The sequence below is a fragment of the Vigna angularis genome, chromosome 5 (genome assembly GCF_016808095.1).
Source record: "Vigna angularis cultivar LongXiaoDou No.4 chromosome 5, ASM1680809v1, whole genome shotgun sequence".
In the NCBI taxonomy this organism is placed as follows: Eukaryota; Viridiplantae; Streptophyta; class Magnoliopsida; order Fabales; family Fabaceae; genus Vigna; species Vigna angularis.
In genome coordinates this window covers 24,944,830-25,016,918 of record NC_068974.1, presented here as the reverse complement: position 1 = coordinate 25,016,918, position 72,089 = coordinate 24,944,830, and the positions used below count along the sequence as shown (strand labels likewise).

The following is a 72,089-nucleotide window of genomic DNA, read 5'->3' as shown; positions in this document are numbered from 1 at the left end:
GTTTGGGGTTGTGATAAAAGTTGAAAAATTGTTATTGTTATACTTAAAATTGACTTCAATTACAACCTTTATGACTTAGAAATTAGCTTGAACTCATGATTTTGTTGAATTGTTGGAAATAACAGAGTTAGACAGGTTTTATGCTTGATTTCCTTGTTTTTGCAGGTTTTGAGATGAAATTGATGAAAGAAGTGAAGTGGGATAGAGATGGAATCAGAAAAGAACACAAAAAGTGCAAAAGAAGAGAAATCGCAAGTACCGCTCAGCGGTAATTTGCGCTGAGCGGTACTCTCAAAGACCCGTTGGCACCGCTAAAGAGAGAAATGGCGCTGAGGGGAAGAATTGATCATGCGCTACTACCCCTAAGCGGTATTTACCGATGCGCGGCACTTTTCTGGGCTTGGGCCTAATTTTCTGTACTTTTTAGAATATTATATAAGGTTTTAGTTAACCTAGGTCAGTCATTTTTTGTTGGGACGAAGCAAAAACGCACTCTTTCACCCCTTAGAGGAGGATTTTGGATGCTAAGGCTCCTTTCTCAACTTTCTAGGGTTCTATCCTTCACTTTTCCATTGTATTTCATCTAGTTTTAGCATGAATATGGTGAACTAAACTTATTTTGTTGTTGGGGAATCAATGTAAATCCTTAGAAACTTTCTTGTATGGTGAACTAAACTCACATAACTGTTTAGGCCGTGAGTCCTTTGGGAGAACGATACTTGGTCTTACTAGGTTTATTACTTGATACGATTCGGTTACACTTGCCAAGGGATTAACAGGCGCCTATTGCACGATTTTAATTTTAATTTGGGAGGGAATTTGGGCCAGAAGGATGGCTCATCTTTCCCTATAAATAAGAGAGCCATCTCTTTGTATTTACTCACTTATGAGCTTTAGTGAAATGTTGTAGAATTTATTTCTAGCCCTAAATGCTTATGAGTCACTCTTTGTCTTCACTTTCTCTACCCTTTCCTCTAGCTTCCTTCCATAGTAGGAAGGAATTCTGAGCTGAGAGGTCTCTACACACACTCCTTCCATTAAAATCACACAAAAACACCATTCATCTTCATTCATTCTGCTGCACCATCATTGCATGCTGTTTGGAGTTGCTACCTGCGAGTTCCAATCCTAGGCAAGATTCCATCAAAACGTTAATTGCATTTTTGAAGTTTATTGGTCAAAGAACAAACGTCTTTTAATGTTCAAATTCATAAAAAAATTAAGCGTGAAGATATTTTAAGAGACCTATTAGACGTCTGTTGGTTAGAGGAACAAGTGTTAATTGCCTTTATGAAGTCTGTTGGTGAAAGAACAAACATCTATTAGTGTTCAAATTAAAAAAAAAATGAGCGCCAAGATATTTTAAGAGACCTATTGGACGTCTGTTAGTTAGAGGAACAAACTTTAATTACCTTTTTGAAGTCTGTTGGTGACAAAACAGACATCCATTGGTGTTCAGATTCATAAAAAATTGAGTGCGAAGATATTTTAAGAGAACCATTAGACGTATGTTGGTTAGAGGAACAGACATTAATTGCATTTTTTTAAGTCTGGTCGTCAAAGAACAGACATCTTTTTTAGTGTTAGAATACATAAAAATTAAGCGTTAAGATATTTTAAGAGACCCATTAGACGTCTGTTGGTCAGAGGAACAAACGTTAATTACCTTTTTGAAGTCTGTTGTGTCAGAGCGGTTGCAGCGGAATGGTTAGTGTGGAATAACAAACTAAGAGGGTTTTTAATACGAAGGTGTGGCTTTTAATTTCTACTCAATTAAACTTACCAATCAAATAATATAAATGAATAACAAGAGCAAGGTTGAGAGAAATTTGCACAGATAATTTTATCCTGGTTCGGATCTTACCAATCCTACATCCAGTTGCTTATCTCAAATCAAGATAAACAGTTCACTACTCACAAAACAATTTCAAATTACAATCACAAAGAAACAATTTGTAAAAGTTTAGAAACCACCTCTCTTGTTACCCCAAGAGATGAAAGTCACTTACCCTATAACCCACAAGGGATGAACACCTCCTCTGAAGCTTCACGAAGGATGATAGGCTTTTAACTCAGCAACAACAACAACACTCAATCATACTCCCTGTGAAAGTTCTCGCTCTATGCCAACACACCAAGTTCTGAAAGCCACAACACAAGGGTTCAACAAACCCTAAAACATTTATCACCGCACACTGCAGATAAGATTTTTCGAAATACACTTATATCATATTTTAGAATGACAGTCCCAATTTGATTTATAGAGATCTCACTCAAGGATACCTCCAAAAATCTGTTGTCAACTAATTAATGTGTGATAATCAATTATCCAATTATGGTAATTAATTATAATGAATGCACAACGGTAAAAAAAACTTGCTTAAAAATTCTCATAATTGTTGATTATAATCAATTATGGCAAGTCATAATTGATTACTGATAATCGATTATTATAAATTGATAATCAATTATCTTGAGTATAAAATGAGGTTTTCTGATTCAAAAATAAATTTTAACGCAACCTAAGGGAAACAATACATAGAATCAAATATAAACCACATCCTATACATAAATCTACTAAATTACAAAAGCTTTAATATAAAAACAAGTCTTCATGAAGATCTTTCTGCAATAAGAGCACTTGAGACTTGACTTTGAGACATCATCAAAATTTCTGCTCTTCAGCTTTATGCTAACATGCTGGTGAAAGAAAAAACGTCTATTGGTGTTCAAATTAAAAAAAAAATGAGTGCTAAGATATTTTAAGAGACCCATTAGACGTATGTTGGTTGGAGGAACAAACTTGAATTCTTTTCATTTTAACCGATTAGTTTCGTGCATAGACATCATTTGAAGCACCATTGAGTTCTCTTCTGCGATTAGTTTCGTGCATAGACGTATTGTTTCTTCCACTTAACACAAATGTTTGCTCATTGATGACTTCATTAGTTATTATATAAGTTGGATAATAAACTAAAATTTGTTAAGTATATAAAATAGTCAATTATTAATAAAAAAAAGTTATAAATGGTTTGTGAATTAAACTCTAAAACTCCTTTCACCGAAGTATTCTAGTCACTTCTGATAGTGTATTAGGTAGATACCATAATTGTCTAGGATATCAGGTGTGACTACAATACTCAAGTGTCAGGAGTGACCAAATATTTTCAGGTGCCAAGGGTGGCTAGAATATTTAGGTACAAAGAGTGGCTAGAATACTCAGATGCGAGAAGTGCCTAGAGAACTTGGAAACTAGGAGTGGTTTAGAATGCTCAGACTAGATGCATTGTTTAAGGGAATCAGGAGTTGGTGAAACTCAATTAGGCAGTATATCAATGAGCTACTAGGATTATCTAGGGATACCCATCCAAGAGTGGTTAAACTCAACTAGATAGAAGTCTAGGAATACCAGGTGTGGTAAATAATACTGTACAAATAGTAGTGGGTAAAACTCAACTAGATAGAAGTCTAGGGATACTTGGAGTGATGAACAATATTGCACAATCAGAAGTGAGTTAAACTCACATGAATATTTTAAAAGGATAAAGGGAACCTCTCAAGAGTTCTTGGGAGAGAATGGATGCAGCTTAGTTGGAGCGAACCAGTATAAAATTCTTCTGCTTTAATCTATTAAATGTCTTTTTACTTTCATCATAAAAAGACAACGTCTGAACAAGTTGCCCAAACTATCTATTTTCTTATATTCACTAGACATTAATAATGTGGACTAAAACATGTTTGTTAGTATACTTTTATTCAAATGTGATGTACTTAAAGTATTTATTTGAAGATTAAACTTTCTTCTATCATTACAGTTTACCACTATCACTACACGAAAATAAATGCAATTGGATGGTCATACATAAAGTTTACCACTATCACTACACAAAAATAAATGTAATTGGATGGTCATACATAAACTTGATAGACTCTATTAAATAGTCAAAACATAGAAGAACATTAAGATTAATTTATTAAAATTCATAATATTTTACATAAGACGAATGAAACCAAGATTGATGTACAGGTAACCCAATCTACCAGAATGTGATTTAAATGTTGTTGGAGGCCTCCTATACAGAAGTATGTAAATAAGTACAATTGCAATCTTAAAAACAATTAGCAACAAAAGGAAAAGTGCTAAACAATTGTTTACATTGTTATTAAATTCTTTTGTTTGATTCTAAACCAAAAATATTATTATTATTTCTATATACATATTGAGGCAGTGACCAAGAGACAAATGGTAGGATGAGACAAGTAACTTAGGTTAAAGCCAACACCTTTGTTTAGTGGACACATATAATTTTAAGCTCATTTTAGACTTATATAGAAATTGTATTGGTGTGATTCTCCATAAGCTTGTTCTGCGAGCGGAAAGAAGTAGAAAACATGGAATTAATTTGCATGTCAAGGAAGAGTGGGACATGATAGGAAACGTACGGAAATAGAAAGTTTCAATAATTTCTTAATAGATATTTGAAATAAAATTGACTACATATAAGGAGTAGTTATGCGTAGTTCCTTGTGTGTCATGTGTGTCATGTGCTATATGAAAGTTCTATGTAGTCCCATGTGATATATGCAAGTTAAAAGAATAATCACATTAAAACGTGAATATAGATTTGAAAGTTTAATAGATAACTCATAAAAGTGAATAATAAGCTAGGTATAGAAGGGCTGTGTAAGTTTTTTCTTATATGATATTAGGTTTAATACCCAATTTTGTCCCCAATTTGGTTGACAAATTTCAATTTAGTCCCTCGTTAGAAAAGTGTTTGAAATGGGTCCTTGTAAATTTATGAGTCAAATTAGTCCCTTCCGTCAAATATAACCAAACGAAGTTAATGAGAAGATGATGTGGCAGTAGTTAGTGGTTACGTGTGAAAATATAATTGTGTACGTGCTTACATGTTGGTTAATTAGAGAAGAAAGGATTTTGGTGTATAGGCCCAAAGCTCCTTTAGATTAGAAACTAGTCTTTCTTCTTTTTTCTCTCCTGGGACAAAGTTTAGAGTCTCTTCTTCACTCCCAACCGTGGTAGCCCTGCCTTCCATTAGCCCAACATCGCTGCGCATCCCACTGGCCGGCCAAAACTATCGCTGACGACACCGATCGTCGCTAGAGTCACCACCGACCACCGCGCCAACCTCTCCTCTCCCGCCTCTCTACGCTTGCGAGAGAAGTACTTTCGCCTCTCCGCATTGCACCCTCACCGTCGTTCCTCCCACCATTCTCCGTTGTCAGAGTCCCCTTTTCTTTTCTTCCAAACGTTAGGGTTTCTCTCCTCCTTTTCAACTCCGCAATGCTCACCAGGAGTGATAGAGACGCCATCGTGGTCCGCGGCTTTTGGGTTCATCATCGGTCATGAATGCAAGGCCAAACTCTTGGTTGGGGTTTCTCTCTTTATGGCACCGCTGCTATTGGAGACTAAGCCCCTAGTCGCCGCCCACACCTCCACTGAGCTTGCAACTGTCCTCAATGAGTGATTGATTTTTTTTTTCTCTATTTTTTTCAAGTGCTAGACAGAATGGAGGGGAGAAGATGATGAGTTATGATGGCGGTGAACGGTGAAGGAGAATATAGGTTGGGGGAATGATGATAATGAACGAATGGGGGTTGGGATTGTTAGTTTGTTTTTGGTGTTTTTTGTTGAAAGCAGGGGAAATAGGAGAAAAGTATGATAAGAAGGATGGGAATGGACATTCGATGGAGGTGAAGATGGTGAAAAGGTGTTGGTAGTAGCTGTGAGTGGCAAGATGGTTATGGTGATGGTTGAATATAAGTTGTTATCTAGACTCAGAATGGAGAAATTGATTTTAAAAAAACCCAATTTCTTAATAAAACTCTTTCTTCTATAATTAGCCAACACTTAAGCACATACACAATTATATTTTCACATGTAACCACTAACTACTGTCACATCATTATCCCATTAACTCCGTTTGGTTATATTTAACGGAAGGGACTAATTTAACTCAACAATTTACAACTAAGGACCCATTTCAAACACTTTTGTAACGAGGGACTAAATTAAGATTTGACAACCCACCTAAGACAAAATTGGGTATTAAACCATGATATTATTACAAAAGGTATTATAAAAGGTTAAATATATTTATTGCTTTAAAACTTAAATAAAGAATTAGAATTCATCCATTTCTTAAATTTAATATATATTATTTCTCAAACTTTAAAAATAAATTAATATAATATTTTTAATAAATTATATTGTTGTTTTTTAATTTTTAAATGACATTCTAAATTCACATTTGCGTTCAAACATGTATAAAGATTTAAAAATATAATATTTTCTTCGAAGAACATTTTCATAAAAGTATTACAATAACAAATAAAGGTACAATATCTCCATTAGAATGAGTATATCTAGATATATAAGTTTAAATATAAACCATGTAAAAAATTTCTAATTAAAACATATGTGAACCAGACTCTTAATCTTTAAATCTTATATGTCTTTTACATTGAAATAAAAGTTGTAAAATAATTTTAGATAACGGGAATAGATAGAACCTGTAAAATTTAAATTAAAACTTCATATAGTGAATGTGAATTAGAAATGAACTTAACACAGGGTTTGGATTAAGGGTTTGGATTAAGCATTATAAAAGAAAAAAAGAAGCATGTTAATGTATCAAAAGTTCATAATAATTCTTACCAAGATATTATTTGGAGATTGACATACAGGTTCATAACTAATAAGTGGTTACAATAAAAAACTTAACAAGCATTGATGCAAATAGAGCAACCCAAATATCAGATGATTCATGCACTTGCAATATTAAAAAGCAACAAAAAAAGGCATAAATTAAATTTAAAGTAATCTTCAAAAGCTTTATTCTTGAAATTTTTCACAACTTAAGACAACACCAATTGCTTGTAATACTTGACAGAGCAACTAGATCAGTTAGGGTAGTTCATGTGAAGCAAACATTTGGTGACCTTTATATAATATTGTTAACTATTGTATAGACAAATGCTATACTAGGATTGAACTTACTTTACAAGTGATACAATTTATGAATTTTGATTTGAAGTTGTATTGCAAAAGATATAGCTTATATAATTACCAAAGCTATGACATCCTTAGTTGCCATTGCCAAAATGTCTGAACATGAAACCTTATTCTGGAAGCCAGCTACACTGTCAACTGCAGCCTTGGCTTTGATCACAGTGTCAAATAGTGAAAGATTTATAGGATTATCCTTCTCAGATGTGTGGTTTGTATTAGGTCTATCGAGGAGGAGGTTCCCCTCAATGTTGGGAAGGTTCGATATACACACATATCCCCACACTAGTAAGATATTGTCCGCTTTGGACCAAGCCCTCACGTATTTGCTCTTGGTACCACTCCAAAAGGCCTCTTACCAATGGAGGTATCTTATGTGTATATAAACTCATGTCCATCTCTTATTTGATCCGATGTGGGACTTTGTTTGTACCCAACACCCTCTCTCAAACAAAGGACTATGGTTCTCCTTCCTCCCCTTACTACGGAAGTCTTTTTCTTATCCTCGAGTAAACCATGGTCACAACATTGAGCATCTCTTCACCTGATCATGGAGGGATGTACTCGACTAAGCCTGGTCACTAGACTTGAACCATGGGCTCTAATACCACTGTTGGATCTATCGAGGAGGAGGTTCCCTATAGGTTACACAAACACCAATAACATCTGAGCAAACTATATAAGGGATCGACATCACTCTTTACCCAAAACCTTAAGGCAATGGGTTAATGGGTCTTTCACCTTTATATACTACTCTACTTTCTCATTTCTATCCAATGTCGGACTTAGACTCACTTGGATTCCACACAGTTTGTTGAAGCTAGCATCACAAAAGCATCACACCCTTATCCAACATGAAAAAAAATAGAATGAAATTTTAGCATCAACTGCTATTGCTAGTGGTGCATGCAAAGGAAGAAAGAGGGAGATAATGAGTTCTAACAGTGTTGACCCCAACAAACCTTTTGTAGAGAAACATATGTACAAATGATGCTCTAAAATTAGTAAGTAATCTATGATGGAAATGGAGAGAAGATGAAGTACCAGTGTAATCTGTGAGGACACAACCATCAGAGAACCTTTTTGCAGTTTTCAAGTTTTCCTCACACATACGACAGGTCTGATATACGAAAATTAAGACATTTATAGTCAGTTTTCAAATTTAAATTGCAACTTAATTACCTAAGTGCATTTTCAAAAACATTAATTCATTCTTTCTTAGCTTTTAACTAAAATGGCTGCTAGTTAGTAAAACATTAATTACCTAAGTGAAATGTTCAGAAACAATAATTCAAAACCTTTTCTTTTTCATATCAGAACAATGCACTGTATTAGGCATATAAACATAACGATTGTCCCAAAGAAAACATTAGTAAATATGAATATTATATATATATATATATATATATATATATATATATATATATATATATATATATATATATATAGCTCAAACGAATTCAAACCCCTTGGATGGCTTGAGTTCATAAAGCAGCTGGAAAACTTCATGTCTTATATGCACATAACAGTGTTTCATCTAAGTTCAGCACCACCTACAAGTACATGTAAGATCAAATCTACATTAGCTACAAGAAATGAAGAATAAAATAGTAACAATATTTGGGAAGAAGAGATAGAGTAACAGAAGATCAAAGGACAGGAAGTAACAGAAGAAAACAACATAGAAAATGAAATCATTAGTATTCTTCTAACAGCTCATAAAAAAGAATAGACCATATACCACTTTTCCCTTTCTTTACTGACTAATAAACATGTTACAAACCTGTATGTTATTCCTTTCTATTCAGAAATTTAATTCACTCAAATGTTAAACATAAAAAATATCATGCACTTTATATTTGACATGGCGCTCTCTAATTTCATCCACAAACTGAGAAGTACATAGAAACATGAACTGCACACCAAATTTGACATTTGCAAGTTTTGGCAAAGTGTGCATGAAAAGACAAGGAAATTAAAACTATAAACAACACAATGAGAGTAGTAACACATTAAACATCGATGAAGAAGTTTTAAAAACACAACACCATTTCTTGCAAGAACTCTGAAGCAAGCAAAAAAAATCAGTACACAACCTAACACAAAGCACTAGCTTCTACAATCATGTGCTAAATGTATCCAAACATAAGAAGGGAACCTGAGTTGAAGGGAACCACTATAATGACAGAGTTATACAAGTAAGAATACAAAGAACTCCCTTCTCAATGCACTCTCCTTTCCAGACTCAATATCCCTTATAGCACATGATGTGAATCACTTCACAATCTCAACCTAAAAAGCAATCCCAACTTTTTGTAACCCTAGAGTAATCCTAACTCTAAAATCTAGAACACGAACGTTCTCTTACTGGCTCACAACAAAAGGGAACACAATCCTCTTTATTGTAGGTAGACATTGATCTCCAAAGAATACACCTCAACTGCTGAATATGATCAGCAATGTGTAAGAACAACTTCTCTATAATAATCTTTATGAATTTCCTTCTAAATGATTAATCTTTATTCTCCAAGAAGATTAGAACACTCCTGCAATTAATTATCAACAAACAAAGTAGTTATGAAAATATAAGATCACAAAATCATGTCGAAGCAACAACTAATGTGTCTATTTATAGAATTTTCAAACTCTGACGCAATTTAATCAATTATGCTTTTAATGTAATATGTTAATTTTTTCCTTGTGCTTAGTTTTACATCTGTATCAAATTTAAAAGATTAAATAGCGCATATAATTGATTATGTAAATTATACAAGCCAATAACTAACAAATAATGACCGTTATATACAGTTATGGTATTTCAAGAAAACGATTTTCACAAGATACGCATTTTAACCGTTTAGAAAAATAATGTAATCGGTTAAGTTCCATACTTAAGAAAATTTGAAAACATTTTCCATTTTAAACACATCAATGCACTCAGCAAACACATGTAGGCATAACAACATGTTTTAATTGATTATAAAATTAATGTTATCGGTTAAATCACAATTGTTTTCCCTTGTAAAGCATGTACGAAAATCTAAAGAAATTTAACAGATTATGTAAACAGTGTAATCGATTATATCTATCAGATATGCAATGTGCAATATGTTTCAACTAATGATTCATTTCATACAATGAATGCATATACCAATAAGTTCAAACATACACACAAATATGATTAATCAACTGTTTTGTCATTTGTTGTGCAATAAACTAAAAAAACATTTCTTTTGTTTATCATAAAAAACTCATGTGTGAGATGCGTTTTGCTATACATAGCTTCCCTTTCAACAATCTCTCCCTTTTTTGATGATGCACAACAACAAATTTGTTTTCCATTTACTCTTCCACTTTGGGCATTAGTAAAAAATGGCATAACAAGTAACATGGAAATCAAGTGCTAATAGAAAAATCAAAATGAATTCTTACAAACCATTAAAGAATGTTATGCCTATAATGAAGCAATGTAGCACTTAACCAAAATGAGCAGTTTAAGATTTATCACAGTGTATATATATCAAAGCTCAATTGATCACAATGAAAACAGTATAACAGAATATAACAATATTCAGATTAGGGTACATATACTGATTTCAAATGAATGTATCATAAGATATCATGTTCAATTTGCAAATATTCAATATGATTTATGCAAATAAGATGAAGTACAAAGTATGATTGCAGTGCCAATGCATGATACCAGCCAATACAACAACAGAAATTATGTAAAAGTTTAAGAAAATCTGCAACAGTGGTGCCTTTTTCAAAATGATGCATATATTGATTTTCAAAACATTTTTTATCAATATGCAACATCTGACAAGTAAGATATGCTCAACATGTATATAAGAACAATTAAAACATGTTTAGCAATGAAGATCAACAGTCATAAACATGTATACCAATTTAATACCATTTAATCGATTACATAATGTATGTAACAGATTAAAATCACTACAAAGTGAATTCTTTAACAGATTATTTATATGTTTAATTTGTTAAAATTCATGAAGTTGATCAAATACAAAGTTTTGATCTTTTAACCAATAAAGATAATTGTATATTCTATAAATACAAGTTTCTCAACATTTATGAGTGTTAGTATCGAATAAACATGATACGGTCAATAGTTGTGAAGATGAATGAATATGAATGAGCAATGATCATGTAACAGTGTAATATCATATTGCATTCATAAAAACAATTTTATTCATTCGATCACATCCAATCATTCATCATAAGATTTCAATTAACCAATGAGTACAAAGATATGGAATCAAACCCAAAATATCATTAAACCATGTTAAAATATCCAAACATAACATAATATAGAATTGTTCAAAACAGCAGGGCCTTATGGCCATATTACAAATTTAAAAATAAAAAAAAACTACATAAAGAGAATTCTAAATCATGTCCCTAAGAAAAATTTCATCATCACTTTCATCTCGTACACTCTCCTCATCATCATCCTTTCCATCGTTCTCAATAACCTCTTTCATATCTTCTTTACTTTCATCATCATTATCCAAACTCTGGATTCCCAACTTCTCATAGATAACAACAATATCCTTGTTAAGCTTATCAAACTGAGACGTGCAGAAAGTAGAATAGAGAATGCATTTGTCTAACCATATATTTCTAAAATTCAGACTTTGGTCGAAAAGAGGCAGATGATGACCCTACTAGAGCTTGTTCTTCATCTTGATTCTCATCTTTGACTGCCCTGCCATTTACTCCATGTTGAAGTCCCATATGATGTAAGGCAACTTTATCCATAATATTTCTCTTGCCATATGTTTCACAGGACTCTTCAACACATTCAATGTGAAAAAGATGAAGAACCTTGGAGATAAAAACAGCATAGAGCAAGCTAGCAAATTCATGCCGTGTTACCTTGAGCATATTATCATAAATAACTACTGCCAATCGGTCTGAATGTTTTCTTTGAGGGCATGTATTATGAACACATCTTCAATGCTTAACTGTGCGTGATTGCTTCCCCTTGGGAGAAGAATACAAGCAATGACAAATGCGTGGAGGCGATCATCACTCTTCATTTCGTCTCTTCTATAGAGAGAGTAATCTCTAGGCTAGTTTGGATCCTTGAGGTAATCTTGGTACACTGAAAATTTGTGCATTCCTTTAATCCCAAGATGAGACTTTTCACCCCCTGGGCGAAATCCAGCATGGAAGTCCAAACTTCCTCTGTTATCTTGATATCAATACCCTTTAATATGAACAGAGAGTTCCATCACTGATCTTTAGCTGTGAATAGAAGACCCTCACCAAGTGTGGATACCACGTTTCAACCATTTCTATAAACAATTTCAGTGCTTGTTGTTCTAACCACTCTTGAAATGTGAATCCTTCTCTCCTGAAGAAGCTCAAAATAGCGTATTTGTGAGGACTTACTTTCCTCAGCCTCTAGTGACCAATGAAATTCATTTGAGTCTCTTCTTCACTTATCCTTTAAGCTTTCCTTGAGCCTTTGTGATGGCAACCTCCTTAGCTAGGTTGGGCCAAAGCTAGGAGATGTGCATGGAGGGGTGTTCCTTAGATGAATGGTGGAGAAATGTGGTGGTAAATGTTCCAAGGATGATGAGCTAATGTATGAATGGTGTAGAAGCTCAAAGCCTCTAGGAGAAATGGTGGTGATGGTATAGTGTTTGGTGGCTCCAAGAGAGGTTAGGCCAACTCAAGGAGGAAGGTAACTAGAGGGGCCTCATGGGTTGCTCTAGGCTTGATCTAAGATGAGTAGTATGGCCAAAAATGGGCAGCATAACATTACTCAACATCAAAGATGAAATACAACGGTGGAGACACCTCTATTTATAGGCCTAGGGTGTCTCCTTCTAACCCTAAAAGCATGATCTTCACCCTTGCTCTCATTGGCCAAAAATGAGGCCTTCTAAGGAGTGGACAAGTGTCCACAAATCCTCTCCAATGATGGAAGGACATGTGGTTACTCACAAAACACAATCCTCTCCATTCCTAGAGTGCCATGTGGCCACTACTAAAAGAAAAAACTCTTCAGTCCTAAGGTGTCATGTGGCTACTTTTTAAAAAGTAAATCCTCACCAATGGAAGCATGACACATGGCACACACACTTTCCACCTTGTTTGGATGTCTAACTTTAAGGAAAATCCTATGCTACTTAGGCCTTAATACAAGCCTTAAACAAACCTACAATAATGGCCTAATACAATGGCCTAAATTCCTACACTACTCTTCAATCCATGCTCCATGATGGCTCTAAAGGTGGCCCACAAGGTAGAGTTGATGTCATCTTCATGGATGGATTCCACTCTCTTGAAATTGCTTGACCATGGCTAGGGGATTTTCCATCATTCCCTCCCTCTTGAAAAGGATTTGTCCTCAAATCTTCAACATGGAACAAGGCAAACTTCCTTATCTTCTTTGGAGTTTTGTGTGCTTCTCCACCAAGGTCAAATACCCATTTTATAACATAAGTTAAAACAAATGTTATAATAGTGAGTAAATGAATAATATAGCTCCCAACAACGATACACCTTAAATCAAATGAATGATCAAGATCTTGAAGAGTAAGAGCATCTTTGAAGCTTTTATTTGTCTTGTGTTGGATGTATATGTTTGAAAGACTATCCATTCCAACACAAGACTTAATTTTTTTTTTGGGATATGTCATCATACCCTCCCTTTTGAAAAGGATTTGTCCCCAAATCTTCTTGTTCTTTTATGACAAAAACATTTTTCTTATTATTGGTTAATTGTGTATCTTTCCACTAGGATCAAAGATCCATATGCAAGTGTCATCAAACACAAAACCAATAATCTTATGAGCCATAAACAACATGTATCTAGATGAAAGATTTAAAGAAAACCTTATGCTAATTTCAAAAGAATTTACTTGAAAACTTTGAAGGCCTACTCCACAAAATTATTTATGTTTACTTTGAGTTAATTGTATCCTAGAAGGTAACATCAACTCAAAGTTTGATTTGGAAAAATTTGAGGAGTTAAAAATAGTGTGAGGTGAAAAAGAAGTTGAAAATTTTTCAAAAGTAAAAGTTGGAGTTATGAAAGATGGTTGGATGTATTGAGAAAAGTTCAAGGATTGGAAAACTCCCTTCATCATCTTAGTCTCAATCTTAATTGTGGGAGTGGTAGGGGGCTTTAGTAACTCTTCCTTTTCTTCTCTTATCTCAATCTCTTCTTTTTCTCTCTTTTCTTTCTCATTCCTTTCTTTTATCTTTTTCTCTTCATACTCTCTTCTTCTTTCCTCCTCCTTTTTCTCTCTTCTTACTTGCTCCTCTTTCTCTCTTTGTTCTTTCTTTCTTTTCTCATGCTCCTTTTTCTCTCTTTGTTCTTTCTTCCTTCTTTTGTCTTCATTTCTTCTTCTCTTTATCTTCCTTAAATCCTTTTGGACTTTTTCTTGTTTTGCATTAAGGATTCTAAGCTTTTCTTCTAAGGTAGCAAGATATTGTTTTCTTTCAACTCTTTCTTTCTTTTTTATCTCTCTCATCTCACATATTTGCTCTTGGTTTATTACAAGGGAAGAAGCAACAAATATGCTTCTCATGCATGCTCTCAAGTCACACCAATCTTTAATTGGAGATTTTCTACCTTTCTCAACCTTAGATTGTCTTTGATTCCACCATTCACTTGTATGTCCTACAAGCCTAAAGATGCATAAACTAAGTATATGATATTTACCATGCCTAACTAGGAATGGATGAAGTTCTTCTATTCTTTTCTCCCATGCTATGTATGATAATGCACTAGTATTCTCACGAAAGAATGGAAGGTCACTCTTAACTTTAGAATGTAGCTCAACCTCACCATGACTTAAATGCAAGCTACTATAAAAACTCATTTGTTTTAAAAGAATTTTGAAAAACAGTTTTCACAAATAATCCTAGACATTTTTAAGATTTTCAAAATGGCTTATGAAAACAAACTTAGTATTTCAAATAAAATTCCTTAAAAGACTTAAGCAGACAATAGAAGCTTAAGTCCACTTCCAGGAAAGAGAGGTGAATCACTATGGATTGCTTAGAAACCAAGTCTTTCCTAGCCAAAGCTTACCTCAAGTTCTCTTGTACCAAACTTCTCAAAGGGATTTAAACTTGAAATAAAAGTTGACACACACTAGACTATCACAATTAAAGAAAACAATTAAAGCTAATTTATGCGGCCTAATGGTGAAGTTAGAAGGAACTTTGGTTCCCTCACACTTACCAACTACAAAACGCAATATTAATCAAAGTCCAATGTTCTTGTTTGGACATATCCTAACAAGGCCAAATATTACAAGTCCAAAAAGGAAAGCAACTCACCAAGTGTATACTCTCTTGTTTTGTGTTTAGACCAAGACTTCAAGCTTCCCTTCAAGGCCCCCTTCACCTTTGGATGCACCCCACTGTTTTGGGTTGTTATCCCAATGATCCTCACGTTTTTTTACCATCCAAAGACCTACACTACAAGTTAACACCACTAAAGCCAAAAGGAGTCCAAGAAAAAAGCAAGAAAAGGTCTAAAATGAACAAAGGCTCCTCAAAAGGAGTTTTACTTTGACAAAATCATGAATGTTTAGAAGACAATCAAGCAATTAAAGGGTAAAAAAGAAAAGTTAGCACAACAAAAGGAGTTACGTAAAGAAAGGCACTAGAATGGATCACAAAAAAAACAAAAACTACTAGAAAAACAACATGGATTGATTTGAAACTTAAAATGACTCAAGCAAACATATATTGACCAAACAAAACATTAAGGAATGACTAAAAAAAGAAAATACACAAAAAAGTAGCCAAAACTACCAAAAACGAACTTGAAAAACCCACTAGTGCAGTCAAGGGAAATGACACCGGTTATTTTCGATTATAGGCACCAGTTCTGCAACCGAGGCATATACAAGCGAGGTAAAAAGGGATAAGCTTTTTGCCTCGGTTCTGAACCGAGTCAAAAAAAGATAGGATTTTGCCTCGGTTCACCGGTTACCGAAGTAGTATAATTTTTTTTATATTTTTTTTGGAAGAACGTTTCGCCTCGGTTCCTATTGAACCGAGGCAGTTCCTCCCAATACATATTAAGAACAATTTCTGCTTGTAGATCTTCCAACAATCAAGAAAACATTCCAACAATCAAGAATTAAGCTACTCAAAGCCTAATATCAGGACTTTTTAACCACAACTCATCTTCTTTGTTAGGGGCAAAGGGTCCCTGTTTCAATGTCTATAACTTTAGCGCAAGGATCACTGGTGGCACTGCTGGCACGTTGTTAACCTTATGCTTCTGGATTGCATCAAGCATATCTTGGAAGTCAAACTTCTGCATCAAAATTGTTGTTCTACCAGCACACAACAATCCTAATCCAAAGAATGCAAATCAATAGATATGAAACATTGGAATGAAGGCCAAGAAAATATCATCTTGGATCCACTAACTTCAGCACACCAGAAAATCAATCTCATTATGGAAAGGAGATTTGCATGAGTTAAACCCACACCTTTGCTTATTCCCGTGGTCCCAAAAGAGTAAAATATAGCAACAGTGTCTGACTGTGCCATAGGAACTTGCGGCAACTCGGTTGAATCATAACAACCTTCTATTAACTCTTCAACACGGTACCGGAGGCGTCGGCGGAGGCGACCCACTCGCTATTGGGGGAGAAACGCGTCGTTGGGGGAGAAACGCGCGACGGTGGCCGGATCTGGCATGTTCCCCGTAGACAAAGACGTGAAGGGGATTCTCGACGCTCACGATGACCACCAATCTGGCATTGGTGTAGACGATGGAGTTGGACTTGGCGTCGCCGGAGATCAGAATCCCGCGGCCACACTCCATAGATCAGAATCTCGCGAGGTAGGGGAAGAAGAAGATCGCTCTAGGGGAAGAAGAAAAATGTGTAAAGTTTTTCTCAGGTGTGAGTAATTTGAAAGAGTTACTAACTCGGTTCATCTACTAACCGGTGCCTAAAGAGCTAAAAAAAATCCAAATTAACCTATATGCCTCCGTTAGAAGGCAGACTGAAAACATAAATACCCAATGACATCGATTCGTAAAATAACCGAGGCAGTAGAGTGTATAGACTCCGGTTCCTACTGAACCGAGGCGTATAAGTTTTCCTTAATTACAAAATTGCCACCGCGTTTCAATATGCTTTGGTTTTGTGAAAACCGAAGCGTATTAGGCACGTTAAAAAACTGTTTTTTTACTAGTGATGCTAATGACAACATCTTGGCAGCTTTGACCTTTGCTGAGTATTTTAATTATAACTTTCTACATCGAACTCAAAACGAAGTGATTCTTTTTTTGTTGGAAACTAGACTAAAAGGGCTTTCATTTGAATATTTTTACGTATTTTTTGGACAACTCAGCTAGATGTAGTTTAAGTTTGAAAATCACAGTTTGCTGCCAAAACAAATGATAGATGGAAAAAAACAAAACACAACAAGACAAGTAGGGAAATAACATCAACAACATGGAAAAATAACGGATAGATAAGGACCAAAAGACTTAGCTCTTGAAGAACCAAAGCTCTTGATACCAAATGATGGCAACCTCCTTAGCTAGATTGGGCCAAAGCTAGGAGATGTGCATGGAGGGGTGTTCCGTGGATGAATGGTGCGGAAATGTGGTGGTAAATGTTTTCCAAGGATGATGAGCTAATGTGTGAATGGTGTAGAAGCTCAAATCCTCTAGGAGAAATGGTGGTGGTGGTATAGTGTTTGGTGGCTCCAAGAGAGGTTAGGCCAACTCAAGGAGGAAGGTGACTAGAAGGGCCTCATGGGTTGCTCTAGTCTTGATCTAAGATGAGTAGTATGGCCAAAAATGGGCAGCATAACATTACTCAACATCAAAGATGAAATACAAGGGTGGAGACACCTCTATTTATAGGCCAAGGGTGTCTCTTTCTAACCCTAAAAGCATGACCTTCCAGCTTTGCTCTCATTGGCCAAAAATGAGGCCTTCTAACGAGTGGACAAGTGTCCACAAATCCTCTCCAATGATGGAAGGACATGTGGCTACTCACAAAACACAATCCTCTCCATTCCTAGAGTGTCATGTGGCACTTACTAAAAGAAAAAACTCTCTACCCCTAAGGTGCCATGTGGCTACATTTTAAAAAGTAAATCCTCTCCAATGGAAGCATGACACATGGCACACACACTTTCCACCTGGTTTGGATGTCTAACTTTAAGGAAAATCCTATGCTACTTAGGCCTTAATACAAGCCTTAAACAAACCTACACTACATGGCCTAATACAATGGCCTAAATTCCTACACTACTCTTCAATCCATGCTCCATGATGGCTCCAAAGGTGGCCCACAAGGTAGAATTGTTGTCATCTTCATGGATGGCTTCCACTCTCTTGAAAGTGCTTGACCATGGCTAGGGGATTTGCCATTACTTTGTGCCTCAATTTCCTTTAGATCCATTCAAAAAAGTCATACGGTTTTGATGCAGGTATCCAAATGAATTTGGGGCCTTTGTTGGTAGTGGTAGGAGTTGGTTCCTTAATAATCCATTTGAACTTTCCTTTTGGAATTCCAACTTTCCTGTAATAACAAAATTTTGAAACATGGCCAATAGTATTAAAGTAAAAGCATGATATAAAAGAAGGTTTACTTAAATCAGAAAACTTCATAGAATTAATTTTATTGCTTTTAGCTGTATAACCTTGTCCCTGTTTGCTAATAACTCTTTTTTGTGTTCCTAGAACAACTTCAAGAGTTTAAAACGACCAAGTACTCATACCCTTATTCCTGAGAAATATTACCCTTGGGAGAATTCAACAAGAACCTGAATTGTAAAGAACCTCCCGGCACTCATGCAGTTCATAAATCATGCTACTAAATGAGTTAAATAGAGCAAGCATTGAAAAAGATGAATTCCCTAAAAATTAATGAATAAAGCATATAAATTAAGAATCCATTCAAATACATGAGAATTTTCAAGGTTACATTATTCCTCAACAACAAATAGAGTTTAGCTCCCCATAGACATGGAGAAACTAGATGAACACTGGAAAAACATGAGATAGCAAAACCTAAAAGTAGAGGAGGAAGCTCCCACCTCCAGATCTACCTTTAGAGAGTAGAAGAGTATGTTGTTGTGTTCCTCCAGCCTGTGATACAAAACCTAGAGCTCCGTGATCCTTAAAATAGATTCGGAAAAGAGTAGAAACAGAGCATGGTCCAAAAGAGTCGAAATAAAGCAAAACTGGGCTTAATCCACGACGCTCGGTGGACGATCCTCATGTAGGGCTTGAGCCTCCAATTGGTTGCCCAAGCTTCAGGGTCTGACGCTCAGGCAGCCTAGGAGGGTGCCCGGGTTTGCGAACGTCGACTTTTCTACGCTCAAGCCTCCTACAAGGCGCCCAAGCATCGTGCTGTTCCCCCTTCTAGTGCTTTTCCAAGCCTTTCTGAGCTCTATCTCCTTAGCACTTCATCTCTGCTTCCTGTATTGTCTCATTACCTATCAAAACAAAGGGAATTAGTCATAAAATAATCAAATTCAACCTCAACTCTCTTATTCACACAACTTAATGAAAAAACATGAGTCCAAGCAAGTTTCTAAGTGAAAAAGGTGCTTTTAGTATCAAAATTACATCGCAGATAACGATATTTTAAACCGTTATCACAACCCCAAACTTAGAACATTGCTTGTCCTAAAGAAAAATAGAATGTAACTTAGCTTGTTAAAACAATAATGACTCAACCTTTTTCAAAAACTTTTTCATCCAAATAAGAAATCACTTTGATCAACTCAGCATAAAGATCTCAGTCAAGATGTACAAATGCCTTAATAATTTAAAATCGGTGTGATGCTGATGTACTTCAACAAATGCTATCATTAAGAATGATCAATCAACCAAGCAGAGATGCAATCAGAAATTCAAAGACTACTCCTCACCAAGGAAAGTGTTTCACTCAACCACTCAAAAGTGTATCACTCAACTCACATGTGTATAGTGAAGTGTTGGTGTCTTTCACTTTGCTACCACAATGTCACACAAATTAACTTTGCCTTTTATTTCACCACAATCAAACATACTCACAAGCAGGTTTTCATCACAAGGGTTTTTCTTGGCTTGTAACTTGGCTGGGCTAAGAAGAAACATGGTTTTTCAGAATTGCAAAATCCTTGAGTTAAGAGAGATATTTATGAATTTATCAATTACTCATAGGTTCTCTTTTCAAGAAGATCTTTCCCAACATGTTTCCCTTACAGTGAGCTCTATTTTCTTTTCTTTTTATTTTTCCTTTCATTTTCTTTCCTTTTGAGTTTTATTTTTCTTTTCTATTGCTTTTCAATTGCTCACTACCTAGAAAAATGGGGTTGCTTACCAGCAACCCCAAACTTAAATCTTTTTCAGTATCTCATCAGATGTTCTCAACTTAACTCAAGTTAAAGATTTTCATAAAGGATTTTCAAAACATGCATAAGGCTCAAGGTTCAAAGGGTAAAACAAATTGTTTTCTTTTCAATGGACATAATTTTATTTGAAGGCTAAAAGAATAAGGGATAACAAAAGATAGCCTTGATCATATGAAACCTGCAAGAAAGTAGTCCAATCACAAAAAAATTGGGTAAAATTATTTATGCTTCTAAAGTAATAGCAATTATTCACAACAACTCTAAAGCCCAAAACTCACACAGGTAAACTCTCAAGTTCCAGAATTCAGAAAAAACATCCTGCTCAGTGTCTCAATTAAGTTTTACCCTAAGCAATTGTTTCATACATTGTGAGCCATCACCTGTATATTATCACATAATGCATCATCCCAACGTCAATCCATACACTAAAATATTACCAAGCATTAATCATCACACAAAAAATCACAGTTGAGTCAAAGTAGAGAATTCATTCAAGCAGAGTACAAAAACAAAAACATTAAGCAGAGTACAAAAACAAAACAAATAATTAAAAGGAAAGTTTTAGAAAGCTGGGTTGCCTCTCAATAAGTGCTTCTTTAACGTCACTAGCTTGACCCAATAAGTTCAATCTGGATCAACCAACTCCATGACTATGGAAAAGCGTTCCACCTCACCACCCAAATAATGCTTGAGACATTAACCATTGACAACCCAACTTCTTTGTGGATCTTCAGATGTTGGATCTGTTAACTCAACTGCTCCATGTGGAAGAACATTCTTGATCATAAATGAACCATACCACTTGGACTTCAACTTTCCAGGGAAAAGTTTCAGTCGTCAATTGAACAGTAGCACCTGCTGTCCTGGATGAAAGACTTTCTTTACCAGCTTCTTGTCATGATAAAATTTCACCTTTTCTTTGTAATTCTTTGAAGAATCATAGGCGTGCAGCCGCATCTCCTCAAGCTCAATAATTTGCCTTTTCCTCTTTTCTGTAGTGTCACAAGGATCATAATTCAAGAATTTTAAAGCCCACTGAGCCCGATTTTCCATCTCCACTAGAAGGTGGCATGCCTTTCCATAAACCATTTGAAAAGGAGATAATTCAATAGCTGTCTTCATTGCAGTTTTGTATGCCAAAAGGGCATCATCCAACTTTTGAGACCAATTTTTTCTTGATGAAGCCACTGTCTTTTCTAAAATTCCTTTTATCTCCCTGTTGGAAACCTCAGCTTGCTCGTTTGTTTGTGGATGATACGGTGTAGCTACCTTGTGTCTCACACCATAATGCTTGAGTACCCTTGCCAGTTGAAAATCGCAAAAATGAGATCCTCCATCACTAATGAGTACTCTGGGTGTTCCAAACCGGAAGCAAATTTGTCTTTTCAAAAATTTGATGACAGTTTTGGAATCATTCTTGGGACAGGTTAGGGCCTCCACCCATTTGCTCACATAATCCACAGCCACCAGGATATACTCATTATTAAAAGAGGGTGGAAAAGGTCCAACAAAATCTATGTCCCAACAATCAAAAACTTCCACTTCTAATATGCTTTGTAGTGGTGGCATCTCATGCCGTTTGGAGATATTACTTGTCCTTTGACACTTATCACAATTTCTAGCATGATTGTGAGCATCTTTAAACAGAGTAGGCCAATAAAATCCTGACTGGAGTACTTTTGCAGTTGTTTTCTCTCCACTAAAATGCCCCCCATAAGGTGAGTCATGACAGTGTCATAAAATTCCTTCCACCTCTTCCTAGTCACATAACGCCTTAGAAGGTTATATGCCCCAATTTTGAACAAGTAAGGATCATCCCAAATAAACTTTTTGGCATCATGTAAAAAAAAATTTCTTTGTTGCCAATTGACATCATTTGGGATTACTCCTGCAGCTTTGAAATTAGCCATATCAGCAAACCACGACCTTTGTTGGATATACATGAGCGTTTCATCTTAGAAAGATTCCCAAATTTCTGCTTCCTTGCTTGTAAGTTCACTGTTAACTAGCCGAGATAAGTGATCAGCAATTAAATTTTCACTTCCTTTCTTGTCACGAATTTCCACATCAAACTCTTGTAACAAAAGCACCCATCTAATCAATCACGGCTTGGAATCCGGCTTGGTTAGCAAATACTTTATAGTTACATGATCTGTGTTGATAATCACTTTAGACCTAATGAGGTATGGTCTAAATTTCTCCAAGGCATATACAATAGCAAGAAATTCTTTTTCTATGGTGGCATAATTGAACTAGGTTTCATTTAGAACTTTGCTTGCATTATAAATAGTGTGAAATACCTTTTCTCTTCTCTCGCCAAGGACAACTCCTATAGCATAATTACTGGCATCACACATCAGCTCAAAATCTTGGTTCCAATCAGGAGCTACAATTAGTGGGGCAGAAATCATTTTTTTCTTCAAAATATCAAATGCCTGAAGGCATTCATCATTCATCACAAAGGGTGCGTCCTTGACAAGGAGGTTACTTAGTGGTTTTGCAATCTTTGAAAAATCTTTGATAAATCTTCTGTAGAAACCAGCATGACCCAAAAAGATTCTGATTCCCTTCACTATTCCTCTTTTCGATAACTTCCACTATGGCTCTGTCAACCTTAATTCCGCTGGAAGAAATTTTATGACCCAAAACAATACCTTCTGTGACCATAAAGTGACATTCTTCCCAATTTAGAACAAGGTTGGATTGGGTGCATCTTTTAGGTACAACTTCCAGGTTATACAAACACTCATGAAAGGAACTGCCAAATACTGAAAAATCATCCATGAAGACCTCAATTCACTTTTCTATTAAATCTGCGAAGATAGCTTGCATGCATTTGTGAAAAGTTGTTGGAGCATTACATAACCCAAACGACATTTTTCTGTAGGCAAAAACTCCAAATGGGCATGTGAAAGTCGTCTTCTCCTGGTCTTTTGGATCCACCACAATTTGATTGTACCCTAAATATCCTTCCAGAGAGCAATAAAAAGCCTGACCTGACAATCTCTCCAGCATCTGATCCATAAAAGGAAGGGGAAAGTGATCCTTGCTAGTAGCATTATTCAACTTCCTGTAGTCAATACACATCCCCCATCCTGTAACAGTCCTTGTGGGTATGAGCTCATTTTTTTCATTAATAACTGTCATCCCATCCTTTTCTGGTACCACCTATACTAGGCTTACCCATGCACTGTCAGAAATAGGATAAATAATGCCACCTTCAAGTAACTTTAACACTTCTTTCCTCACTTCCTCCTTCATCACTAGATTGAGCCTCCTCTGTAGTTGAGCAACTGGTTTGTAATCATCTTCCATGAATATCTTGTGCATGCAATATGTTGGAATTATACCTTTAAGATCTGAGATTGACCATACCATAGCTCCTTTGTTGGCTTTGAGTATTTCTACCAACTTTTCTTCTTCTTTGGGAGAGAGAGAGAGTTGCTGATGATAACTGGTTTGTTTCCACCTTTTTCTAGAAACACATATTTCAAGTGTGGCGGTAACATCTTCAACTACATTTTGCTTTCCTTAGCTTTTTCTTCTGTATTTCTCAAAGGAATCTTTTTTAATTCTTCCAAGTCAGTCAAGCCCTCATCAATTAGTTCCTCTTCTTTTTCATTCATCTCTTCAACGGTGTCAACTAGTATTTCCTCCAAAGAAAGAGTATCACTTGCGTTGTTTTCTTGTATCATGCAAATTTCATCAAGAGCATCAAGGTGAAAACATGCCTTATCATCTTTTGGGTGAGACATGGCTTTAAAGACATCAAAATTTACTTCTTCATCTTGCACTCTCACCTTCAGTTTTCCATTTTCCAAATCAATCAAAACTCTTGTTGTCTTCATAAAAGGTCTCCTAAGAATAAGGGGTACATTCACATCCTCCTTCATCTCCATGATGACAAAGTCCACAGGAAAAGAAATTTATCTACTTTCACAAGCACATCTTCAGCTACCCCATAAGGATATTTCAGGGATCTTTCTACAAGTTGAAGAGTCATCCGAGTAGGCTTGAGTTCCAACCCCTCAATCTTTTCAAACATGGAGAACGACATGAGATTAATACTGGCTCCCAGATCAATAAGTGTTTTCCCAACAGAGATATTCCCTATAGTACAGGGAATAATGAAGCTTCCTAGATCTTTATACTTGGGGGGTAAGAGTTTTGTATGATAGCACTACAGTTTCCTTGAACTTCAATAGTTTCTTCTTCAATGTACTTCCTTTTCTTTGTGAGGAGCTCCTTCAAAACTTTAGCATATGAAGGCATTTGGTCCAGAGCCTTAGAGAAGGGTATATTAATCTCCAATTTCTTGAAGATTTCCATGAAACGCTCAAACTATTTTTCTTTTTCCTTCCTGGAATAATTCTTTGGATAAGGAAGGTGTTTTTCACAAGATTCTTTTTTCTTTCTCTCATCTTCTTCCTCTCTCCTTTTTTTTTCTTCTCTCTCTTTTTCTTTTTTCTCTCTCTCTTCTTTTTCTTTTTTCTCTCTCTTTGCTTTTTCACTCAACCTTTCTTTTTCTTTTCTCTCACTCTTACTTTTTTCTTTTTCACTCAACCTCTCATCTAAAACTTTGCAACTTCTAGTAACAACAGCGTTGCATTCTTCTCTGGAGTTAGCTTTCAGGTTACTCCCCAGATCATCCAGCTTCTGAATCATGTGACAGAGTTGCTTCTCTATCCTCTTGAATGTTGCTTCATTGCTTTTATGATGAGAATCAGACACCTGCATTAACTGTTGAAGGGTGTCATCCAGCTTAGCCCATCTTTCTGATAGAGAGGGTTGTTGCTGCCATTCTTGTTGACCGATAGCATGTCCAAATTGTCCTGGTCCCTTGTTTGAGTGAGGTTCCCACTAGTGGTTGAAATTACCCTGGTGGAGTTGAGTTTCCATATAATTAACTTCTTGTCCGAATTGCATCTTGCAAACTAAAAAAAACAAAACTCTAGAAAATATTGTTAGCACAAAAAATTAAAATAAAAATAAAAGAGACGAAAATAAAACAAAATAAAATAAAATAAAGTAAAGCCGAAAATAATTAATAATCACATAAATAGAGTAGTTTAAACCGTGACTCCCCGGCAACGGCGCCAAAAACTTGTTAACAATATTTATGATCTCCAGAAACGAAGCCAAAAACTTGTTGATGAATCGGCAAGTGTACCGAATCGCACAAGTAATATAAAATGGTAAGACCAAGTATTGTATCCCAGAGGATTCTCGGCACTAAATGATTGTGTGATAACTCGATTAATTAAGACTTAAGAGAAACGAGATCATTGGTTTAAAATGTAAAGACATAAAATTAAATATTAATGCAAATTGATCAATAGTAGAGTGACACAAAGATGAACGAATGTTATTTAATATGAGATGAATATGTTGTTGGGGTTAGATTTCAACAAGATCCCTCTCATGTATATAAGAATTCCTCTTTATGCATTAATGTTAACGTCACTCACTAAATTACTTAGAACCCAATCCCTCGGAGCAATAAGCCTGCCTTAATTCCTAGTTCGTGCAATTCCTAGCGTTCCTAGAAAATTAAGTCTGAAGATCAAGAGTTTAAGACGACCAAGTACTCATACCCTCATCCCAGAAAAATATTACCCTTGGGAGAATTCAACAAGAACTTGAATATTAAGGAACCTCCCGGCACTCATGCAATTTATAAATCATGCTACTAAATGAGTTAAATAGAGGAAGCATTGAAACAGATGAATTCCCTAATAATTAATCAATAAAGCATATAAATTAAGAATCAATTCAAATACATGAGAGTTCACAAGGTTACATCATTCCCCAACAACAAATAGTTCCCCATAGACATGGAGAAACTAGATGAATAATGAAAAGCATGAGATAGCAAAACCCTAAAAGTAGAGGAGGAAGCTCCCGTCTCCAAATCTGCCTTCAAAGAGTAGAAGAGTGTGTTGTTATGTTTCTCCAACCAGAGATACAAAACCTAGAGCATCGGGATCCTTTACATAGAATCGAAAAAGAGTATAAATAGGGCCCGGTCCAAAAGAGTCGAAACAGATCAAAAATTGGGCCTAATCCAAGACGCACGACGCTCGGGCACCCCATTTAGGGCGCCCGGGTGGCGAACGATCGTCATGTAGGGCTTGAGCCTTCAATTGGTCGCCCAACCTTCGGGGTCTGACACTCGGGCGGCCTAGGAGGGCGCCCGGGCGGCGAACGTTGACTTTTCTGCACTCAAGCCTCCTCCAGGGCACCCAAGCTTCATGTAGTTCCCCTTTTTGGTGCTTTTCCATGCCTTTCTGAGCTCTATCTCCTTAGCACTTCATCTCTGCTTCCTGGATTGTCTCATTACCTATCAAAACAAAGTGAATTTGTCATAAAATCATCAAATTCTACCTCAACTCTCTTATTCCCACAACTTAATGAAAAAGCATGAGTCCAAGCAAGTTTCTAAGTGAAAAAAATGCTTTTAGTATCAAAATTACATCACAGATAATGGCATTTTAAATCGTTATCAGTAAGCCTTTTCTAGACATCATAAATTGTCTCTCTAGCCTTCATCCTAAACATTTCGTACTTTGGCTCTCTTGACTTCATCTCTTCCTTCATGAGTCACCTCATGAACATCCCACATGTCTTTGGTAGTTGTGCATGTTGATATTCTATAGAATTCATTAATTGTAAGTGTAGAGGAGATGATGTTCTTTGCTCTAACATCATGTGTGGCCTTCTGTTTTCATCAACAGTAATTCTGAAAAATCTTTCAGCTTGTCATTCTCCATCTTTGTTGGTTCATATGGACCATTGATGATTGCATCCCAAACTCCTTTGTCAACTGATTCCAATGAAATTTTAATTATAATTTTCCAGAAACGGTAGTTTTCACCTGTAAATAGAGGGGTTCTATTTGTAGGTGCACCTTCACCAAATGTTTGAGACATATTGGCCATCAGGAACATTTTAATCGATTATACTTAAAACCTAATCGATTAAAATTTGAGTAACGCTCGAATTCCTAGCTTTGATACCAATTGTAGAAAAAGTTTAACCAATAATCTCAACCATGAGGGGGGAAGAATTGGTTTATCCTTTTAAAAGCTTTTAAAAATCTTTGAGGTTTCTTGGAATGCAATCAAACAAGTATGTGAACAACAATTAAACGGATAAGAGATAGAAACACAAAGATTTATACTTGTTCGTCCAAGCCTACATCCATTTTTCAACAACCTAAGGGTAAGGGAACCACTATAATGATAGAGTTATACAAGCCAGAATACAGAGAACTCCCCTATCAATGCACTCTCATTTCCCAACTCAATATCCCTTCTAGCACAAGATATGAATCACCTCACAATCTCAACCCAGAAAATAGTCCCAAATTTTTGTGACCTTAAAGTAATCCCAACTCTAAAAAACTAGAACACACACGTTCTGTTCCTGGCTATCAATAACAGGAAGCACAATCCTCTTTATTGTAGGTAGACACTAATCTCTAAAGAATACACCTCAACTACAGAATACACCTCGAGTGCAGAATACACCTGGCGTATCTTGTGAAAATCATTATACAATTAATGTAATCGGTTAAATCATAGTTTTTTTGCCCTTGTAAAGCATATACTGAAATCTGAAGAAATTTAACAGATTATGTAAATAGTGTAATCGATTATTTTTATCAGATATGCAATGTGAAATATGTTTCAACTTATGATTCATTTTATACAACGAATTCATATACCAATTAGTTCAAGCACACACACAGATATGATTAATCAACTGTTTTTCCAGTTTTTGTTCAAGAAACTATAAAACATTTCTTTTGTTCATCTTCAAATCTCATGTGTTAGATGGATTTTGCTATACATAGCTCCTCGTATCAACACAAACCATAGTTAACAAAGTAATTAACTAAACCTAATATGAATGCACTAACCTTGGTAACCCTCATAGAAGCTGAGAGGACGTAATGGTGGTTATTGAACGATAGGTCGGTCACACAACGACAATGTTTTGTGCTTTCACGAGTCCAACAACCTAAACCTAGGTTCTTCACGAGCTCACAAATCTCCTCTCCTCATCACTCTCATAGGGCCTTCATCGTCGTGATTCACATCTCCAAATCACAATTACGACTTGATTCATCCATGCTACAACCTTCTCAACCGAATCCACCGATTACATCCTCATTTTGCCACCATTTCAATGATTCAGTCGTTGAATTTTCCTTTTCAACCGAACACGCGACCTAAATCGCATTTCTCACCGAACAATCTTCCTATTTTTTACTCCGCTTCGAATCCTTTCTACTCCTAGAGTATTATTGAGAACCTAGGGTTTTTCAGGCGTGTTCCTCCTCTTTCGAGTTCTCTTGCTAACTTCCTTCATCGAATTCGGTAATTGTCTCACTATTAAACCGTTGTTCTTATATTTCGCTGCATTTACTCACGGAGGAAGCTTCGGTCTTCTCCTTGGAGTGTCTTCAATCAAGAAGGTTCTTAATTGAGAGAGCAAAGGAAACTCAAGTCAGTAAAGTGGGGGAAGAGGGTTTTGTAAACAAATACCTCATTATTATTTTTAATAAAATCTATTTTAGATCCGTATGTAATTTTAGTAGGAAACATTTACTTAGAATGACATATAGATTGAAGTCCATTACATATAGATTCGATCCTAAGAAAAATTTCCTGTCATATTGCGCCTTACTTACATACGAATATTGTATACGAATTATCGATAGGTAACTCCAATTTTTCTTGTAGTGTATACACGATGCTTCTTGTGCAATCTTTCTAAACATTTTCTATAAAATCTAGCGTCTAAATAACATCTTTAAAAACTTATTCACATTTCTCTATTTGACGTTATGTTGCTAAAAGAACTTCAAAACACTATTCCACAACAAAAAAACTATTATTTAGTGCAGGTTTATTTTCCATTTTGCGGAGGTTTTTACCCTCCGCAAATTAATTTCCAGGGGTTTTTAAAACCCCTGCAATTAAAGTCATAGCTATTAAATTGTAGAGGTTTTTAATGGCCCCTGGTATTCAATTTATATTGCGAAGGTCTTTTTATGGAGGGTTTTAAGCCCTTCTATTAATGACTATTATTTTGTAGAGGTTTGAAACCTCCTTTATTTTCAACTATTTTACTACAAAGATTAACCCTGTTTTTCTTAATTTGTTTTGGGTTAATACCCTATTCATTTTGACAATTATGATTTAAAGGTTTTAAGCTGCCTCATTTGTATTATTTAGTTTGTGAGTTTACTACTTTGTTTTGCTTGCCTTACATGACAATGTCACTATTGAGATGCTAATATTTTTGTCAATAATATTTATTTTTAACAAGATTCAACTATTGTAATAAAGACAATAAAGCATGACAAACTTCTTTTACCAAAGTGTTGAATTGTATATCAATAAGACATTCAATTCTCAAAAACACCATAGTATATAAAAGTAAGTTAAATTGGAACGTAATTACATCTAAATTCATAATCACTCAAAATCCATAGACTATATAATTTTTCATCCTGAAAGACATCAGAAATTCCCTAAATGTTGCTAGCACGAGATGATCCTATTGTACCCAAAGGAGACTTGGACTCATTTGCATCACCATCTTCTTGAAATGATAAAACAAGAATATTAAAAGTAGTAAGGATTGTCGATAATTAAAATATATCAAGCACAATGCTTCAACTATATTAGTAATTGAGTTAAGGTTGATGATCAAAGAATAAGCTCAATTCATTCGTTATTATCATGTATGCTTTAAGTGTATCCAAGATTGTTTGAACTTAAAATTCTAAATTGTTGTACTTTTGGATCATATAGGTCGCTCATCAAACATTCCAGATACAACCATCTATAACTCCCACTTATCTAAGCCTTTGTGGTATGTATTCCTCCTCATTCACTTTCTTAGGAATATGTAGGATAGCTAACAAAATATAGAAGCACAAAGTGTAAATTGCAATAAGATCTATTTATTGCAAAACTTTTTCCAAAATTTTATTCAAAAAGTGAAGCAATATCAACAAAAAGAAAAACTATAAAAATTATATAGAATTTAAAATAAAAATTAATGGGTCCAAATAGGAAAATACACTAAACATGCAGCAATAGTGAGATCCTAAATAATAGTACTAATTTGCAAGTACTTTGTTAATATCGGTAATGTGCTAAAATTAATCAAGAAGAGTTCAATACTATAGAAGAAATTTAAGGAAAAAAAATATACATTCAAAGGAGCTAAAACGATAAAAATAGGCATAATATAATCACATAGAACTTTATAACTTAAATAAGTTCGAAATAGGATGATTCTACCAATTGATAAAAGAATATCTTTAAGCTCAAAATCAAGTGCAAGGACGGGCTCCATCTCCATGTCCATCTGCACACATAAGAAGAAAAGTTTTTCTTAAAATAATGCATATGACCGATGACAACAAAGAAAATTCTTTTTAATGTATATGTCACCTAGTATCCACAGATTTTCATTATAGATATTTTTCATTATTGCCAAAAATAAATGACAAATTAACGTCTATCACCATGGAAAAAAACCTGTTATTGATTTCAGTAACGAATTTTTTACCAGAAACAGAACAAGAGTATAAATATTTCAAAGGAAACACGAGTACAACCCTTTTACTTTAATGTAGTTATTACTGTGCCCCACAAAGGAAAAGGTATTTACATGTTTATATGTATGAAATGTCATAATAATAGAAGGTTGCATAGACAACGAATGGGTCAGACTGATTAATAAAAAATTTCAACCAATAAGACTCATATGAAGGATTCTGCAGAGAAGTAATTGTGACTAGGAGCCAAAGAGACTCAGACAAGTCATCAACACTTACCAACTGTAACTGATAGACTCCTACCTACGAAAGTGATTAACTTTTATGCCTATATCCTATTAAGAAATTTATCTGAATTATCCTTACCTCGAAATGTTGTTGTTGTACAACTTCCTCTTGTTTCTTTTTTGAGCTCGGCATGGCAGCTGGTCTGAAGCTGAAATAAGAAAAGGACTAAGTCGCTTCAACATAAAGTTAACACAAGATAAAATTGCCAGTCAAATCTTTACAAGGGTAACTAACAAAAGTTACAATAAGAAACTTATGATGCAGACAACTAAAAGGAAAACCAAGTATAACTGAGAACTTCATTGCCAATGCGGCGGTGTGGTGGTGCGACGGTGCAAAGGTGTGTGTGATGGTCAGTAGATCATCGCCAATGGATCTTATGATTATGAATCCCTATAATTATGGATCCTATTTAGATGATTGATTTCTAATAATTATTTACGTGAGAAATATCTGTTATGCATTTATTTACGTTATCTAACAAGGATATATTAGGTTTAGGGAGATGGTACCTCATGTACAAATTCCTTGCAAGGCGACTTTGTTGGAAGAGAAAAGAATGATAGAGGGAATGATACGTTGGAGGAGGGAGTCAGAAAGAAAGTGAAATTTTGAGAGCAAGGAGGGAGTGGGAAACTTTTGAGATGTTGGAGGAGAAAGTTTGTAAACAATATTAAGTATAAATGTTTTAGGATTTAATAGCTTACTTGGTCTATATGTTAAGTGGTTTTTCTCAGTTTAATATCCAATTTTAAAAGTGAGTACATTAGGTTCTAAAGTTGTCAAAATTGTAAGAATCAAGTCCCTTCTGTTAAATTGATAGAAACAGAGTTAACTCCCAGCTAATGTGGCGAAGGAATCTACACTTTTTCTCCTCTCTCCTATATTTTTCCTGCATTGCCCGAGCTTTTTCTCTTTTTTCTATATCTTTATTATTTCAAGTTTTTTGCAATTGACTTACTAAGTCCTTAACTTAGTCTTCTCAATTTTCTACAAGGACTTCACGTCAGCAATAGTTTCAGATCTAGCTTCCTCTATTTTCTGTTTGCAAGCATCTACTTTTTTCTCACAATCTGATTCATACAAAAACACATTTAAAACACAATACAACAAAGAAGATCCACTCGTAGTAGAAAACATTGATAAGAACTACTCTATGTAAGTAATATAATTTCTAGCAAAATTCTAATACCATAATCTCGGCTGCAAAGTTAAGGTTTATACGAGTCAACGACCACAATTGTGGCTACATTTGTCCACAACTTCTCACAATATCAAGGAATAAAATGAAACCAAATTGCAATTTTAAACCTTTTGTAATAGTTAACAATTAGCATACAAAGAATCCATTTCTACACATATGACTCGAAAATCTATCAAATCCAAAATCTTTTCTATGAAAGCGTTTAAAAAATACTCGTTTATAATCGGGAATATAGTTATAAAAATTTTAATAGTAAATTTGCAACATCTGACATAGAGAGGTAACGAAAAGAGTCATACAATTGGTGCTGGAAAAAAGGGTATTGGCACAAACCTTGGAGGAAGGAACAAATGTCTTGGTGGTGGGAATAGGAAGAGGAAGAGAGAGAGAGAGGTTTTGTTGGTGACAATATGAGAGGTTGTTGAGGTGACGCGGTTCCACCAATACCTTAACGAGATCGTCGGTGTAGGAGATCAGCTTCTCCACCTCCATGTTTCTTGAAGGTTCTGCCATCACTCTGCAAAACCCTATCCCCTTTCTCTTTAGAGACAAAATTGAAAATTGAAAATTGGTCGTTTGGGATTAAAACATGAGCACGATGCACAAAGACATCACTCTGGTTGAATACAAAATTAAGGAAGTCACACGAGAGATTATAAAGGAAGTCAACCTTTGTTGAAGTAGAAAGAGATGGTCATTACTTGTTAATTTTGTCTCCAGACTTTGAGTTACACAGAAATTGCTACAAGCTATATCATCTACCGCTATTTAATAAAGAGAAAAAAAAAGTATTTTAATAAAGATATAAAAAAGAGAGAGAAAGTTGGGGCATTGCAGGAAAAGCAGAGGAGAGAGAAGTAAAAATGCAGAATTCTTCGCCACGTCAATTGGAAGTTAACTCTGTTTCTGTCAATTTAACGGAAGGGACTTGATTCATATAATTTTTTACAACTTTGGGACCCAATGTATGTACTTTTAAAATCGGGTACTAAACTGAAAAAAAAAACACTTAAAATAGTGATTAAGTAAGCTATTAAGCCATTCTTTAGAGGGAAGAAATATAAAAAATAAGAAAAAGGAAAGGGAAAAAGGTATTATAATTTGACGAGTCTTAAAAAAAATTAAAACCTCCACTAGTATTGTCATTTAGACAATCTAACAGAATAATCCTTAATCTTTGAGGTTTTTTATAACTTCTGCAAAATAAATTCTCACTCTTTTTATAGGATACCATAAGGCTTAAGCAAGCCAACCGCATAAGGCAAGCCCAAGAACACATTCCAGACAACATTCTAGAAATTATGATCTTTATTGACTTTTTTTACTCATAATTTTCTCTAGAAAACTCCAAATGAGATGATTTTTCTTTTGCTAGACTCAAAGAGCTTTCAGTTAACTATAGACACGCATTTTCTAGTCCTTTGAGTATATGTAGTTAAATTTTCAAATCAACCCATGTTCTCATGTTTGATGAAAAACAAATCCAATTCACAAGATAATTTGGAAAAAAATAAGTGACCTAAAATAAAGACTTTTGTACATATTTACAAAGCTTCAAGAGAAAGGAAGAAAAATACTAATATACCTTTTAAAGAAGTAATCTTTTGAAACCCTTCTTCTTTTTCCATCCTCCTAGACATAGCTCTTGTTAGAGGTCCAATGCTTCCTCTAGATGGTCCTCCATCATAGAACACCAATCTGCTTTAGAAATCCTAAAACAGCTCCTCAGGCATTAAAAGTCTTATCTACTCATACGAACCACAGAAACAAGTTCACGGTATATCGTTAAGACCACTAATTAGTAGAGAGTCTTATAGAAGACACAAACGTCACATGCAACTACAACAATATCACACGCAAAGGAAGAAAAAATAGCCCAAAAAGAATAAAAAAATGAACTTACTCTATTTAAGAAACCAATTGGTCCAAATTGAAGAGCTCGACACTAGGATTAATCATATGCTCCCAGTTCTTCAATTAGACAACAGAGGATGAAAATTCTTGGAGAGAAGTTAAAGAGCTCTAAAAAAGTAGTTTCTAGAGATAGTGTGTTTTAAAATATTGAAACTTGTTTGTAACTAATGGCAATCCTCATAGCTAGGTTGGGCCAAAACTAGAAGAATAAGCCATGGTGATGGTGTGTGGATGAATGTTTGTGGAATTTGGTGGGAGGGAGCTAAAGCTTCCCATTTTGATGATGTTTGGTGATGATGGAAGTGGTGTTTGTGATGCTCTAAGAAAGGTTAGGCCAACTCTTAGAGGAAGGTGGCTAGAGGAGGCCGCTTGAGTTCCTCTACCTTAGTGTGACCTAATAAGAGTAATATGGCTCAAAATTGATAGTATAACAATACTCTAAATTAAAGGTGAATATAATATGGGAAGACACCTCTATTTATAGGTTAAGGTGTCTCCAAAATGTTTAAGCAAAACCCTAAAAACACAACCTTGACCTAACTTGGAGACAAAGGAAAAAATCCTATCAAATAGGAGAAGGATATATGGCCATTACCTATGGAGAATCCTCTCCATTCCTAGAGTAACATGTGGCCACTAACCATGAGAAATCCTCTCCAATCACTAGTGCAACGAGGGGCTTTTACCGCGGTTCATTTTCACTATACGTCGCGGTTTAAGAACCGCGACATATTCAGCCACGGTAGTAAGTCAGACACTTTAGGCCGCAGTTATAACCGCGGTATATCGGTTGCTGAATATGCCGCGGTTGTCGAGGGAACCGCTGCCTAAATCCATTTTTTTTTTAAAAAAAAAAAAATCCCCTATATGCCGCGGTTGAACCGCGGCAAAAGACGGAACACGATATGCCGCGGTTGGTGTTAAAACCGCGGCCATATGTCTCATTTTAAAAAAAAAACGAAGCACTATATGCCGCGGTTGTGGTTAGAACCGCGGCATATTCCCCTGTAGTTTTTTAAAATTACAGGTCTGTTTTTGTGATATCCACTACCACAAAAACAGACCTGCATATAAAAACATGTACACAAATTCAATTTGAACATAACAAACACATGTTCAAATGTATTTCAACATCAAATAAAGTACAAAGTCTAAGAAAATTCTATCTAATCAAATGCATTGTTTAAATCTAAGAGCTATTGTATAATCTAACTATATACTTCGCAGCAGCGTTCCTAATGAATAATAGTGACTTCTCAGGAACTGGTGTAGTAGTCTTGAATCTCTGCAAAAGACAATTCATTTTATTTAGTGTATATGAATTCAACATTTGTTAAAAAATCTAAATTTGTTAAAGTTAAATATTACCGTTTCCCAGCGACTTGTGATGTGAGAACGAACAATATGGGTCATCCAATACATTACATAGTATCCACACTCATATGACCCATTTTGTCTGTTACACTACAATATATCATCATAGTTGATAATAGTTAGTGAATAACATTTGTTATAAAACAATTATAACAAAGTATGACTTTAGCATATGTCAAACCTTGAGAGAAATCCAAGCAATCTTTCTACTGTTAACAATTGATCTCCCACCCATCATCATACTTGCTGGAATAGAACTGTATATAAAAAAAGGTTTTAGCATTCAATTATATAACAAAGAAAGTCCAAACATTGAGGTTCTTACCAATCAATTGCTTGTTTGAGTTGTGTGGGAGGAGGCCTGTGCAATGAGCAGAACCACAAAGCATAGTTGTCTTGCATAGACATAACAAGAAGTTGCCAATGGCGCCTGAAATTCATAATAACGTAACTATTAAATATTAAAATCACATATGGAACATTATTATGTTAACAAAGTTGACTTACCCGGATATATAAGGCAAAAAGTATATTTTCTTGCCCCTTCCAAAACTTCTTATCAGACTCATGTTGATATGCTCAAAATCATTTGATTCATGAATTGATTGGGGATCAATGAATCCATAATCATCAGAACGCCCCAACTTATTAGTGACCCCAGACATATACCTGAAATCAAAAATTAACTTTGATATAAGGATACTTGATATACAAATGAATTTTATATATAAATAATTGGTCATAGACTTACATCGTCCATAGTTGAATAATTGAAATATTCAACTCTTGTGTTCCCGACGCAAGCTCACGGACATCTTGGCTATTAAGGTATATTGGGACCTCAGAGCCTGCCCCAAATACATTAGCATCATACTCAACCTCCAAAGGCTTATCATCAAGGATGTCAGCAAGTAGATGCAATGAAGAAAGAGGGTCATCCTCAGATAGAGGAATCTTCTCTTGTGCCTGCGTCTGTTGTTACATGAAAAGATAAGATAAGTTTTGACATCAAAAACCTTTAAAATTGAGAAGTGTAAAGAGGAATTTCATACCGAGGGGTCAGAAACTGGTTTAACCAAAAATTTAGGCCAACTGATAAACGACTTATATGCTTGTTCCACAGTGAAAATCTCTTCCGTGGACAGAGGAACCGAGGCATCTGGTATGATCATTTCATCCACTGAGACCTTCACCTCATCCTCTAATAGTTGCATACCATGACATACAGTCGCTGACCTAAACTCTGTTCCACGAGCTACCAGCACCATCTCAGTATCCTCTAAAATGTATAGCAGACATGGACTACCATCGTCCATGTCATCCTCTGGGATGGCTGATGCGGAACAACTTCCTTTCGCGCTTCTCCCTGTCAGAGTAAATGTTAGATTATACAAAAGATAGAAATAATTGCACATAAATGTTTTTTAAGTTTACCTGTGGGAGGGGGAGGGATAACATGTTCCTCTATAGGAGACGGCACCGGGCGCATGCTCTGAAACTGCTGCTGGTATAGCATCTGGAATTCAGCCCTCACCTCGGCCCTGATCTCCTCTCTAAGGTCTTGTCGGACCTTTTTTGTGATCTCTTCTGTCATCCTTTGTGTATCGCTGTATGAATATGAAGGCTGACGAGAAGAGCTCCCAAAATAATCTGTAATTCCTACTCCAGGACCTACAGCACGTACACGTCCAGGGTGCTCAGGTCGTCCAATCGCAGCAGCAAGAATATCTTGGCGACCCTCTGGAGTGAATTGGCCTTGGGAGCTCTGCTCAACCAAGGTGTCCTGTAACATTACAAAACACCACTATTCTTTAAATAGTTTAATGTAGTATGTATAATGACAATACTTATTATTTTAGGAACAGTGATAACTTACAATTCTTTCAGAAATCTCTCGTGCAGTGTCGGAAGAGTAGGTGCCCGATGGTCGCATACGGGCCAACTTCCATTTCTCATGTCTAGACGGTGGAGAAGGAGGCTAAGGAGGGCTACCACCCTGAGATGGTGGTATAGCATCTGTCTTTTGCTTGAGGATTTTCTCCTCAAGCTTCCTATACCCACCACGAGATAATAGGTGGGGGTTTTTGTTGTGAGCACTTGTTCCTTGTGCTTTGCTTCTAATTGCCTGTCACATACACATTAATTAATTAGTTCATATGATATATATTTGTTAATGAGGAATTGAATAATATGAACTACACAAACCTGCCATTCCTCTGACATCCGACTCTCTTTAAAAAGCCGCCAAGTCTCCTCATCAATGAACTTATATGCACTACATGGACTTTTATGTTTAAGGTGTCCAAAGATGTATCTTGATGTCAACTTGCTTTTAAAGTTTCTGAAATTTTCTGCAACAGTTGACAAACACTTATTTCTAAGTGATGTGACATTTGGAATGTCAAATGTCATCTGAAAAAAACATAATAAAGTTGTATTAGTACAAAATTATCAATATAAACAAATTTTAATTCAAATGCTATTAACTAACTTACCAATATATCTTTCCAAATAATGTTCCGATCAACCTCGGACACATGATCAAAAGATGGAATGAGAATGCTAATCTTATCACGTGTCACTACTCCAAGGTATGATCGGAAGTCATCTGCATAAGGGCCAGTTGCCACACCTGTGGTGACATTCACATTCACCGGAGTTCTTTCACCACTATTTTTCCTGATCAATAGTTGTTTCAATTTAGTGGGTCCTCTAGTGATTTTGGTTGGGGGAGCCTCATCCCCTGAAGAATGTGGATGATCAGCCATATATCTGTCAAAATAAATAACAACATTAAATTTTATTTCAAGACTTATGTAATATCATATAAATTAACAAAACATGTAATAGTAATCATAGGAAATGTATAAAAGGAAAACTTATGTTATATTAATAAAATACTTATACAGAAATTGAAAATTCATACATAAAGATATGGATTCATCATATGTATATTCCCTCATCATGATCTGACCGAATTGCATGTAAATCATCGTCAACTAGAGATTGGTCATCCAAATTTGTTGTAGTTTGAAATGAATGGTTGTCAGCAATATAAATATTAATCAGATTGTCTTCGTTAACTTCAATTTGTTTTTTGCCTTGAAGAGCAACATACCAATGGTCAGACGCAGTATCTTTGACATAAAAAACTTGAGATGCTTGATGTACCATGATAAACGGTTCGTCTCGGTAACCCACCTTGCGAAAATCAACCAGTGTCATACCCGAGTCATCTATTTTCACACCACTCTTATTGTCAAACCACTTACACTTGAACAATGGAACAAAAAACTTGGTGTAATCAACCTCCCATATCTCTTCTATTATACCATAATATCTCATTGATCCAAGTACAGGAGATTGATCTTTTGATGTGGAAAATTGAAGTGACTCAGCTTCTAAACTGACTCCACTATTTTGTACTGTGTTTTTATCATCCAAAGTCTTCGTATAGAATGTGCAATTATTGACTTCATAACCTGTACAACACACGACATCAAACTTCAAACCATTTGCAAGCCACAATAAAGTTTCAGAAGAATGTGGCTCTTTGTCAATTTCAGATTTGAACCAAGACATAAATGTTTTGTTATGCTCCATCAATTGCCATTTCTCTGATTGTCTTGGATTTTTATTCTTAACAATGGCTTTGTGTGCTTCCAAAAAAGGGATCACCTCATCTGTGTTGTTCAATATATAAAGATGCGCTTGCAACAATTCTTCGCGATCTTTTGTCACCACATTGACACCTCGGATGCTTTTACTTGTAGAAAATTTATTCAACCATGCTGTGCGAGGAACTCCTATTGGATTCGTTGATGTCATGTAATCTGAACAAAACTCGATACTTTCTTCAGCAATATACCTTTCAATCATCGAACCTTCAGGACGATATGGATTTTTAACGTACCCTTTCAAAATCTTCATATAACGCTCAATAGGATACATCCATCTTAAGTATACCGGTCCGCACAACTTGATTTCTCTAACCAAATGAACAAGTAAATGTACCATGATGTCAAAAAAAGATGGAGGGAAAAACATCTCTAGTTGACACAAGATGATAACTATCTCGCCTTGAAGTTCATCTAACTTTGTAGGATCGATGGCTTTACTACATATTGACGAGAACCATGAACACAACCTGTTTATGGTGTGCCTAACATTTTTGGGCAAAATTCCACGAATAGCCACCGATAACAACTGTTGCATTAAGACGTGACAATCGTGAGACTTCATGCCAACAAGCTTTAAGTCCTGCATTGACACTAAACTCTTCATATTTGAAGAGTATCCTTGTGGTACTTTGATACTCTTTAAACATACACAAAAACTTATCTTCTCTTGTCTAGACATTGTGTAACATGCAGGGGGCAAATAAGTACGTTTACCAATCTCCTTGGGTGCCAACTCTTCTCGGATATTCATGTCAACCAAATCCAAACGAGCATTCACTCCATCTTTTGTCTTTCCCTGAATGTTGAGTAATGTACCAATCAAGCTATCACACACATTCTTTTCTACATGCATCACATCTATGCAATGTCAAACATCTGACTTTGACCAATATGGAAGATCAAAGAATATTGATTTCTTCTTCCAAGGGGTTGTTACAGATGACTTCTTCGATGTTTTCCCAAATACATGATGTATTTTATTAACTTTTTCAAGAACTTGAAGGCCAGTAAGTGGATTTGGTGCTTCGTCCCTCTCTTGATCTCCATTGAATGCTTTTTTTAACCTTCGATATGGATGATTACGTTCTAGAAATCTCCGATGACGCAGATACACCGTCTTTCTTCCATGTTTCAATTGATGAGCTGCAGTGTTTTCTTCACATATAGGACACGCTTTATGACCCTTGACACTGTATCCTGACAAATTACCATAAGCAGGAAAGTCATTAATGGTGCAAAATAACATTGCACGCATCATAAAAGTCTCTGAAGCGAATGCATCAAATATTTCAACCCCATCAACCCACAAAACCTTCAAGTCTTCAACTAGTGGGCTTAGATAAACATCTATGTCATTTCCAGGCTGCTTTGGACCAGATATCATCATAGACAACATCATGTACTTCCTCTTCATGCACAATGCAGGAGATAAGTTATAAATTATCAATATAACTGGCCAACAACTGTGATTGGTACTCAGATTACCAAATGGGTTCATTCCATCAGTGGCTAAACCAAGCCTAAGATTTCTACACTCTTTACCAAATTCGGGGAATTGTCGATCAATATTTTTCCATTGCTTTGAATCAGCTGGATGACGAAGCAGCCCGTCAATTTTTCTCTCATCTGCATGCCATCTAAGATTTTTAGCATCTTTGGGATTCGCAAACAAACGCTTAAGTCTGGGCACTATTGGAAGGTACCAAACTACTTTCAAAGCAGATCCATTTTTTTCTATCTGACCATTATCTTCACTATTGTTTTTTGACTTGTATCGTGATAAGCCACATTTTGGACACTTTGTCAAAAATTTAAACTCTTTCCTATACAAAATGCAGTCATTGGGACAAGCATGTATCCTTTTATACTCCATACCCATTGGACAAAGAATTTTCTTCGCATCATAATTACGAGTGGGTAGTGTATTTCCATCTGGCAACATTTCATTCAACAACGTCAACAGTTCTGTAAAACTCTTATCAGTCCATCCATTGTTCGCCTTCAAATTCATGAGCCTTAACACCGCTGACAAACGTGTGAACTTAGTTGAACCGACATACAAAGGTGTTTCCGCATCAGTCGACATCGTCTCATACACATGAGCTTTGGCAAAATTTTCTGCTCCAACATCGCGGATCATGTCCTCCAATTTGTCTTCATCCGGTCGATCTTCTTCGATGGTGGAATCAGTAACATTTACACTTTGAGAGTCATTGGGAAAATGCATTTCTTCGCCGTGCCAGATCCATGTTGTATAACATCTTAGAAAACCATCACATATAAGATGTTCTCTAATTTGAGTTGCGTTCAACTTTCTCCCATTCAAACAGTTCACACAAGGACATCTAAACTTCACTTCATCATCACTTCTCCCCTCATTACGTTGCGCAAATTGTATAAATTCCTCTACACCTCTCTCGTACTCAGCACTAATACGTGGTAAATTAATCCAATTTCGATCCATATTCCTAAATATTACATAAAAAGATAAGCTACTAAAAATCAAACTTGCAATTTCATACATATCATTGAAACTTAGTGAATAATATTTTAAGGTTTATAAATAATACAAGAACTACAACACACATTACCAAAACTATAGCAAAAACCATACCATACATTACCAAAACTATAACAATTTCATGCATTATCAAAATTAAAGCAAAAATTATACCATACATTACCAAAACTATAGAAACTTCATACATTACCAAAACTATAGCATTATGCAAAAACTAATGAAGAAATCACGTTAAGAATGCAAAAGGGCATAAATACCTGGAAGAGGAACAGCGAAAACGCTTGGTGCAAAGAAAACGAAATCGCAGCGGAGAGGGAATGACGAGTTTCAAACGATTTTGATCGGCTAAAACTGTTTCAAACGCGTCACAAATGAGAAAGGACCGAATAATTTCAAGTTTAAACGGTGCAGAAACGCGTACCTGAGATGATGGCTGTCGGAGGAGAAGAAAACGCGAACAGAGCACGCGAAGAAGACGATCACTGTTCCAAGTTTTGTTTTTTAACTCTGAACTGGGGAATCTACCGCGGTTCACTACTTACCCGCGGTATAAAAGGGGTATATGTCGCGGTTTCACTCCCAACCGCGGCATATACTGATTTAAAAAATTATCCTAAATGGCATTTTTGAAATTATTTTCAAACTATATGTCGCGGTTCAGCGGGCAACCGCGGCATATACCTCAAAATATTTCAAATAAATTTTAAATTAATTTCAGGTAGAAGAATATGTCGCGGTTGCTCGAGCAACCGCGACATATACCCCTGTTACGTGCTGAACACAACTGCCTCCCCAACTGCCTTTTGGGGAATTTCAGTAGATGACAGGGGTATATGCCGCGGTTGCTCTACGAAACCGCGACATATACTCCTGTAACTTCTGAAATTCTCTGACTGGCAGAGAAGTTGAGAAGTTACTGCGGTATATGCCGCGGTTCTCTGGACAACCGCGGCATATACCCTTGTAACCTTTTAAATTCTCTGACTCAGTCAGCCCCTGGAATAAATTGGCATGCGTATATGCCGCGGTTGTCCAGAGAACCGCGGCATATACCCATGTTATTTAATTTTTTATTCACACGTGGCGTCAAAGGGGATGGTTGACCGGTGTATATGCCGCGGTTCCCCGCTGAACCGCGGCATTTGTGTTCGATTTATTTACAAAACTGCCACCGCGCATCATTATGCTGCGGTTTCCTGTGAACCGTGGCATAATGTGCGCTGTAAAAACCCAATTTTTTACTAGTGAATGTAAGCATGACACATTACCACTTTCACATGGGAGGTCCCACACACCCTTGTCCACCAAGTTAGCTAAGTTAAAACATTCACAACATTGTTAACTTATGCCCATGGACATCCACTTGGTCAACATTTGACTTTGGCCATTTTTGACCCAAGTGGTCTAAAAACCTTACATTAATTGACCCAAAATACAAAGTCCAAATTAAATCCTATGCTACTTGGCCCATAATACAAAGCCCAAATAAATCATAGATTACTTAGCCTAAAATCCAAGGTCCAATATTGTTACTCCTCTCAAAGATCCATGATGGCCCAAGATGGCCAAAGAAAGAGAGTCTAGAGGCTCATATTCCATAGATGACCTCAACTCTTATTGAATGTTTTTTTCTATGGCTAAGGAGTATGTATAAAATCCCCGTACTTCAAAAATATATATATTTTAAACTTATAACTTTTTTAGCGTTTTGATCAAAATGTCTTGTGTTCATCTTGTTTTATTTTTGACAATCAAATTGATTATTGACTACAAGAACCCAACTCCCTCTTTAAATAAAAACAAAACGAAATAGAAAAAATGTAAATGTAATGTTCTTATTGTAACTTTTTAATTTTAACATTTAAGAAAATTAAAAAAATGTGTTTTACTTTGTTAGCTTATTTATCTAATATTCGCATGAAATATAAACTAAATTATTAATATATTTTTCATTTTTTTCTTAATTTGTCTACTTAAATGAATCAATTTTATAAAAGAAATAATATTTCATTACATCTTTCATAAAAATGAACAAGTTTTGAAATTTATATATTTTTATTTGCAAGTAAATTAAACTCTACTATATTTTTTACATGAACAACATTACTCGATTTTACATAAAATTGACACTTAGTCTACTATATTTTTGACATGAACAACATTATTCGATTTGACATAAAATTAACAGTTAATTAAATAAAAAATAAAATAAAATTTGAATTGAATACATTAGGGATATTATCATATAACGCTAACACTGAAATTTGATACATGATATTACCATTGTCATGTTATTAAATTGAATCGATTTAACACAAAATAAAACTTAAATTCATAATAAAAATAAAACTTAAATAAATAATAAAAAATTAGGTGTTCAATCGGAATAAAAACTATAAATATAACAACTAAATTACTAATTTAATCTTATACAAAAGAACACTTATTTTTTTGGGATAGCATTGCAATGCTATTACTACTAAAGGAAGTTCACTTGAGTAGTGTGTCATTACCTTTTTGTTGAGGCACATATGTATATATATTATTTTTCTATTTTGAAATAATAGTCTAATAAATTTGGTAAAATTTTACATCAATCCACGAGCTAGAGGCGTTGCTTTTTAAAAAATTCAGAATAATAGGTTATAGTTGTATCTATGTTTTGCCAAGGTGTGGGTTTATCAATGCTTTATTTATATTCATATTACATTGGTTGATATTTTTTGGTATTGTATTTAATATGGTCATATCTTATCTTATGATGCGAATGTTGTGCGCTATTATCTTAACAATGTATCGAAATATTAAATGTATAGATCAAAACACCAGAATTTTAGAAAAAAAAATATTAATAATAATGATAGTAACAATATTTATTTTTGAAGTTCATAAATAACTAAAATTAGACTAATCATCACACTTACCACCAGGTCCTCCAAATTGGAGCATATATCCACCAATGTCATGAACATTGCCGTAGTACTTAAGGTCATAACATCTAGGTTTGTCAACGTACTTTTCAGTTTGATATCTTTCCGGTCCATACATTATTCTAGATGCATTTTGAAAAGAAATAGTTCTGAAATAACATGCATGATAATAGTCTTTATCAGGAAAATGTCCAGACCCCATTTGAGGGCTGCGAGAACCGTGAGGAGTTAATGTTCTTCCACCCCACCCTACTTTATCTGCCGAAGCTAAGTTAGAGAATAACTTTGCTGGAAAATATCCAATATCTTCACCTGTTGTATGAACCCACCAGTTTTTGGTTTTTGGGTCCTAAAAATCCATGTACACAAAATTTTGTCATCAATATTACCTCACTTGCATGTAGCATATAATATTACATAAAAAGTATATGCCAAGATCATTACCATAGCAATATACTGGATAGAATCAAAAACTGGTCCACCATAAGAAGATACATCTCCGGTCTCTGCGCCAAGATAAAGTTGGTAATTGGTTTGAACAAAACCTGGACATCGAACATTGTAACATCCTGTCTTTTGAAAGTTGTCTTTCTGTATATTTTTTAACATCACATTAAATTTTGAAGAAATGAAATATTCAGGTTTCTTCTTTTTTTGAAAGAAATGCTTCCTGAATTAACAAAAAAAATTATTCATGTGAAGCAAAATTGACTTCATGTTCATGTAGACATTCATACCGTCCATGATGCGTATAAATGAGTTTTATTGTCACCATACAAATCTAGACTCACCTGTATCAAAATGTGAGATTGCACACAAATAAACACAAATTAAATATATTGTTCATATAATATTTATTGGAAAAAAGGGTTTAATAATAAAATTAAGACTCACTTGCCATCCAAAACTGATTTTATTGTTAGAACTTATGGGTCCATTTTGAACCCACACATGAGAAAGAGACATTTGACCCTTAGTGATCGGTGGATTATAAACGCTGTTTCGTCCTTTAACGGCATAGTATGGACTAAAATTCGATGAAAGAGCTAATTCTGCAAGCTGCAAAAGTGAAAATTGAAAAATTAAACATGATGTAATTAACACAAATAAATCATGAAAATTTGAAATTTCGTTGAAAAAGAAACAACATACATGAACACCAGGAATGTCTCGAAGAAGAATACTATTATTTAATAAATTTTTTTCTCAAATGAGATCTTCTTTTGTTGTTCTCCGAGTAGGAATAGACCCTTTAGGACATTGGACTTTTTCAAGGTTAAAATTAGGCTTATTTGCTAAATTCTTCGTACTTGATTTTTGAAAACTAGGTTTTCTCTGCAAAACAATATAAATATATATTTAAATCACAAGCAATACAATAAAAAAAATATTTAAAGTATGATGATATTAAAAAAAAACATATATACCTATAACTTGTGATCCTTTAATAATGGATGATCAAATGCTAGTTGTTTATAAATATCAATACAATCAACAATGTCTCCATTTTTTGTCTTCAAAATTTAAAATACAGTACATAAAAGAAAATTAGTGAATATAATGACACTATATACAACAAAAGAATATATGTATATATAAAAGATATTAAAAACTACATGAATAGTTTTGATAGGAGGCTTATTGATTAGCTTTAGTTGTTTTTCAAGCTCCAAATCTACTTTGAGTGTATCTTGAAAACCATGAACTGGTATGCTAAAACCAGTTATCACCAAACAAACAACAAGAAATGGATTGATCATTTTCTTTCAATATTGTCAATATTGTCAATTACTTACTTATACCTCACATAACCCACTAAAGATAAAATAGTGTCTTAAATTGAACTAAACGTTACTAGTTCAATTAAATTTATAGCTGAACATTCAATAGAATTAAATATTGCATTTATTATAGCATTAAATTGCTATAAATTATATGAAATATTAAGTACTAAAGAATTTAAAATACCAAAAGCTATTTAAATTGACACAGTTTTCAATGAAAAATGTTTTTTAAATCATTAAACGACAATAAAATTTAGACCAAACTAATTAGTAATATTGCCTAAGTTGAACGTTAAACTAAAATTTATTGTTATATAAAATAGTTAATAACAAAAAAATTATAATTGCTTTGTGAATTAAAGTTCATCTCTAATAACTGGAGATCACAAAAATATTTTTCTCTTAAGGGATCCATAAATAAAATTTATAATAAATAATTGATATTTGTAGATACTTATTACTCGCATGTAGTGGGTGACGGATTGGTGTTAATTAAAACTGTCCATAGAAAATTAAAATTACCGGTAGAGTTACATATATGCCAATTCGTAAAAAATTAAAGTTAAAATTTAATTTGTATTTTATTAAATTGAATTTAATTAAATAAAAATTAATTTATATTTTATTATGTTATATTTAATTAAAATTAAATTTTAATTTATATTTAATTAAAATTAAATTTTAATTTATATTTAATTTATTTTCTATTGTATTTTATATTTTTATTGTAGTTTTATGAAGATTTTATTTTTAAAATTTATAAAATATATTTTTTTTAAAATATATGCATGTATCCAATATATTCATAAATTTTAAAATATTTGTAAGTATTTTTTAAATGGATATTCAGTGGATAACGGAACGAATAGTGAATGAATTTTTTTTTATTGCAGGTTGGACATAATAGATAGGGGTGTTTCTCCCTCCACCTCATCAACTCCACTACATCTTTTTCTAATTACAAAAATAACCTTTTCTAATTACAAAATTAACCCTTTTTGCTTTTCAATTCTAATTATTTAGTTTAACCTTATAACCTATCTTTCTACCCAACATTCTCACTTTTCACTCAGCCCCACCTCCCAACTCTCTCAGATTCCCACCCCAACTCCACCACATACATTCTTCTCATCTTTCATCTCTCATCCATATCCGTTTTCTTGCTTCAGCGATTCGGCGGTGCGGTGTGGTGTGGCGGTACGGCGGTGCGACGGTGTGTGCGATGGTCATAGATCATCACCCATGGATCTTATGATTATGAATCCCTATGATTATGGATCCTATTCAGATGATTGATTTCTAATATTTATTTACGAGAGAAATATCTGTTATGCATTTATTTACGTTATCTAACAAGGATAAATTAGGTTTTAGGGAGATGGTACCTCATGTATAAATTCCTTGCAAGGCGACTTTGTTGGAAGAGAAAAGAATGATAGAGGGAATGATACGTTGGAGGAGGGAATGATACGTTGGAGGAGGGAGTGAGAAAGAAAGTGAAATTTTGAGAGCGAGGAGGGAGTGGGAAATTTTTGAGATGTTGGAGGAGAAAGTTTGTAAAAAATATTAAGTATAAATTTTTTAGGATTTAATAGCTTACTTGGTCTATATGTTAAGTAGTTTTTTTTCAGTTTAATATCCGATTTTAAAAGTGAGTACATTAGGTCCTAAAGTTATCAAAATTGTATGAATCAAGTCCCTTTCGGTAAATTGACAGAAACGGAGTTAACTTCTAGCTAATGTGGCGAAGGAATCTACACTTTTTCTTCTCACTCCTATGTTTTTCCTGCACTGCCCCAACTTTTGCTCTCTTTTTTATATCTTTATTATTTCAAGTTTTTTGCAATTTACTTACTGTGTCCTTAGCTTAGTGATGAGTCAATATTTTCTTGACTTCACTTAGTTTATTTTGCTAGAATTAATCAAGGAATTATGCTTAAATGTCCGGTATTTTTCCGTTTTTGCTAATTGTGCTTAATTTAATCAGAAATTCTTATTTTAATTAATTTGAATTATCTGATCCTATTATTTTCATTATTGATTGCAGGAAAATTGTTGGATAATATTTTGAGACATTTGAAGAGTTGTCACATGATTCAAGACTCTCCACAAAAATGTGCAAGAAGGTCAATACGGTGACATCACTCATTGGGCATATGAGAAAGGGAGGTGCACAGATTGAAATTTTGGATGCACATATCAGTAGAAGCACGGCGTCCAGCAGGCTGGAAAAATAATTCCATGGCCTAGCTACGTCTAAGAAAACAAAAACAGGGAGTAGAAAAGAGGGGATTGATTAAAGAAAACGAAGAAAAGCTAATGCTACACCATATGACATTTTTTGGACAACACACGATTTTTGCACTAGTGCAGTTTAGGGAAACAACAATAGTTATTTTTGTCCATAGAAAGCGGTTCTGGAACCGAGGCATATACAGGCGAGGCAAAAAGTCTATCCTTTTTACCTCGGTTGTGGACCGAGACAAAAAGGATAGGATTTTGCCTCGGTTTAAAAGTAATCGAGGCAAAAGGAGTACGACTTTGCATCGATTCAAAAGTAATCGAGACAGTAAGATTTTGCCCCCCTTTTTTTAAGTACTTTTGCCCTCAGTTCTCTTTTGAACCGAGTCAATATCTTCAAAATTTCAATAAAAAAAAACTAGCCAATAAAATAAATTTAATACTCAAATAGCAAATCAAACTATTTATTAAACATGGAGCATATGCTAAATAAAATAAAAAATCAAATGCCAGTACTTGTACATATTTACATATTGTCGCTAAATTATCAGAGAAATAATATACAAAATAAATAAAGATAACAAACAATTCTTATATAGAATACTTCTACTTTCTACATCCTCTGCCACTTGTCCACCTCTAACACACGTCCTCTTCCAAACAATTATCTCACACACGTGGCATGTGTTGAAATAGAAATTCTTCCTACTTAAATTTATTAGTTTTTATAATAATACCTTAAATGTTAAGCCAATACTAATTCTAGTTAGTTGACATTATAAGAAACTTTTATACTATTTTGCTTGAACTTTTATGATAAAATTCATTACTTCAATTTTTAATAATTAAAATTTAAATATAAAAACAAAAATTACCATTTACATTAGAATGAGCAGAGGAAAGTAAAGAAAGTGATTTTTTCCTTATAAGTGTGTATATGTTAATGACAAGAACTTACCGAGCCCAATATGTCATCAAAACTCAACAGGCTTAGATTTTGTGAGGATTGCTCCTGTGGATAGCATGGCTCTCCAAACACTATGTTAAATGTCATCGTCAATAGTAAATAATGAAATGTCGACCTGCATTATTTCATGAGAGTAAGCAACGAAGGTTTAAATAAAATGAAAATACTTAAAAAAAGAGCAGAACAGAGCAAGTTACCATATCAGGAAGTTTATCATCCTTTAGTCCACCAGTGAAAACCCAATTCTTGTAAACAACTGAACACATCTCCATAGAATACTTTCCAGGCAAAAATGATTGTTCTATAATGCCATTTGCATTAATCAGGTTTTGCCTAGCAAGTGCATTGATATTAATGGTATCATGATAGTGAGGATAAAGAAGCTTACAAATGGGGTGAATCACACTGAGATTCTTGTTTGTTGCTATTGCAAATGGCTCCATCACTGCATGAGTATTTAACCTGCAACACCAAAAAAGAAAAAACTGTCAATAATAAACTCATATCCGCATATACTATATATGTGCTAAATATTGCTAAAGAAGTTCTAATGACTCCCGAGCTGATGATAACCAGAGTCATTTACAATTAGATAATATGAAGGAATAGTTGTTTAATATAATATGAACAATCTCTTAGCAGCAAGTGCCTGTGTTTCACAGAATTTAATTTCAATGATCACCTTGAATCACAAGGATAGTTGTTTAATAAATCCAAATTAAACTAAGTAAAGAATATAAAAAATTAGTTGTTTTATATTTCTAAAACATTAAATAAATTCAAATTCTTGTGTCAGCTGATGTACCCTATCAGTATCCACTTGACCAATATTATATGTCCTTGAAAAGTAAGCAGTTGTTTGAAATAATGCAGTGGTCATTATTATATGGCTATAGGTATAAGTATTATCATATGGAGCTATGACACATGTATGTGTTTGTTTATATATATATATATATATATATATATATATATATATATATATATATATACCTCTTCCACTGTGACACATGTTAATCTCCAACTTTTATTTTGTTGCAGTACTAGTTTGATCACCAGAGAGTGGGATCTAGCTTGCTCTTTGGAGGGAACTCCTGCAGTTATTAAAATGAAGAAATTGTCCATTAAGAAGATAATGGAGCAATAAGCACCTAACATTCACTGATTAACCTTGGAAAAATCTACACTTACTTGAAAAATCTACATTTGGGATTACACCAGCAATCATTTCCCTTGCAAATTCCTCGTCAGTCATCCATGCAGATTCATGGCTGAAAGTGTCTTCAAAGCAGCCTCATCATTAGAGCTGTCAAAGCAGCCTCATGCAGAGAAACATATAGCACTTAAAGGCTTATGTTTATGATTATATGCTGAAACAAAAAACATCATTGTCACAACCAAAATTACAACGGAACGACGATCCAAAAAAAGAACGGATTTTGAAAAGAGATTTTGGAGTCGCTACCATAGTTTATTATGGAAAACTACGGAAAAACCATAAAATAATAAGACACGGTCCACGAAAACCATATTTTGGGTTCGGGAGTCGGTTACGCGTAGAGAAGGTGTTAGCACCCTACAATGTCTGCCCTAAGGCTGTACCTTTAACTAAATGCACGAATATGATGTGGTTTTCAAAATGTTTAACTATCCCATAAAATAAAATTCTAAATAAACAAAATATATTTTTTTAGTTTTTTGGGCCCAACAAGGATTGACCTTGCTCCTACGTATTCTCATTCAAAATGAGAAATCAGGTTACGTAGTTCTTTTGAAATTGTTTGAGAAGTTTGTTTGGAAATTGTTTTGAAATGATTTTGGATTTTGGGAAGTGAACCTGACAAGGACTAGCCATGCTCCTACGTATCTCCAGTTTTGATGGAGAATCAAGGATCACGTAGTTCTAGCGAAAAGATTGTTCGTTGCTTAAAAAAGCAGATTTTTTTAATTTCTTAAAGATTTTATGTTGTTTTTTTTAATATTTTCGAGAAAAGAAGGTAATGAGTACTAGGCCGACGCAGACGGTCACACGAGCACTCATACCATTATTTAAATTTATTTAAATAAGAGAGAAAGGTATCGAGCACTAGGACGATGCGGACGATCTCACGAGTGTTCGACCTGATGGAAGACCATCTAAGACACACATTGGACCTTTTACTAGAGCCATGGCAAAGAGGATTCAAGAGGAAGAAGGATCACCTACCATTTTACTTCTATGGAAGGTAATTTACATTAATCCTTCTTCCCATAATTAAAAACACATTTTTTTCTTTGCTTTGTAGGATTAATAAAATTGGAGGGAGCAGCTGCCAGCATAGCATTTGAGCACGTGAAAAGAGAGACTTGGAGGGAGAAGCTTGCTGCCAAAGCTATCAAAAAGCTCATAACCTAGCTAGGCCAGCTTTCACGTGTGCTGCTGAGTTGGAATAAGAATTCAGAATTGATGTTGTTTCACGTGTGCTGCTGAGTTGGAATGAGGCATGTTTGAAGCTTAAGCAAATTGACGCCTTTTTCATTTTCTTTTGGATTGAATTTCTTTTTAGATTTGAGGCTCTTATCTTCCTATAAATAGGATACCTCTTCCTTTTGTAGACACTTTTGAGCTTAGTTTAATTGCTGCAGAAATGAAATTCCAGCTTACCTTTGCTCTTGAGTCAACCCAATTCTTCACTTTCTTTCTCCTTACCTCTAGCTTCCTTCCAAAGTATAAGGCCCTCTGAGCTGAGAGGTTCTAACCCACTCCATTCTTTACCGAAACCATACCATTCTCTGCATCTATTTCAGAATTTCGCTGCCTTCATTCTGCTCACTGGAATGTTTGTTGTTTGGCTTCCTGGTTCAATGATTCTCACCCATAGCAAGCTTCCATCAAGTGGTATCTAGAGATCTGGTTGTCCACGCAAACCATAGCTAAGTACCTTTCCATTCTGTTGTTTAATTCCAGTCCACTTTGTGCTATTTCTGTTTTCAGTCCAGTTTGTGATGTTTTTGTTTTGCTACTGTTTTCAATTCTGTATTGCTTTTCCAGTCATTCAATTTTAGTTTCCTTTGTGTGCTTATATTGTCCTTTCATTTTAATCGGTGAAACCTTCTTGTTTGGGTCATTTCCAGCTTTACATTTCAGTTATGTATTGTTTTAAGTGTTGTGCAATTTACTGTTGTAGTATTATTTCTATTTCTATTCAGTTTTCTTTTCTGCTGGATTATTTCGTTTTAATTGACTTGCAAGTGCTAAACAAGTTGTATATATACCAAATAAGGCAATGAGGACTTGATCTAGCCTGGGTTATACAAGCTGAAGCATCAAAATGCAAATCTGATTTGTTTTCCATTGTGAATTCTGATATAGAATTTAAATCTGGTGCTAAATTTCTAAAACTCTTTCAGTGGTTTTCTTTTGATTCTGGAGCTTGGTACAACATTGTGTGATGTTGTTGAATGTGTCTTAAGGTATAGCAAACCAAAACAAACACTAAAATGCAATATGCATAGTGTGGTTGCTCAAAATCCTTAACCATTCACCATTTCAGCTTGAACTTCTAGCTTTTCACCATGCTAATATACTTGAATTGATCTAATCTGAGTTTGGTCATGCTAAGCATATTAAATCTAGCTTAGATATGTGTTTTTACACTTCTTAGAGTCATATCCTTTGCGGTTCAGTTTTTGAATCCATGAAAAACTAAAATTGGTTGGTTATTTGATGGTTTTTGCTGCATAATTTGGCCATAACAAGGGTGATTTTTGAATCCTTCTGTTTTTATGCTTTTGGAAAGCTTGAGCAAGTCTAAATGGATGTTTGAAAGTTGTTAATAATCAATAATCAATTTGGTCAAGCAATCAAAATATTAAGTGATAATGTAAAAGTGTATTTCTCATCCTCCTTTTCAGCCATCTTGAGTTCCCATGGTATCTTACATTAGTCTAGTTGTCCTCATACACTACAAGAAAATTGTACAGTAGAACAAAAAAAATACACTTGGTTGAAACTGCCCGTACCCTTTTGCTTGGTGTCCATATTCATGTTCATCACTAGGAGGATGTCATCTTAACTGCATGTTATCTTATTAATCGAATGCCCTCCTCATCTCTTGGTAATAAAGTTCCTTTCTCTATTCTGTTTCCTAATGATCCTCTCTTTCATACATCTTCCCAAGTGTTTGGTTGTGTATGTTTTGTTCATGACATGTCCACAGGTCTAGACAAACTCTCTGCTTGCACTTTCAAATGTGTCTTCTTAGGTTATTCTTGAATCCAAAAAAGGATATCAGTGTTATTGTTCTGAAACTAAGAAGTATTACATGTCTGTTAATGTCACGTTCTTTGAATAGACTCCTTACTTCTCTCCATTTGTTCAGGATGTTTATATCCCCCAACAGGTCCTTCCTATTCCAGCGGTTCTCTCAAATAGCTCTCATGTCCCTGTCATTCCATGTCTTGATCTCAGTCCTCCTACACCTGTTTCTCCACATAATAAAATCATTCCACACAGAGCCCCAATGGATAGTCTACCTCCCCAAGATAATGGTTAATCTCTTACTTCAGATTCTTCTCCCTCCTCACCTTCTCCCATGCCTCCTGGTGAAAATGATTCAGCATGGCCTATTGCTCTTAGAAAAGGTACTCGTTCTACTTGAAACCCTCATCCTATTTTTAATTTTCTTAGCTATCATCGATATTGCCCTCCTATTTCTCTCTTTTATCGTTAGTTTCTTTTGTTGTTATACCCAAGAATTTGAAAGAAGCACTTTATCATCTTGGATGCCGACAAGCTATGATTGTAGAAATGTATGCTCTTGACCACATTAATACTTGGGAGTTGGTGCCCTTTCCCCTGGGCAAAACGGCGGTTGGTTGTCAATGGGTGTATGCAGTTAAAGTTGGCCTTGATGGTGAAATTGATCGACTCAAAGCCCGACTTGTTGCAAAAGGTTACACTCATGTTTATAGTCTTGATTATTCTGACACTTTCTCTCCTATAGCCAAGATGACTATTATTCGCCTCTTCTTTGCCACGATAGCCATCCGACACTGGTCACTTCATTAATTGAATATCAACAATGTCATCCTACATGGTGATCTTGAGGAAGAAGTTTATATGGAATAACCTCCTGGGTTTGTTGCTCAAGGAGAGTCTGGTACAATACGCAAATTGCATCAATCTGTACATGGCCTTAAGCAATCACCACGTGTTTGATAATGGTTAAAAATATCGTTATCTGTGATGTAATTTTGAGACTAAATGCACCCTTTTCTACTTAGAAACTTGCTTGGAATCTGTTGATAGATTGGCAAGTGTACCAAATAGCACAAGTAATATAAAATGGTAAGACCAAATATCCTATCCCAGAGGCTTCTGGGCACTAAACAATTGTGTGATACCTCGATTAATTAAGACTTAAAAGAAACGAAATCATTGGCTTAAGATGCAAAGACAAAAAATTAAATATGAATGCAAATTGATCAATCGTAGAGTAACACAAAGATGAACGGATGTTATTTAATATGAGATGAATATGTTTTTGGGGTTAGATTTCACCAAGTTCCCTCTCATGTATATAAGAATTCCTTTTTATGCATTAATGTTAACGTCACTCACTAAATTACCTAAACCCGATCCCTCAGTGAATAATCTTGTCCTTAATCACCAGTTCATGCAACTCCTAGCATCTCCAGTAATTAAATGTGAAGATCAAGAGCTTAAGACGACCAAGACTCATACCCTCGTCCATGAGAAATATTACTCTTGGGAAAATTAAAAAAGAACCTGAATTGTAAGTAACATCGATTATTACATAGATTATGCGATGAATGAGTAATTCATCTATGTTTATTACATGCGATGAATGAGTTAAAAAAGAACCTCAATTGTAAGGAACATAGATTATGCGATGAATGAGTTAAACAAAGCATGTAATAAACATCGATTTCTGGCGCTCAAGCCTCCAAATAGGGTGCCCAAGCCTCGCGGACTTCATTCTGGTTGACCTTTCTGCACTCTGGCTGACTTTTCTGCACTCTGGTTGACTTTTCTGCATTCCAACTTTTTGGTACTTTAACTCTTCCTTCAAATCAATCCAATAGCCTACAAAATCAGGGGAATTTAGCGATAAAATCATTAAGTATAACCTCAATTCTCTTATTCACAAAACTAAAGCAAAAACATGAGTTAAAACAAGTTTCTAAGTAAAAAAGGTGCTTTTAATATAGAAATTATATCATAAATAACGATATTTTAAACCGTTATCAGAATCATGTTTTTTTGTTAAGTTGTGCGAATAAGAGAGTTGAGGTTGAATTTGATGATTTTATGACTAATTCCCTTTGTTTTGATAGAAAATGAGTTAATACGGAAAGCAGGGATAAAATGCTAAGGCAATGGAGCTTAGAAAGGTCTGAAAAAGCACAAGAAGGAAGGAAGTTTGAGGCTTGGGCGCCCTTTTTGGAGGCTTGAGCGCAACAAACCATCACTTACCGCCTGAGCGCCCCTTTTGGAGCGCTTGAGCGTTGAATGCACGAAGCTTGGGCGTCCTCTAGAAGGCTTAAGTGCAAAAAGTGTCGCTCACCGCCCGAGTGTTCCTTTTGGGGCGCTTGAGCACCAGATGCACGAAGCTTGGGCGACCTCTGCAGGGCTTGAGCGTGGAAGACCACCGCTCGCTGCCTAGTGCCCTAAGTGAGGCGCTTGAGTGTCGGTCTCTCAGGCTTGGGCTTTGTTTCTATTCTATTTTTGTTCTATTTAAAAGACCCAGGCGTCCAAGGTTTTGCATCTCTAGCTAGAGCAACACAACAGTCACTCTTCCATTCTTTGAAGGCGGATCTGGAGGTGAGAGCTTCCATCCTCTACTTTTAGGGTTTTACTATCTCATACTTTTCCATTATTCATCTAGTCTCTGCATGTCTATGGGGAACTAATTTCTATTTGTTGTTGGGGGATGATGTAACCTTGTAAACTCTCATGTATTTGAATTGATTCTTAATTACATACATTTTTTCATTAATTTTTAGAGTAATTCATCTGTGCTTATTACATGCTTTGTTTAACTCATTCATCGCATGATTTATGAATTGCATGAATGTCGGGAGGTTCCTTACAATTCAGGTTCTTGTTGAATTCCCCCAAGAGTAATATTTCTTAGAGATAAGGGTATGAGTCTTCGTCGTCTTAAGCTTTTGATCTTCACATTTAATTACTGGGGATAATAGGAATTGCATGAATTGGTGATTAAGGACAAACTTATTTCACCGAGGGATCAGGTTTAAGTGATTTAGTGAGTGACGTTAAAAATAATGCATAAAGAAGAATTCATACATTCATGCGAGGGAACTTGGTGAAATCTAACCCCAACAACATACTTATCTCATATTACACAACATTCATTCATCTCTGTGTTACTCTGCTATTGATCAATTTGCGTTCATATTTAATTTTCTGTCTTTGCATATAAAACCAATGATCTCGTTTTCTTTAAGTCTTAATTAATCGAGTTATCACACGACTGTTTAGTGCCGAGAGTCTTCTGGGATACGATACTTGGTCTTACCGTTTTATATTACTTATGCGATTTGGTTCACTTGCCAATCCATCAACAAGTTTTTGGCACCGTTGTTGGGGACTCACGGTTTAAACTATTCTATTTGTGTGATTCCTTATTAACTTTGACTTTATTTTTTATTTTTTATTTTTATTTTTATCTTATTTTAAATTTGTGTTTTATGTCGTTTGTTTTTATGCTAACAATATTTTCTAGGAGTTTGTGTTTAGTTTATGTAGGATACAATTAGAACAAGGAACAACAAAAGTTCTGAACCTCTTCATGAAGGGCTTGAGACTAGTAGGAAGCCGATAAGAAAGAGATTATCGAGAGTACCTTCACTAGAGAGAATTTCACAAGCCTTACAATCTGATCAAGAAAGGATGGACAACAATGATGGCAGACATACTTTGGCAGTTTATGCAACTGTTGTTGGCCCTTAACATTTTAATAGCATTGCAAAGCCAATGGTCAACGTTACAAGCATGGAGATGAAGCCTGTGTTAATCCATCAAGTAAAGAGCAACTAGTTCAATGAATTGTCCAACGAAAGTCCATATGAGCATCTGACCACTTTTAAAGAAATCTACAACACTATGAAGCTGAATGAAGTGCCAGATGATGCTATAAGATTAAGCTTGTTTCCTTTCTCATTGGGAGGCAATGCTAAATTGTGGCTAAACTCTTTTCCTGAAAACAGCTTTACTAAGTGGGAAGATGTAGTTGCTAAGTTCTTAAATAAATACTTCCCACAATCAAAGATGAACAAAGGGAAGTAGGAAATCTCTTCTTTCAATCAAGGCATGGAAGAATCATTAGGGAAAGCATGTGATAGATATAAAAGCGTGCTGAGAAAGACACCTACTCATGGTTCTGATGAAGCAACAATAGTCATTCTTTTCCTTGGAGGTCTTGGTTCACAAAAAGAAGAAGATTAATGTATCAAAAGTTCATAATAATTCTTACCAAGATCTTATTTGGAGATTGACGTAAAAAGAATAAAAGTCAAACTGCTTGGATAATGTAATGAATTATGAAAATAAAGATATTTGCATTGTTCCAAATCGGGTCATAACTAATAAGTGGTTGTAATAAAAAACTTAACAAGGCAACAACAAAAGGCATAAATTAAATTTAAATTAATCTTCAAAAGCTTTATTCTTGAAACTTTTCACAACTTAAGACAACACCAATTGCCTGTAATACCTGACAGAGCAACTAAATCAGTTAGGGTAGCTCATGTGAAGCAAACATTTGGTGACCTTTATATAATACGGTTAAATATTGTATAAACAAACTCTATACTAGTATTGAACTTACTTTACAAATGATACAATTTATGAATTTTGATTTGAAGTTGTACTGCAAAAGATATAGCTTATATAATTACCAGAGCTATGACATCCCTAGTTGCCATTTCCAAAATGTCAGAACATGAAACCTTATTCTGGCAGCCAGGTACACTGTCAACTGCAGCCTTGGCTTTGATCACAATGTCAAATAGTGAAAGATTTATAGGATTATCCTTCTTAGATGTGTGGTTTGTGTTGGGTCTATCGAGGAGGAGGTTCCCTTCAATGTTGGGAAGGTTCGATATACACACATATCTCCACACTGGTAAGATATTGTCCGCTTTGGGCCAAACCCTCACGTATTTTCTCTTGGTACCACTCCAAAAGGCCTCTTACCAATGGAGGTATGTTATGTGTATATAAACCCATGTCCATCTCTTTTGATCCAATGTGGGACTTTGTTTGTACCCAACACCCTCCCTCAAACAAAGGACTATGGTTCTATTTCCTCCCCTTACTACGGAAGTCTTTTTCTTATCCTCGAGTACACCATGGTCACAACACTGAGCATCTCTTCACCTGATCATGGAGGGACGTACTCGACTAAGCCCGGTCACCAGATTTGAACCATGGACTCTAATACCATTGTTGGGTCTATCGAGGAGGAGGTTCCCTATGGGTTACACAAACACCAATAACATCTGAGCAAACTATATAAGGGATCGACACCACTCTTTACCCAAAACCTTAAGGCAATGGGTTAATGGCTCTTTCACCTTTATATACTGCTCTACTTTCTCATTTTTATCCAATGTGGGACTTAGACTCACTTGGATTCCCAACAGTTTGATGAAGCTAGCATCACAAAAGCATCACCACTTATCCAACATGCAAAAAAATAGAATCAAATTTTAGCATGAACTGCTATGGCCAAAGTGGTGCATGCAAAGGAAAAACGAGGGAGATAATGAGTTACAATAGTGTTGACCCTAACAAACCTTTTGCAGAGAAACATATGGTACAAATGATGCTCTAAAATTAGTAAGTAATGTATGATGGAAATGGAGAGAACATGAAGTACTAGTGTAATATGTGAGGACACAACCATCAGAGAACCTTTTTGCAGTTTTCAAGTTTTCCTCACACATATGACAGGTCTGATATACGAAAATTAAGACATTTAGTTAGTTTTGAAATTTAAATTGTAACTTAATTACCTAAGTGACATGTTCAAAAAAATTAATTCATTCTTTCTTAGGTTTTAAATAAAATGGTTGCTAGTTAGTAAAACATTAATTACCTAAGTGCAATGTTCAGAAACATTAATTCAAAACCTTTTCTTTTTCATATCAGAACAATGCACCGTATTAGGCATATAAACACAATGATTGTCCTAGAGAAAACATTAGTAAATATGAATATATATATATATATATATATATATATATATATATATATATATATATATATATATCAAAAGAATTCAAACCCTTGAGTTCATAAAGCAACTGGCAAACTTCATGTCTTATATGCACATAATAGTGTTTCATCTAAGTCCAACACCACCTACAAGTACATGTAAGATCAAATCTACATTAGCTACAAGAAATGAAGAATAAAATAGTAACAATATTTGGGAAGAAAAGAGAGAGTAACAGAAGATCAAAGGACAGGAAGTAACAGAAGAAAACAACATAGAAAATGAAATCATTAGTATTCTTCTAACATCTCATAAAAAAGAATTCACCATATACCACTTTTCCATTTCTTTACTGACTAGTAAACATGTTACAAACCTGTATGTTATTCCTGTTTATTCAGAAATTTGATTCACTCAAATTTTAAACATAAAAAATATCATGCACTTTATATTTGACACGGCGCTCTCTAATTTTATCCACAAACTGAGAAGTACATAGGAGCATGAACTGCACACCAAATTTGACATTTGCAAGTTTTGGCAAAGTGTGCATGAAAAGACCGAGAAATTAAAACTATGAACAACACAATGAGAGTAGCAACACAATAAACATCGATGAAGAAGTTTTAAAAACACAACACCATTTCTTGCAAGAACTCTAAAGCAAGCAAAAAAAACAGCACACAACCTTACATAGAGCACTAACTTCTACAATCATGTGTTAAATGTATCCAAACGTAAGAAGGGAACCTGAGTTGAAGGGAACCACTATAATGATAGAGTTATACAAGTAAGAATACAGAGAACTCCCCTCTCAATGCACAAGTAAGAATACAGAGACTCAATATCTCTTATAGCACAAGATGTGAATCACCTCACAGTCTCAACCTAGAAAGCAATCCCAACTTTCTATAACCCTAGAGTAATCCTAACTCTAAAATCTAGATCACAAACGTTCTCTTCCTAGATCACAACAAAAGGGAACACAATCCTCTTGATTGTAGGTAGAAATTGATCTCCAAAGAATACACCTCAACTGCTGAATATGATCAGCAATGTGTAAGAACAACTTCTCTATAAGAATCTTTATGAATTTCATTGCAAATGAGTAATCTTTATTCTCCAAGAAGGTTAGGACGCTCCTGCAATTAATTATCAACAAACAAAGTAGTTATGAAAATGTAAGATCATAAAATCATGTCGAAGCACCAAACAATGTGTCTATTAATAGAATTTTCAAACTCTGACGTAATTTAATTGATTATGCTTTTAATGTAATATGTTAATTTTTTCCTTATGCTCAGTTTTACATCTATATCAAATTTAAAAGATTAAATAGCACATATAATTGATTATGTAAATTATACAAGCCAAAACTAACAAATAATGACCGTTATATATAGTTATGGCATTTCAAGAAAATGATTTTCACAAGATACGCATTTTAATCGTTTAGAAAAATAATATAATCAGTTAAGTTCCATACTTAAGCAAATTTGAAAACATTTTCCATTTTAAACAGATCAATGCACTCAAAAAACACATGTAGGCATAACAACATGTTTTAATCGATTATAAAATTAATGTAATAAGTTAAATCACAATTGTTTTCCCTTGTAAAGCATGTACTGAAATCTAAAGAAATTTAATAGATTATGTAAACAGTGTAATCATTATTTCTATCAGATATGAAATGTGCAATATGTTTCAACTTATGATTCATTTCATACAATGAATGCATATACCAAATAAGTTCAAACATACACACAAATATGATTAATCAATTGTTTTGTCATTTGTGGTGTAATAAACTATAAAACATTTCTTTTGTTTATCATCAAAAACTCATGTGTGACATGTGTTTTGTTATACATAGCTTCCCTTTCAACAATATCTCCCTTTTTTATGATACACAACAACAAATTTGTTTTCCAGTTACTCTTCCACTTTGGGCATTAGCAAAAAATGGCCTAACAAGTAATATGGAAATCAAGTGCTAATAGAAAAATCAAAATGAATTCTTAGAGACCATTGAAGAATGTTATGCCTATAATGAAGCAATGTAGCACTTAACCAAAATGAGCAGTTTAAGATTTATCACAGTGTATATATATCAAAGCTCAATTAATCACAATGAAAACAGTATAACAGAACAATATTCAGATCATGGTACATATATTGATTTCAAATGAATGTACCATAAGATATCATGTTGAATTTACAAATATACAATATGATTTATGAAAATAAGATGAAGCACAAAGTATGATTGCAGTGCCAATGCATGATACCAACCAAATCTGCAACAGTAGTGCCCTTTTACAAAATGATGCATATATTGATTTTCAAAACATTTTTTATCAATATGCAACATCTGACAAGTAAGATATGCTCAACATGTACATAAGAACAATTAAAACATGTTTAACAATGAAGATCAACAATTATAAACATGTATACCAATTTAATACCATTTAATCGATTACATAATGTATGTAATAGATTAAAATCACTACAAAGTGAATTCTTTAACAAATTATTTATTTGTTTAATTTGTTAAAATTTTTGAAGTTGATCAAATACACAGTTTTGATCTTTTAACCAATGAAGATCATTGTACATTCTGTTAATACAAGTTTCTCAACATTTATGAGTGTTATTATCGAATAAACATGATACGATCTATAGTTGTGAAGCAATATATGATTCATGAATGAATATGAATGAGCAATGATCATGTAATAGTGTAATATCATATTGCATTCATACAAACAATTTTATTCATTCAATCACATCCAATAATTCATCAGATGATTTCAATTAACCAATGAGTACAAAGATATGGAATCAAACCCAAAAGATCATCAAACCATATTAAAATATCCAAACATAACATAATATATAATTGTTCAAAACAGTAGGGCCTTATTACCATATTACAAATTTAAAAAAAAAAAAACCTACATAAAGAGAATTTTAAATCATGTCCCTAAGAAAAATGTCATCATCACTTTCATCTGGTACACTCTCCTCATCATCATCCTTTCCATCATTCTCAATAACCTCTTCCATATCTTCCTTATTCTCATCATAATTATCCAAACTGTGGATTCCCAAATTCTCTTAGATAACAACAATATCCTTGTTAAGCTTATCAAACTGAGATGTGCAGAAAGTAGATAAAAAATGCATTTGTCTGACCATATATTTCTAAAATTCAGACTTTGGTCGAAAAGAAGTAGAAGATGACCCTACTAGAGCTTGTTCTTCATCTTGATTGCCATTTGCTCCATGTTGAAGTCCCATATGATGTAAGGAAATTTTATCCACAATATTTCTCTTGCCATATGTTTCACAGGACTCTTCAACACATTCAATGTGAAAATGATGAAGAACCTTGGAGATAAAAACAGCATAGGGAAAGCTAGCAAATTCAAGCCCTGTTACCTTGAGCATATTATCAGAAATAATTGTTGCCCAATCGGTCTTAATGTTTTCTTTGAGGGCATGTATTATGCTCACATCTTCAATGGTTAACTATGCATGATTGCTTCCCCTTGGGAGAAGAATACAAGGAATGACAAATGCACAGAGGCGATCATCTCTCTTCATTTCGTCTCTTCTGTAGAGAGAGTAATCTCTAGGCTAGTTTGGATCCTTGAGACAATCTTGGTACACTGAAAATTTATGCATTCCTTTAATCCCAAGATGAGACTTTTCACCCCCTGGGCGAAATCTAGCATGGAAGTCCAAACTTCCTCTGTTATCTTGATATCAATACCCTTTAATATGAATAGAGAGTTCCATCATTGATCTTTAGGTGTGAATAGAAGACCCTCACTAGGTGTGGATACCACGATTCAACCATTTCTATAAATGTTTTCAGTGCTTGTTGTTCCAACCACTCTTGAAATGTGAATCCTTCTCTCCTGAAGAAGCTCAAAATAGCGTATTTGTGAGGAATTACTTTCCTCAACGTCTAGTGACCAATGAAATTCATTTGAGTCTCTTCTTCACTTATCCATCCATCTAGGTTGGGACCGCTTGACCTGCGTGCCATTCTCTTCATTCATTTATACTAACAATTTGAAGCCATTACAAGAGATTTTAACAAAAGACTTGAGGAAGTGTGATTTTGAAAAAGAGGCAAAGTGTGATCTTAAATGAATGTGGATGAACACTTTAACAGATTAGGGTTCCTTTTTAATGGATTAAGTCTAGAGGGAAAACTATTTTCGACACATGAAGAACCCAATATAGACAAAACTTAATCGATTTACCACTTTATCTAACTGATAATCCACTTTTCAATACACAGATTTAACAAACACAGGAAACAATGGAAAAACATAAGCGATTATATTTGTTTTCTAACTGATTAAAATTGATTTGTCTCAAATTTTGTAAAATAAAGAAAATACTGAGAAAATTCTAATTGATTATATTATGTATATAATCGGTTAAAAATCGCGAATTAGATTATCCACACAAAATGCATACCAATCAAGCATAAATAATCACATACATCAAAATAAATGTTATAGTGTGAGAATGATGCATGTTTTGACATAATTAAATCATGTTACCACTTGTAGAACTCAAGAAGAATGTGATTTATCCTTTAAGCTTTCCTTGAGCCTTTGTGATGACAACCTCCTTAGCTAGGTTGGGCCAAAGCTAGGAGATGTGCATGGAGGGGTGTTCCATGGATGAATGGTGCGAAAATGTGGTGGTAAATGTTCCAAGGATGATGAGCTAATGTGTGAATAGTGTAGAAGCTCAAAGCCTCTAGGAGAAATGGTGGTTGTGGTATAGTGTTTGCTGGCTCCAAGAGAGGTTAGGCCAACTCAAGGAGGAAGGTGACTAGAGGGGCCTCATGGGTTGCTCTAGTCTTGATCTAAGATGAGTAGTATGGACAAAAATGGGCAACATAACATTACTCAACATCAAAGATGAAATACAAAGGTGGAGACACCTCTATTTATAGGCCAAGGGTCTCCTTCTAAACCTAAAGGCATGATCTTCACCTTTGCTCTCATTGGCCAAAAAATGAGGCCTTCTAAGGAGTGGACAAATGTCCACAAATCCTCTCCAATGATGGGAAGACATGTGGCTACTCACAAAACACAATCCTCTCCATTCCTAGAGTGCCATGTGGCCACTACTAATAGAAACAACTCTCCACTCCTAAGGTGTCATGTTGCTACCTTTAAAAAGTAAATCGTCTCCAATGGAAGTATGACACATGACACACATACTTTCCACTTGGTTTGGATGTCTAACTTTAAGGAAACTCTTATGCTACTTAGGCCTTAATACAAGCCTTAAACAAACCTGCACTACATGGCCTAATACAATGGCCTAAATTCCTACACTACTCTTCAATCCATGCTCCATGATGGCTCCAAGGTAGCCCACAAGGTAAAGTTGATGTCATCTTCATGGAGGGCTTCCACTCTCTTGAAAGTGCTTGACATGGCTAGGGGATTTGCCATCACCTTTTGCCTCCATTTCCTTCAGATCCCTTCAAAATAGTCATACGGTTTTGATGTAGGTACCCAAATGAATTTGGGGCCTTTGTTGTTAGTGGTAGGAGTTGGTTCCTTAGGAATCCATTTGAACTTTCCTTTTGGAATTCCAACTTTCCTGTAATAACAAAATTTTGAAACATGGCTAATAGTATTAGAGTAAAAGCATGATTAAAAGAAGGTTTACTTAAATCAGAAAACTTCTTAAAATTAATTTTATTGATTTTACTATATAACCTATTCCCTGTTTGCTAATAACTCTCTTTTGTGTTCCTAGAACAACTTTAAGAGTTTAAGACGACCAAGTACTCATACCCTCATCCTTGAGAAATATTACCCTTGGGAGAATTCAACAAGAACCTGAATTGTAAGGAACCTCCCGACACTCATGCAATTCATAAATCATACTACTAAATGAGTTAAATAGAGCAAGCATTGAAACAGATGAATTCCCTAACAATTAATGAATAAAGCATATAAATTAAGAAACAATTCAAATACATGAGAGTTCACAAGGTTACATCATTCCCCAACAACAAATAGAGTTTAGTTCCCCATAGACATGGAGAAACTAGATGAACAATGAAAAAGCATGAGATAGCAAAACCCTAAAAGTAAAGGAGGAAGCTCCTGCCTCCAGATCTGCCTTCAAAGAGTAGAAGAGTGTGTTGTTGGGTTCCTCCAGCCAGAGATACAAAACCTAGAGCGTCGGGATCCTTGAAATAAATTTGGCAAAGAGTAGAAACAGGACACGGTCCAAAAGAGTCGAAACAAAGCAAAAATTGGGCCTAATCCACGAAGCACGACGCTCAGGCGCCCCATTTAGGGCGCCCGAGTGGTGGACGATCCTCATGTAGGGCTTGAGCCTCCAATTGGTTGCCCAAGCTTCGAGGTCCGACGCTCGGTCAACCTAGGAGGGCGCTCGAGTTTGCGAACGTTGACTTTTCTACGCTCAAGCCTTCTATAGGGCGCCCAAGCTTCGTGTTGTTCCCCCTTCTAGTGCTTTTCCAAGCCTTTCTAAGCTTTATCTCCTTAGTACTTCATCTCTACTTCTTGTATTGTTTCATTACCTATCAAAACAAAGGGAATTAGTCATAAAATCATCAAATTCTACCTCAACTCTCTTATTCACACAAGTTAATGAAAAAGCATGAGTCTAAGCAAGTTTCTAAGTGAAAAAGGTGCTTTTAGAATCAAAACAAAGTGAATTAGTCATAAAATCATCAAATTCTACCTCAACTCTCTTATTCACACAACTTAATGAAAAAGCATGAGTCTAAGCAAGTTTATAAGTGAAAAAGGTGCTTTTAGAATCAAAATTACATCACAGATAACGACATTTTAAATCGTTATCACTAAGCCTTTTCTAGACATCATAAATTGTCTCTCTAGCCTTGATCTTAAACATTTCGTACTTTGAATGAGTGAATTAGTTCTTTTTGGCTATCTTGACTTCATCTCTTCCTTCATGAGTAACCTCAAGAACATCCCACATGTCTTTGGTAGTTGTGTAGGTTGATATTCTATAAAATTGATTAATTGTAAGTGTAGAGGAAATGATGTTCTTTGCTCTAACATCAAGTGTGGCCTTCTGGTTTCATCAACAGTCATTCTGAAAAATCTTTCAGCTTGCCATTCTCCATCTTTGTTGGGTCATATGGACCATTGATGATTGCATCCTAAACTCCTTTGTCAACTGATTCCAGTAAAATTTTAATTCTAATTTTCTAGAAACGGTAGTTTTCACCTACAAAGAGAGGTGTTCTATTTGTAGGTGCACCTTCACCAAATGTTTGAGAGATATTGGCCATCAGGAACATTTTAATCGATTATACTTAAAACCTAATCGATTAAAATTTGAGTAACGCTCGAATTCCTAGCTTTGATACCAATTGTAGAAAAAGTTTAACCAATAATCTCAACCAAGAGGGGGGAAGAATTGGTTTAGCCTTTTAAAAAAAATTCTTTTAAAAGCTTTTGAAAATCTTTGAGGTTTCTTGGAATGCAATCAAACAAGTATATGAACAACAATTAAAAGGATTAGAGATAGAAACACAAAGATTTATACTTGTTTGTCCAAGCCTACATCCATTTTTCAACAACCTAAGGGTAAGGGAACCACTATAATGATAGAGTTATACAAGCAAGAATACATAGAACTCCCCTCTCAATGCACTTTCATTTCCCAACTCAATATTCCTTCTAGCACAAGATATGAATCACCTCCCAAATTTTTGTGACCTTAAAGTAATCCCAAATCTAAAAAACTAGAACACACACATTCTGTTCCTGGCTATTAGTAACAGGAAACACAATCCTCTTTATTGTAGGTAGACACTAATCTCCAAAGAATACACCTCAAGTGCAGAATACACCTGGTGTATCTTGTGAAAATCATTATACAATTAATGTAATCGATTAAATCATAGTTTTTTTGTCCTTGTAAAGCATATATTGAAATCTAAAGAAATTTAACAGATTATGTAAATAGTGCAATTGATTATTTCTATCAGATATGCAATGTGAAATATGTTTCAACTTATGATTCATTTTATACAACGAATTCATATACCAATTAGTTCAAGCACACACACAAATATGATTAATCAATTGTTTTGCCGATTTTTGTTCAAGAAATTATAAAACATTTCTTTTGTTCATCTTCAAAATCTCATGTGTTAGATGGATTTTGCTATACATAGCTCCCTGTATCAACACAAACCATAGTTAACAAAGTAATTAACTAAACCTAATGTGAATGCACTAACCTTGGTAACCCTCATAGAAGCTGAGAGGATGCAATGGTGGTTATGGAACGATAGGTCGGTCACGCAACGATAATGTTTTGTGCTTTCACGAGTTCAACAACCTAAACCTAGGTTCTTCACGAGCTCGCAAATCTCCTCACCTCATCACTCTCATAGGGCCTTCATCGTCTGATTCACATCGCCAAATCATAATTACGACTTGATTCGTCCATGCTACAACCTTCTCAACCGAATCCACCGATTACATCCTCATTTTTCCACCATTTCAATGATTCAGTTGTTGAATTTTCCTTTTCAATCGAACATGCGACCTAAATCGCATTTCTCACCACACAATCTCCTATTTTTCACTTCGCTTCGAACCCTTTATGCTCCTAGAGTATTATCGAGAACCTAGGGTTTTCCAGGAGTGTTCCTCCTCTTTCGAGTTCTCTTCCTAACTTCCTTCATCGAATTCGGAAATCGTCTCGCTGTTAAACCGTTGTTCTTATATTTCATTGCATTTACTCATGGAGGAAGCTTCAGTCTTCTCCTTGGAGTGTCTTCAATCAAGAAGGTTCTTAATTGAGAGAGCAGAGGAAACCTAAGTCAGTAAAGTGGGGGAAGAGGGTTTTGTAAACAAATACCTCATTATTTTTTTTAATAAAATCTATTTTAGATCCGTATGTAATTTTAGTAGGAAAGATTTACTTAGAATTACATACAGATTGGAGTCCATTACATACGGATTCAATCCTAAGAAAACTTTCCCGCCATATCGCGTCTTACTTACATACGAATATTGTATACGAATTATCGATAGGTAACTCCAATTTTTATTATAGTGTATACAAATGCTTCTTGTGCAATCTTTCTAAACATTTTCTATAAAATCTAGCGTCTAAATAACATCTTTAACAACTTATTCACATTTCTCTATTTGAAGCTATGTTGCTAAAAGAACTTCAAAACACTATTCCACAACAAAAAAACTGTTATTCAGTGAAGGTTTATTTTCCATTTTGCGGAGGTTTTTGCCCTTCGCAAATTAATTTCCAAGGGTTTTTCAAACCCTTGCAGTTAAAGTCATTGCTATTAATTTGTGGAGGTTTTTAATGGCCCCTAGTATTTGATTTATATTGCGAAGGTCTTTTTATGAAGGGTTTTAAGCTCTTCTATTAATGATTATTATTTTGTAGAGGTTTGAAACCTCCTTTATTTTCAACTATTTTACTACGAAGATTAACCCCGTTTTTCTTAATTTGTTTTTGGTTAATACCCTATTCATTTTGACAATTATGATTTAAAGGTTTTAAGCTACCTCAATTGTATTATTTAGTTTGTGAGTTTACTACTTTATTTTGCTTGTCTTACATGACAACGTCACCATTGAGATGCTTATATTTTTTTCAACAATATTTATTTGTAACAAGATTCAAATACTGTAATAAAGACAATAAAGCATGACAAACTTCTTTTACCAAAGTGTTGAATTATATATCAATAAGACATTCAATTCTCAAAAACACCATAGCATATAAAAGTAAGTTAAATTGGAACGTAATTACAACTAAATTCACAACCACTCAAAATCCATAAACTATATAATTTTTCATCCTGAAAGACATCATAAATTCCCTAAATGTTGCTAGCACGAGATTATCCTATTCTACTCAAAGGAGACTCGGATTCATTTGCATCACCATCTTCTTGAAATGATAAAACAAGAATATTAAAAGTAGTAAGGATTGTCGATAATTAAAATATAACAAGCACAATACTTCAACTATATTAGTAATTGAGTTAAGGTTGATGATCAAAGAATGAGCTCAATTCATCAGTCATTATCATTATCATGTATGCTTTAAGTGTACCCAATATTGTTTGAACTTAAAATTCTAAATTGTTGTACTTTTAGATCATATAGTTCGCTCATCAAACATTTCAGATACAACCATCTATAACTCCCACTTATCTAAGCCTTTGTGGTATGTATTCCTGCCAAATTCACTTTCTTAGGAATATGTAGGATAGCTAAGAAAATATAGAAGCACAAAGTGCAAATTGCAATAAGATCTATTTATTGCAAAACTTTTTCCAAAATTTTATTCAAAAAGTGAAGCAATATCAACAAAGAGAAAAACTATAAAAATTATATAGAATTTAAAATAAAAATGAATGGGTCCAAATAGGAAAATACACAACATGCAGGAATAGTGAGATCCTAAATAATAGTACTAATTTGCAAGTACTTTGTTGATATCGGCAATGTGCTAAAATTAATCAAGAAGAGTTCAATACTAAAGAAGAAATTTAAGGAAAACAATATACATTCAAAGGAGCTAAAACGATAAAAATAGGCATAATTATAATCACATAGAACTTTATAACTTAAATAAGTTCGAAATAGGATGATTCTACCAATTGATAAAAGGATATCTTTAAGATCAAAATCAAGTGCAAGGACGGGCTCCATCTCCATGTCCATCTGCACACATAAGAAGAAAAGTTTTTCTTAAAATAATGCATATGACCGATGACAACAAAGAAAATTCTTTTTAATGTATATGTCACCTAGTATCCACAGATTTTCATTATAGATATTTTTCATTATTGCCAAAAATAAATGACAAATTAACGTCTATCACCATGGAAAAAAACCTGTTATTGATTTCAGTAACGAATTTTTTACCAGAAACAGAACAAGAGTATAAATATTTCAAAGGAAACACGAGTACAACCCTTTTACTTTAATGTAGTTATTACTGTGCCCCACAAAGGAAAAGGTATTTACATGTTTATATGTATGAAATGTCATAATAATAGAAGGTTGCATAGACAAAGTGTTAGAAAGGATTATGAACCGTGCATCCCAATAAAAAACCAAAAACACCAAAACTGGTTTTCTTTGAGTCATTTCATCAAACACCTTTGGTTTTTATCAAACAGTTTCGAGTTAGAGTCATTTCAACCTGCATTTTGATTTTTTTGCTTTCTTAATCTGTTCTATGTTGTGGTTCTTCTAGGAAGATTAATGATCTCGAATAAGAACCAAGAATGTAGGGAATCCAACGATGAGAATGGAATCCGAACAAGAAGATATTGAATGGGTAGATTTTAAGACTTTTGATTGAATGCATTAAATTTGTATTACATTATACAATCTGTTTATATATCAATAAGACTAACAGAATTAACTAACTCTGTAAAACTAACAGAACTAACTCTCTACTAACATCATGTATCAATCCCTTCCCCTTAAGGAAGTCCTTGTCCTCAAGGACTGAAGTTTGGGAACTTCTTCTTCAAGTCATAATAGAATTCCGACGTTGCATCCTCAGGCAGTTGATGCTTCCACTTAATCAGTACTTTGGTGACAACCTTGTTACCTCTCTTCGCAGTAGCTCTGTCAATGATAGTTTCAGGTTCCTTGATGACTGCTTCTTTTTCTGTTAATGGGCAGTCTGTTTAATTGTTTGCCTCCCCTACCGATTTCTTCAATTATGAGACATAAAAGACATTATGTATCAACGAGTTAGCTGGTAATTGCACCTTATAAGCCACAATACCAATCTTTTCAAGGACAGAATAAGGTCCATAGTATTTAGGAGCCAGCTTTGCATTTATTCTAAATGCCACAGAAATTTGTCTATATGGATGGAGTTTGAAAAAAACCAAATCTCC

At 34.7% G+C, this 72,089-nt stretch overlaps 2 protein-coding genes across 3 annotated transcripts; both read right to left on the bottom strand.

Moving 5' to 3' along the window:
- Window positions 1–21,097: 21,097 nt before the first annotated feature.
- LOC128196692 (uncharacterized) lies at window positions 21,098–23,779 on the bottom strand. The gene is made up of 5 exons (XM_052878194.1): window positions 23,585–23,779; window positions 23,398–23,450; window positions 22,702–22,930; window positions 21,257–22,006; window positions 21,098–21,214 (listed from the first exon to the last, which is right to left on the bottom strand). Exons 1-5 carry the CDS (start codon window positions 23,777–23,779, stop codon window positions 21,098–21,100), a joined length of 1,344 nt encoding a protein of 447 aa, XP_052734154.1.
- A 20,786-nt stretch (window positions 23,780–44,565) lies between these two features.
- LOC108340456 (uncharacterized) lies at window positions 44,566–46,659 on the bottom strand. 2 transcript variants are annotated; one of them, XR_008248992.1, is made up of 6 exons: window positions 46,508–46,659; window positions 46,319–46,405; window positions 46,044–46,226; window positions 45,629–45,950; window positions 45,336–45,482; window positions 44,566–45,240 (listed from the first exon to the last, which is right to left on the bottom strand). XR_008248992.1 is itself a non-coding variant. In XM_017577858.1 (5 exons), the coding sequence occupies exons 1-5, from the start codon at window positions 46,649–46,651 to the stop codon at window positions 44,869–44,871; spliced, it is 882 nt and encodes a 293-aa protein (XP_017433347.1). In that variant the 5' UTR covers window positions 46,652–46,659; the 3' UTR covers window positions 44,566–44,868. The 2 variants fall into 2 exon arrangements, 1 of the variants encoding a protein (XP_017433347.1); XM_017577858.1 differs by lacking the exons at window positions 46,044–46,226; window positions 46,319–46,405 and having other exon boundaries at window positions 45,629–45,682; window positions 45,786–45,950.
- Between the last annotated feature and the right edge of the window lie 25,430 nt (window positions 46,660–72,089).

Coding starts and splice junctions, on each gene's coding strand:
- LOC108340456 (XM_017577858.1), bottom strand. CDS start 46,651: ATGATCAATCCATTTCTTGTTGTTTGTTTGGTGATAACTGGTTTTAGC. Junction 45,483..45,628: donor ATTTATACGCATCATGGACG/GTATGAATGTCT, acceptor AAAAATATACAG/AAAGACAACTTTCAAAAGAC. Junction 45,241..45,335: donor CTATCCAGTATATTGCTATG/GTAATGATCTTG, acceptor ATGGATTTTTAG/GACCCAAAAACCAAAAACTG.
- LOC128196692 (XM_052878194.1), bottom strand. CDS start 23,779: ATGGTATGGTCAATCTCAGATCTTAAAGGTATAATTCCAACATATTGC. Junction 22,931..23,397: donor GATGCTGGAGAGATTGTCAG/GTCAGGCTTTTT, acceptor TGGTTTCTACAG/AAGATTTATCAAAGATTTTT. Junction 22,007..22,701: donor TTGGCGAGAGAAGAGAAAAG/GTATTTCACACT, acceptor AATTGTGATAAG/TGTCAAAGGACAAGTAATAT.